The sequence below is a fragment of the Prunus persica genome, chromosome G6 (genome assembly GCF_000346465.2).
Source record: "Prunus persica cultivar Lovell chromosome G6, Prunus_persica_NCBIv2, whole genome shotgun sequence".
Classification (NCBI taxonomy): domain Eukaryota; kingdom Viridiplantae; phylum Streptophyta; class Magnoliopsida; order Rosales; family Rosaceae; genus Prunus; species Prunus persica.
In genome coordinates, this window is record NC_034014.1 from 17,305,799 (window position 1) to 17,377,887 (window position 72,089).

Genomic DNA, 72,089 nt, shown 5'->3' on the forward strand with positions numbered 1-72,089 from the left:
AGGGTTCAGGGTAGTACTTTGTAACGACAGCGGTTAAGTCGAGGAATATATATTTTACGTCGGATAGTTAAATATCCGCCATCGTTTCTCATTTAAACGACGTCATTTTAACAACTTAGACGTCTATTACAATTTACAACGTCTACAATTTATTAACACCGACGTGGTTTGTTGTTGTGATAAGAATATTTTATTATTTTTATATCAAAATATTCAAAATAAATTTAAAATAAATCAGAAAAATGCAAAGTCAACTCCTATGAAGTCATTGATATATTTTCTTCCCCCTAAACCTTGAAAAACTTCATTTTGAATAACAAAAATTTAAAATGAACATCCAAAACAAAATTGTTTTGATGAGTCATAAAATCACTTCTAGTTTTATGGTTTAGGGTTTAGAGTCTAGGGTTTAGAGATTAGGGTTGTTATTTATTGGGGTTTATTTTTAAAGTATAATTTTTGGGTAGTCTAGGGTATATATTAGGCTGTAAAACCATAAACCCTTTTATAAACTTAATTTTTAAAATTATATAATTTAGTTTTAAGGGTTTAGGGTATTAATTGTTAACGACGGTGGTTGAGTCGTGGAATACATATGTTACGTCGTGAAGTAAATTATCCGACATGGTTTCTACTTTAAACGACGTCATTTTAATATGTAAGTCGTGTATTATAATTTACAACGTTTTCAATTTCTTAACCCCGACGTGGTTTTTCAGTCGTCTTTATATCAAAATATTGAAAATAAATTTAAAATTAATCCGAAAAATGAAGCGTCAAAATAAACGGCGTTACGTTCAGTGTTTCCGTCGTGGAATATTACATTTACGTCGGTTCTTGTAGAACTTTCGCCATGGTTTTTCTTTCGACGTTTTAAAGAGCGCGCGCTCTAAAAATTTTCGCGCGTCCTAAATTTTTTTATATTTGGCTCTTAATCTTATTCTTCTAACCCTGAACCCTAAAATTTTCAGATTTCGCGCAACATAACATTTCGCTCTCACACTTCTGCTCTAATTAAAAGTTGCTCTGTCACTTCTGCTCCGTCGAATCTGTGAGCTCGTCCAACCTGTAAGTACAAACCCTATCTTCCCCTTGTAAATTCATTGAATGATATTAGGTTGTTTTGTTAAAGGGTTTTAGGTATATGCTTTGCGATCTGTTAATAATGTGCTTATAAGTATGGGTTCATGGATTTTCTGTTTAATGGGTTCATGGATTACATTATCTGTTATGTTGAATTGGGAATGGATTTAATTTTGTCGGATCTTTTAATCACCCTATGTTATGTTGAATTGGGAATGGATTTATTGTTTTCATGCTTGGTTTCATGTATATGTTGTTTTCTTGCTTGGTTTCATATATATGTTGTGTTCTTAATGGGTTTTGGGTTCTTGAAAATAAACTGAGACACGACGCCTTTTTAAGCATACGACGACGATTACACGACGGTTTATGAAAAAACCGTCGTTGTATTACTTATACACGACGGTGTTTTCATAAACCGTCGTTTGTATTACTTATATTAGACGACGTCTGTTGAAAATCCGTCGTCTATATATGCCAAATACGTCTGTTTTTGTTTAAAACCCGTCGTCTCTGTTGTGTATTACTTGCTATTAGATCTTTGTATAATCTGCTATAGTGATGGTCATTGCCTGTATTTTCACTTTATTATAGATAATAGGTTATAGTGTCGGAGATGGATAAGTCATGGATGCACTCGGATAGAAGATCGAAGGCATATGAGTTTGGGGTGGAAGCATTTTTGAACTTTGCTGTAGAAAATCTTCTAACTACAACACATATCCGTTGTCCATGTGTTAAATGTGTTAATTTGAAGTTGTTTGGGGTTGGAATTATAAGGGATCACTTATACTTTAATGGAATTGACCAAAGCTATAAGAATTGGACATTTCACGGAGAACCTTGGGAAGCAACTACTAATGCTAGTAGAAATGTTGAAGAAGATGATGGCCATAGTAGGTACAGTTTTGTGTCTGAAGAAATTGATATGGATGATAATGATTTTGGTTCTGATCCGTATGAGTTTGCCAATGTGATTGGGGATGGAGATCAACCAGTGTACCCTGGTTGTAGAAAGTACACGAAGTTATCGGCATTAGTGAAGTTGTATAATTTGAAGGCAAAACATGGGATGAGTGATGTCTGTTTTACAGAATTATTGATACTTCAAGGCGATTTGCTTCCAGAAGGAAATACAATACCAACCTCTATGTATGAGGCTAAAAAGACTTTGTGTGCATTGGGGCTGAGTTATGAGAAAATGCACGCATGCCCCAATGATTGCATCTTGTATAGGAAGGAGTATGAGGATTCAACTAATTGTCCTACTTGTGGTATCTCAAGGTGGAAGGAAGGCAAAGATTCAATCTTGAAAGAGGGTGTGTCAGCGAAGGTGGTGTGGTATTTTCCTCCAATTCCAAGGTTTAAAAGGATGTTTCAATCACATGAGACAGCTAAGAGTTTGACTTGGCATGCTGCTAGAAAATCAATTGACGGTCAGATGTCTCATCCGGCGGATTCCCCGTCTTGGAAACTTCTTGATGATAAATGGCCTGAGTTTGGTAATGAGCCGAGAAACTTGAGATTGGCTCTTTCATCTGATGGATTCAATCCCCACAGTTCTCTAAGTAGCAGATATAGTTGTTGGCCGGTTATCTTAGTTACATATAATCTCCCTCCATGGCTGTGCATGAAACGAAAGTTCATGATGTTAACCTTATTGATTTCCGGTCCTAAACAACCCGGAAATGATATAGATGTCTACTTGGAGCCTTTGATTGATGATTTAAAATCTTTGTGGGATGGGATTAGAGGAGTGTATGATGCACATAATGGAGAATACTTTACACTCAGAGCTGCATTAATGTGGACAATTAATGATTTCCCCACCTATGGAAACTTATCTGGTTGTGTTGTTAAAGGATATAAAGCTTGTCCAATATGCGGCGATGATACACCTAGTCACAGGTTGAAAAATGGCCACAAAATTTGTTACATTGGGCATAGAAAATGGTTACCAATCAATCATCCATATAGGAGGCAACGTGCAGCTTTTAATGGGAAACCTGAATATGGCATACCTCCCGAGCCATTAACCGGAGAAGAAGTGCTGCCTATGGTTGAAAATGGTGACAGAGTTTGTTGGAAGAAGAAATCAATATTCTTTGATCTCGAGTATTGGAAATACCTTCCTGTGAGGCATGCCCTAGATGTTATGCACATTGAGAAGAATGTTTGTGATAGTATCAGTGGTACATTGCTGGAAATTCCTGGAAAAAATAAAGATGGGATTGCTGCTCGATTAGATTTATTGAACATAGGGGTCAAAACTGATTTGCAACCCGAGTATGGAGAAAGACGTACTCGTTTGCCTCCTGGGCCTTGGAATTTGTCAAGAGCAGAGAAGAGAGAGGTTTGCAATTCTTTCTATGGTATGAAGGTCCCTGAAGGTTATTCTTCAAATATTAATAATCTTGTATCTTTACAAGATTCAAGACTTCTTGGCCTTAAATCACATGATTGTCATACCTTAATGCAACAATTGCTCCCTGTGGCAATTCGTTCTGTTTTGGAGAAGCCTGCAAGGTATGCAATAACTCGTTTGTGCTTCTTCTTCAATGCTATATGTGCAAAGACTGTTGATGTTTCCAAGCTAGATAAGTTGGAAGAAGATGTAGTAGTTACTCTGTGTTTGCTTGAGAAGTACTTTCCCCCTTCATTCTTTGATATCATGGTTCATCTAGTAGTACATCTTGTCAGAGAAGTTCGTCTATGTGGGCCAGTATATTTTAGGTGGATGTATCCGTTTGAAAGATATATGAAAGTGCTGAAGGGGTATGTTCAGAATCGTACTCGTCCCGAAGGTTGCATTGCTGAGCGGTATATAGCTGAAGAAGCGGTAGAGTGTTGTACTCAGCATTTATCTGATGTTAGTACAGTTGGAGTGCCTTCAAGCCAAAAGATGGGACTTTCAAAGCCATTATCAGGTTGCACAGTGAGCGTAGTTGATCAGGACCTGTTGAATCAAGCACATCTATATGTCTTGGAGAATACGGAGGAAGTCCTACCTTATATCGAGTATGTATGAGCTTTATTCTTTAAGTTTCCATTTTAAATTATTTCTTATGTTTATCTTCTATATTTAGGACCGTAATGCTTGAATTTTTCGTGTCATGTAGGCAACATATGATTCACATCAAGACTGCTTATCCAAAATTTAGAAAGAGAACAAAGTGGCTGCAGGATAAGCACAATAGCACTTTCATTCAATGGCTACGCTTCAAGGTATATGTTGTTGAATAACATATTTCTCTTTTAATTTTCTTCTTATTTATATGTTAGATTGAATTAAGATATGATTAATTTGCAGGTTCAAAGTGAACTTGAGGAAGACAATCATGGCGTATCAGAAAATTTAAGGTGGCTAGCAGCTGGTCCAAACATGTCAGTGCCATTATATAGGAGCTATCTTATTAAAGGTATTAAATTCAATATCAAGGCACAAGATGATGTGCGGACAACTCAAAATAGTGGAGTTTATTTACTTGCACATACCATGCAAGTTGCTAGTGCCAAGGATAAAAACCCAATTCTCTCAAATATGGGTTTCTATGGTGTCATTCAAGAAATTTGGGACCTTGACTACCAAAAGTTTACAATCCCAGTCTTTAGGTGTGATTGGATAGATAGTTCTGGTCTTGTAGTCGACGAACTTGGATTTACCCTTGTAGATTTGAGTAAATTGGACATAGGAATGACCAATTTGTTTTGGCTTCTCAAGTCAACAATATTTTTTGTTGACGACCCGATGCATCGTGGTTGGTCGGTAGTGTTATCAATGCCTAATAGAGAATATAATGATGTTATTGGTGATGAAGTCTTAGGTGATGTGATAATTGAGTGTGAGCCATTTACTAGAGGGATGCCAAATGTTGACACATTTGATGAACTGGTAGGTGAGTTAGGCGGTCAAAATATTCGAGATGGGTGTGAAGATATATGGATTGAATGATGCTTATGTAATTGGCAGTGTATGACATTAATTTTGTAATATATTGTAATGCGATTTCTTCACTTTCTACGTTCAAATAAAACATGACGTTATTGTGAATCAGTTATTCAGCATATTTACCGACGTCTTAAAGCAACATAACAATGAAGAACCACGACGCTATTGTGAAGCAATTATTCAGGATATCACGTCGGTGAAGGATTAAGAACCGCCATGTAATTCAGAATAACATGACTCCAATCCCATAATACCGACGTCTAAAAAACGAGATATATAATCTGAACGTTAAAAAATACGACGTCATCATACATTTTCCACGTCGCAAGTTCTTTTATAAACGAAGAGGAACGAAATGAATTCCGACGGAAATTCATTATAACCGCCGTCTAATAACAATTAAACGACGTTATTTGTAATACGGCTCTCATCATAATCTACGCCGTCTATATGTTCTGTAATACGGCTCTCATTTATTTGGAACCGACGTTGTTTAGAAGTTGAACGTCGTCTATATTATTAAGTGCGTCGTGAGTAATGAATACATATAAATACAACGTCGACTATATAAATGTATACGTCGTAAATAATGACACTGACAACTATTTCCACGTCATATTTTTTAGAAAAATCGAAGTGGAAAATTTATTTCACAACGGTTTTTTGTAAATAAGAGACGTAGTAGATTTCAATAACGTCGTCTTCTCATGTATTTAAAGACGTCATATTTTTTCTTGTCGTGTAAATTATATTTAACGGCGTAGTATTTTAGTTGTCGTCGTTGTATGTATATCTTGCGGCCTTGTTCATTTAATATGTGTCATATTTTTCCTTTTTAACGACGGTGATTTTTTTGAGTTGGTCGTCTATTCTCATCCTCGACTATTTTCTAGAACTTTAGCAGACTAAACACGTCTGTTTTTATTTTTTTCCGACGTTGTTTTATTTAACAACGTCTAATATTTATCGTCGTTGTTTGTTTCTGAAAATAGGACGTATAAATTTTGTAATACGACTCTCATATATTTGTAACCGACGTTGTTTAGTTTTTCAACGTCTACTCTATAAACATATACGTCGTAAATAATGACACTGACAACTATTTCCACGTCATCTTTTATCGAAAAATCGAAGTGGAAAATTAATTTTACGACGGTTGTTTTTATATATGCGACGTAGTAGGTATCAATAACGTCGTCTTCTAATGTATTTAAAGACGTCATATTTTTTATTGTCGTGAAAATTATATTTAACGTCGTCGTATTTGTATTTTCGTCGTTGTATGTCTATCTTGCGGCCTTGTTCTGTGTCATATTTTTCCTTTTTAACGACGGTTTTTTTAGAGAGTTGGTCGTCTATTATCATCCTCGATTGCTTTTTTTAGATCTTTTTGCAGTACAAAGACGTCGTTTTGTATTTGTTGATGACGTTGTATATTTTAACAACGACGGTTATTTAGCGTCGTGGTTTATGAGGGAAAAGATGACGGTGGATTCCACGACCATTGAAAAACCCAATACACGACGGTGATTTACCGTCGTCTTTTTGCTTTTTTGTAGTAGTGTAGATAGAAATCTTTACCCCGCAAAACTATTCCAAATCAAGAAAGGCCGTCAAAATTTAGTTTAAAGAACAATTACAAGGGAGGATATACACCAACGCACCATAGGAACTCCTCTTGAGAGTTCTTAACAAACAGTTTTGTTATAAGATCATTTTTATAGCTTTCTTTAATGTGCAGGAAGTAAGAGGCATATGAGCTGAATGAATGAATTATTGAGAAAGGGGTTTTTGCCTCTTATTTCGAAACAAGATATCATTCTCACCTTCATCATATGCTGCCTTCCATAACTGCCAATACATGAAGGATGTGTGTGCACTGAATTAGTGTGCACAGATTTGGTGTGATATGAGGTGGAGTCAAAAGTAGGAGAAAGTTGCAACTGAAAAGGAAGAAAACAACTAGGAGAAAGTTGTAACGGTGTTGCAGATCGCATTGCACGTTTTGGTCTTAGTCAGGAGGATCTATTTTTTTGGTTTGATGAGCCACCCTTTTGGTTACGGGATTGTCCTGATGGTTCTAGTAATGTTTTACCTTTTTTTGTATTCTGCAGCGTGTGTGGTACTCTTTTCTCTTCTGAAGTTTTATCCTTTCGAGTTTTCTTCAGAAATCAGAGATCCCTCTTTCATTCAATGTCATATCCAGTCCATTGTTTGGTGCAAAAGTGTACTGCACTAGACTTAAAATCCCACCCGATTCAATCCAGCACTTATAAGCTAATTCTAACCAGTCCAGGCCAGCCTACCAAACGAGGCCTAAAGTAATATGTTGTTGGAGGGAAGGGCAAATGTGGATTAGGTCAATTAACATGGGGTTGGATGGAAGCGCGAATGTAGATTTGGTCAATTGACTAGGGCAGTGAGCCCGTCAAGTTCGAATCTCCTCCTTATAAATTAGATTAGAGTGGTTATCGCTTGTAGTAAATAAATAAAAAAAGGTCGGAAGAGAGGTTCAAATAGAAGCACCCCAGAAATACAGTGTGCTTAGAAAATTAAATCTCAGCCCTTCATTACATCGAACGGCCTGTATTCCCACTCTGTAAATTCGCACTCCGCATAAGAGACTTGCTGTTATTTTTTTCCCTCCCTCACCCGCTTCTACCAGAAGACAACAACTACGACTCTGCTCATTCGTACTCAACTCTCCCTATCTCTTCTTCCTTTCAGCAATGTTTATGCAATAATAATTTGGGTAGAAAAAAAAAGAGAGCTTTGTTTCTTTTGAAAATATGAAACTGTTTTTCTTGAATTTTTAATTTTGGTGTGCAATATTGTTCGCAATTTGAGTAATTGTGTGATTGATTGGTTGGTTTGGGCAAGGTAATGGGTCCTCTGACGCTAGCAGTGGATTCAAAAAGCTGTTCAGGAACTTCATCAGGTAAACAATTTTCTCAATTTCTGCTTATATAAGAACAATATATACAAATATATCTTAAATTTGGTGTTTATTGATGTTTTTATAGCATAATATATCACTCTTACCATCAGTATTTGTGAAGCAACACGTTATTCAACAATACATAGCTTGAAATAAATTGTGGTGTTTCTACAAAGACCCCAATTTGCACTTGTATTTACGGTTGATGTTACCCATTTCTGGGTGTGATATCTTCTTGACATTGTTGAATGTTTAAGCTTTTCTACTCACTACGTGTGAAATAAATTACTTAGAGGTTTATTTTGTAAGTCTGAAACGTTCAAAGCCCTCTAATATTGGATTTGTAAAGTCCCTTTTTTTCAGTAGGAAGTAGCCTTTTTTTTTTTTTTTTCTCTGCAATTATAATTAGGAACTCCTATAAAACAGTTTCTGTAATCTCTTTACAAGTCAACATGGATTTACCATCACATTTCATAAATCATTTTTCTCAATTGTGTATAAGTTCTCCAGAAGTTTAGACAATAATCTACCTAGGCTCTTTGTCTTGATGATGTAGAATTTTATTTATGTTGCCTTGGAATTTTATATTTGTATGTTATTGCTTTTTAATTTAAAAAAAAAATAAAGGATATGGTTTTGCAGATGAATATTGCAAGAAAACGCAGTATGCTCCTATAGGAACACGGAAGTCTTTTGCATCAGTCAGTTTGCATGAAGATAAGCCATTTGATTTCTTACGCACTTTATTTGGTACGTTTAGTAGTTACAATTGAAGATATTGTTGATTAGTGTGGAAGTTACTTGTTTATTAAATTCTAGGCTGCAGTTCATTAAGCATCATAATTAAGTCCAGTTCTTTGAGTTGATGAATGCATTGAGGGACTGCTAATCTTTGAAGATTTAATGTAGAGTAAAGATAAGTTTTGAAAGTAGGTTACTCTCTCTCTCTCTCTCTCTCTCTCTCTCTCTCTCTCTCTCTCTCTCTCTCTCTCTCTCTCGAATCATCATTGGATGTGCAATACTCCCTATCATGTATATTTTACTTACAAAAATGTGGAGTAGAGCTTGTAGGCTTTGTTACAAGCTTTTGGTTAGATGGAGGCAGGGGCGAGAGCAATATCATCTATCTCTTGGATTATGTTAGGCCCAGGATCATTAAATACTGCATTCCTGCTTTAACTAATATGGATGGATTTTGCAGAGGGTGTTATAGCAGGAGGTACAGCTGGTGTTGTTGTTGAAACAGCTCTATACCCCATTGATACTATAAAGACAAGACTGCAGGCAGGTTAACTATGCAAATGCATTCTAGTTTATTCATGTGTTTAAAATTTGATGGGTTTGCACCTCTGGTTCTCTGGCCTGTTGATTATGGTTAATCTTTTTATTTGATAGATACAGCTACAATAGCTCAGGAAATCATTTACTAGATTTCTTGTTAGTTTATTCTGGTATCCAGTTTTTGGGTCTTGAGCACTCAGTTGTTTTATTTATTTATCCTTGTTCGCATTTGTTTAGTATCTGCATGTTGCAGAAGTTGTCTGTCTAGAAGCCCATGAAGGGTGCATCCTGTACTAGCTTCTTTGTATACTTTTCATCTTTCTTTTGTCGATCAAGTTATTTATGAATACTGTTGAACTTTGGGACAGGCTGCTCGTGGGGGAGGGAAAATAGTCTTGAAGGGCCTTTATTCTGGGTTAGCTGGAAATCTTGCTGGTGTCTTACCGTAAGTACCCTCTGGATATGGGATTAAGTGATTTAACATCAATTGGAATCATGCATGTTTATTGTAATGGCTCCATTTGTATGCCATGAGCATGGGTAGTGGAGAGCAATTAATGTTTCAGATAATTTTATCAGTTTAAGATTGTTTGGGACTTTCATGAACACATATCTCCTGGTCTAGGTATTGTCAATATATGGGGCTATAATCATTTGTTGTCATATTTTTCTGGATTAAGTTCAGTTCCAAATTTTGGCTTACCATGCCAATTTACACAAGCTATTGCAGCATGCTTTCAATAACACAATTTTTTTTTTCTTTTCCTTTCATTTTTCATGCACTTATTTTAGTTAATTCTATTTAGTATTAATGTTGTGGGTTTTGAAACAAATAAACTTTATGGATTGGGAAATCTAAATTAGACTGATAAAGATCTTTTTCTAAATTAGTTCCTTCTATATATGCGGATGTTTGCATTTTAAGATATGTGCGATCATCCTCTCTGGCTCTACCCTCCAATCCAAAATTTCAGCTGCTGGGATTCTACTTTTATTTGGCTATAGTTATATAAGCTCATCATGTATTCTGGATCACCCTTTAAGTTATTTGTTTGAATATGTTTGAGCAATGTAATTTGTGATTGATAATTATTTACTTGTGTACAGGGCTTCTGCAATTTTTGTTGGAGTCTATGAACCTACGAAGCAGAAATTGTTGAAGATGTTTCCTGAAAATCTAAGTGCTTTAGCTCATTTTGTAAGAGAACTGTCCGTCCCTTTTGTTTTGATGCATGCCTTCTATCAATAGTCTAGTATACTTTACATTACATGGTGTGCTTGTGATCTACATATTCTATGGAATCAGCTATCAAAATATTTATTTAGAATATATCTTTTCCTTGATGATATGGTCCAATAATCCTTTGTACCTATTTGGTTGGTTGATCGAAATCCCTTTTTATTTTTATTTTTTTTTATAACTTTATGTAGACAGCAGGGGCTTTTGGAGGCGTTGCTGCTTCACTCGTTCGTGTTCCGACAGAGGTAGAGTAATTTACTTGTGCACTTCCATGTTTAATATTTGCTTTAGTTGACCATATTTCTCTTCAATATTTCTCAGGTTGTTAAGCAAAGGATGCAAACTGGGCAGTTTACATCGGCCTCTGATGCTGTCCGCCTTATTGCTTCTAAAGAGGGTTTCAAAGGATTCTATGCGGTGTGTATTCCCACCCAGGGACAAATCAAATCTCCATTTTCTAGAAAATGGATTTGAAGTTCCTTAACTTGGTCTTTAGTCAAAGGGTTGAATTAAATGGCTTCCTTTATGAGAGGGTTTCTGTTGCTGTTTTGTTGTCTGTTTCTGTTAGTATTATAGATGCGACATTTATATGCAACCTCGATTCATTTTAGTGTGACCTTGTTTGCATTCTTTAGGTGGCTTAATTCAGATGGACGTCTTGTCCATCTCGTTTTTGTACTTTGTATTCTCTCTTTCTGTAATGTCTTCAATTTCCTATTAGGAAATGCAACCTCGATGACAATTTTTATTGCACTTCTAAAGTTAGTTTCAATTTATTAACTTTCACCATCATTTTTGATATAGTAGGGATACGGATCGTTCTTATTGAGAGATTTGCCATTTGATGCAATTCAATTTTGCCTATACGAGCAGCTTCGGCTAGGTTACAAAGCGGCGGTAAGATTCTCACCATCTCTCATATTGTGCTTGCAGACTAGAGTGAGCAATTGATGGAATTAATGAATGCTTAACGTTTTCCATTTAATGCCTTGACTTCATAAGATGATGGTGATGTTTCAAATTTCAATAGTGAGGATTTGTGTAACCATGTTCACCATATTGAATATTGACACTATCAATTAACGAACAATAAATATATTATAACTAGAAATCTGTACCCCATTGAACTACTACAGCTCTCCAATTATGCATAAATAGAGAAAAGTGGAATGCCCTTAAACTCAGAAGACCAAAATCTGATTCTATCACACAAAGGCTCGACTGCCTCCCTTTTACAGCGGTAAAGAATGCTTCTTTTTCTTTCCATATACAGGACCCAAAATCTGATTCTTTTTCTTTCTTAAGGCATAACGCACCAATGGGGAGAAGGATAATTGTTAGGTCGTTCTTCTTCTCTGAGCCAGATCCTAAGTATTAGCCCTACCATGAGCAATAATCCATGATTATGAGGCAGTCGTTCTTTGACATATGTGTGCAACGTGTATGTAATATGTATGTGCGTGTCACTGTCTGTATATGTGTATGAATGTTTTATGTCTGTATTTTCAATTTCTTTGTTTTGTTATCTGTTATCAGTTTTTTATCTGTTTTCTTTTTGTCAGGCAAAAAGAGAGCTCAATGATCCTGAGAATGCTATAATTGGAGCTTTTGCTGGTATACAGCTTTTGACTCTTCAGTTTTCATTCAGCTGCATATGATCCCAAATATGGTTAATTTGTCTCCTCACTTTCAGTTTTCATTTTGACATACTATGAATTCTTTTATGTTCATTATTTTTTTTGCTTTTGGGGATGAGCAGCCTTGACTTTCATGGAAGAATGTTGTTCTTTCTCTGTTATCATGAACAGAAACAACCTCATTCTGTGTAATTTTGGGACACCTGTAGATGGCACCTCATTCTCCCTTGGTTTTTACAAATTAAACTCGTCATACTCTCTGTTGGTCATATGAAATCTCATACATTGATTGTCACACTCTTGTAGGGGCACTAACTGGAGCTGCAACCACTCCTCTTGATGTGATTAAAACCAGGCTAATGGTTCAGGTAACAGCAATCCGCTATCCTGCTTCCTGTTATTCTTCTCCTCTTGATGTTTGTACGAATGTGTTCCCCATCGCGAGCCTGAAAATTTTGTCAGGCATACATTTGAGGGGCTTTAATTATAAAAAAAGAAACTCATACCATATTATGTACCATGTGTACGTTTGCAGCGTAGTTTAACAGTTATGTGGTTTATTTGCTTGCTTGTTCTAAGGGATCTGCAAACCAGTACAAAGGAATCATTGATTGTGTTCAAACTATTGTCAGGGAAGAAGGACCTCCTGCTCTTTTGAAGGTAAGTATTGAGAAGCATTGGTCATGATATGATCATATTAGTTGGTTATTGACTTATGCTGTTTATTTTTGTGTTTACCTCAGGGCATTGGGCCAAGAGTTCTGTGGATAGGCATAGGTGGATCGATTTTTTTTGGTGTCCTTGAGCGTACAAAGCGGTTTCTTTCTCAGAGGCGACCAACACTTCCTGAAGACTCAAAGCAGGATTAAATTAGCATTTAGATAAACTAAGAGGCTTATTTATCGGCACTTGAACAGTTTTTTTTTTTCTCTACTTTGTTTAAAATGTAAAATTTTTATGATAAACAAATTAAGCTTCATGTTTTTGTGTTTTGTTTTGTTTTTTGCATTAAGCTTCATGTTCGTAGTTTGAAATGTTGGTGCTACTAGCTCAAAATGGGCGTCAGTTGCAGTCGATTCGAAAATGTTAATATTTAGCAATTCCGCATTTAATCCATTTTAGATTGGGGACTTTACAGTCCAATCCAATTAACATTGGAAAACGGGATAGGGATGAAGTAAAAAAGTGTTTCGGTTTTATGATGTACTAACTATAATTCCATAATGTGACCTCAATTATTATAGTATATTCTAGGGGTGGGCGCGGTCCGGTTCGGTCCGGTTCTCACTTCAAACCGGAACCGAAACCGGTACTATTTAATCGGTCCGGTTCGGTCCGGTTTAAGCAAAAAAAATTTCAAAAACCGGCCGGTCCGGTTCTAACCGGTTCCGGTCCGGTTCTGACCGGTTCCGGTTTTGAACCGGATTATTAATTTTTTATTTTTTTTTATTTTTTTTAAAAAAAAAAAAAAATTTAAATTTTTTTAATAAAAAATTTATAATAAATAACTTATTTTTTTAGCTTAAAAATGAACAAATAATCCAATTCATACATTTAGAAAATTTTTGAAGTTGAACTTGGAAAATTAGTGATTATAAAAGTTAAAATATGGCATTAGATTTTAAAATTTTGTAAAAATATAAATATAAAATATATGACCGGTCCGGTTCGGTCCGGTCCGGTGCGGAGAGATGTAAAACCGGAACCGGAACCGGTTGGAACCGGTTCGGTCCGGTTCCGGTCCGGTTTGTTGACTTTTTTGGTCAACCGGTTTTTTTTCCGGTTTTTTTCCACCGGTTCGGTTCGGTTTTCCGGTTTTCCGGTCCCGATGCCCACCCCTAGTATATTCAAGGGTTTTTTTTTTTTTTAATCACAAATGGTCCTGCAAGATTATCACATTTCATCCATAAACTTTTTATTGTGACATTATTGTGCCTTAAGGTTACTCTTTAGGGAGCTTTAGTGATATACCCAAAATAGAGACTGAAATTATAAAAAAACCCTACATCAAATACACTTCAGAAACATACCCAAAAACCATTTAATACATACAAAATGAGTGTTGAATTTCCTATAAATTATATGACTGCCACTAACTTAAAAAAAGCCCAATACAAAAAAACCCAAAACAAGCCCAGCCCAGATTTTTTTTTTTTTTTTAAAAAAAAAACGAAAATCAAGGGCATGCCCCTACGACCCTTCCTTCTCCATCGAACCTCTGAAACCATGTCATAGAAGTACATTGTTAATACCATATCATAGAAGTGCATTGTTAATACCATTTCATACAAAAACATTGTTAATACCATTTCATACCCAGAAAAAAAATATTTTTAATACCATTTCTTACAAAAAGACATTGTTAATACCATTTCATAAAAATAGAACATTGTTAATACCATTTCATACACTAAACCATTGTTAATACCATTTCATATAAAAAAAAACCACCAGGACATCCGACATTCGTTGCCGAAACCACCTCCAATTGTCTACAGTTTCACCAGACACAATTGCAAAGGCGAAAGGAAATACCTCTACAAGAAAAGAAAAAAAAACATTGTTAATACCATGTCTTAGAACTATCTTCCTAGTAAAAATCATAGCAAATCATAAACTTCAAGTGCACAATTATATATAGAGCAAAATATAGAGCATGCTTTGTTACTGAAAATATGTTAATACTATGTCATAGAAGTACACTGTTAATACTATGTCATAGAAATCAACTCAGTTGCAAGGTATGAACAATTGTTATACAGTTCATATCACTTATTGGAAGTTAACAACTACATCATTTCATTTGCATAATCGGTACGATAAAAGTGTACAACTCCATACCACTCAAAATCAATTAATCATTTCATTTGCATAATTAATTGATCCTTCATCACTGCACATACCATAAACATTGAATCGGAGCGACTCCCACACATACTGCTCATCATCATTGTGCTTGGTGGTAACAATGACCTTATTTACAATAAGATATGCACCAGCAGCCAAGGCTTCCATAAATTCCTTGGTGCCAGACCTTGCAATGGTACCAAGGTTGTTCACCAAATTTGACAATACGAAATAACAACAAAATAATTAAGCATAATAGAATAATTGGAAGAACATAGATAACAATCATAAGCCCAAAGCGCATAACTGATAAGGTGAAATAGCACATAGAATTTGAATAGTCTGCTATTTCACTACAAACTACAGGGATAATATGAAACCATTCACTCCCTGCGTTAAATTTCAATATAAAGTTATTGTAATGTTAAGTGGTTACATATATTGTAATGTTAACTCGTTACACAATGAAGTAAATAAAATATCTCCTTTTTCAGGACCTCCATGGACCTACCAATCTCTGTGAGTTTGCACACAGAGAGATAGATAAATGTTTAAATGACAATAATTATACTAAAGTTGTTGCTTTAAAGGTCATTTTTATGTGGTCAATGGATAAATATGTAGATATTAATATGGGGCACCAGAATACATAGTAGCATGGCAAAGCTAGTAGTGTGATATATTATTGAAACTTTATTCAAGAAATCTCGGAGAATTCTTTTTCAATTTTTAACTGATCCAACAAAAGTTTCTAGAGAGACAGAGAGAGTGTTTCAATTTGTATAAAAGATCAGTCCCACACATACACACGTACGCACACCAACCCAACTCTCTGTCTCTCTGTCTCTCTCTCTCTCTCTCTCAATAACAACCAAATAAATAAATATACAGAAAAAGAAGAGAAGAAGAAGAAGAAGTTTGGTTTGGTGCAAGTCCCCCTGTGCTATATAGGAATATTTAAAATAAGTTGTTGCAGGCAGAATCTATTCAATATAAAGTTTTCTACCAATACATATTCTTAGTCTGAATCACCCTAGGAGAGCAATCTCTTCTTTCTCTCATGAAAAAGGCAAGGCAAAAGAGAAACAAAAAGCATAATCAAAATGGGGGAAATGACAATATTTTTTTAATAAATATTGAGCAATATAAGACAATCATCAACCAGGATGCATATTCGTTAGAAATTAGGAAGGTAAAGTGCATGAAATTCAATAGTTAATACTAGCACCATATACGACTTCAGCTTCAGCTAATGTGACAAAATCAATCATCATTAATAAAGTAAGGAGCAAGAGCAAAACAAGGCAAGGCAATAGCATCTCAATTATGACTAGGAACTAGAAAGGAAGGAGGACTACTGACTAACGATTGAGACAAAAGAGCTGCTGAGCTGAGCAATGATATCGGATTCATGGCAAACTAGACTCTGGAGCAGTTAGTGAAGTGAATGCCCGTAGCCATATCCTCCGCCGCCACTAACAGGACCCGCCCTGGAATTTCCCGAAGACCGAAGCAGACCCCGTCTTTGATCCGACATCATCCCGATGTCGGGCCCACCTACTAAGAAATCGAGACTTTCTATCAAAAATTTGGCAGAGTCTCCCCTGTAATTTAAGCAATCCCAACAAAATTTACTCAACCCGCAACATACACAAAATAATAATCCCAACCAGCAGCATGCTTTCATACATCTACAAGTCATACTAGAGTGGCCTCCGGCCTCACAAGTAAAATCTACCATGGCAATACAGAGCATCTACTGAATTTAGATTACAAGAACAGTTGAGTAGAAGAAATTACACAGTTCCTAACTAGAAAGATGCACAGATTGAGCTTCGTACACCACTCGCACGCTTCCTGGAGCGACTACTGGCTGGGGGGCGCAAAACAGAAAACATGTGAGTGGACAAAAATCAGATTTGTAGTTAAAAACAACATAGTAACCCCACCATGTAGCAATAATGCTCAAGTCATGCAGGTTCACAATTCAATAATTAATTACTCAAAACATGTTTCATTAAAACTCTTCTAAAACATCAGTTATCTCTTTCAAAAAGAATCCCATTCTCTCAATCTTACAACTCCTGTCAAACTACTAAACAAACTCTAATTCCTTACACACTCAACTATACATATACATATAAATATACCTATATATATAAATAGAACTATAAATAGCTATACGATATACTCATCACACCACCTAGGTACCGGGGAAAACAATCCAACTGGGGGATCGTTTGACTAGTCCGCAGGATTTTCAGGTGCTATCCTGCTTCTAGGGATGAGCGGTCCAACCGGGGGACGAAACTCCAAAGCTCCCACACCGAAACATCCAACGCCATGTGTAGCTCCCAAACTATGTCCTACGCGCGCAGACTGGGTCATCACACACCGGAATATCCAACGCCATGGTGATGACCCTAAACATTATACAGAGTCTTTCCATACGCCGGAACATCCAACGCCGCATATGAAAAGTGTCTCACACGCCGAAACATCCAACGCCGCGAGTGAGACTAGTAACTAGGGAAGGTACTTACATAGTGTAATCACACAACTTCTCTCCAAAATCACATTCTTCCACATCACCCTCTAACAACTCAAGTATCTCGTCTATAGAGATTATATAAATATACTTTCCCACACTCCATATAGAATGCACTCTCAAAAACCCAAAATGCCAAACTCACAATATATTGCCAAGTGCTATACGACCGTCAAACTCAACTCATGAACATAATATATATATATATATATCCATAAGCCATTAAAACATTATGCAAAAACTTTCATCAATTAAAACCATATATATGATTGAAAACAAAGTCCACTCACAAGTATTCCCTCGCTGCCTGACCACGTGAAGGTCCTGCTTGCTGCGTACGTGCAGTCGAAACACCTATTTCGAGATACGAACTGTTAATTAATATAAAAATCACGTCTAAGCGGAAATTACAAATTAAATGCTTAACTCCCCAAATTTCCCATACGTGCACGTTGATGAAGGCATCCTAAGGTCCGATTACATGTTTAAGAAGCGTTCACGATTTTTACGGTTATCGCTAACCCGCAACTTTGCACTATTGAATCGGAACATCTGGGGCTCCGATTTAGAATTCGTGAAGTCCCATACGGTCCTAGGAATACCTAGAACAACATATTTTAATTCGGGAAAGATCTAACGGTCGGAACCTATCGAACCCGGATAACGCACAATATGCGAAAATCCGTTCGATAGTCAAACGACATCCGAATCGAGATCCGCAAATTCCTATGCGCTCGTGACAAACTAAGGATCTCATCGGGTTAATTTACATCCTCACCAGCCTCGCCCACGCGCCGCCACAAGCGCCGGCAGCGCGTGGGTGTGTAAAGTAATTCCGGCGACGGAAAAACTCCACACCCGAGCTCACCCTTCCTACCCTAGCTCCTACTCGAGGTCAGGATCACTTCATTCAACTACGAGAAGGCCCAATTCGGGCGTCAACTGGCCGGAATTTCATTTTGAAATTCGGCCAAAACCTAGATTTTTAAAATCAATTTCTTAGACAACAAATCGGTCCAAACCTACACAACCAACAGCTAGAACTTGAAAAATGGATGAGAAACCATACCTCATTCACCGGGTTTGGGTGGCGGAGGCGGCGGGGCGACGGCGGGAAGGCTCCGGTTCAAAATCGTCGAGCTCGCGGCCGGATTTCGTGGTTTCCGACGGGGAAAACAGGCGGGTCTTGATAGGGGCGACGAGGCGAGTCGATCGGGACCGGTCTCGGGACCTGCCGTGGCCGGAGCTGAGAGAACCGAGGAGAGAGAGAGTTGACGTCGGGGAGAGAGAGGGACTGAGGAAAGAGAGAGTGTCGCGCGTGTGAGGAGAGAGAGAACTGAGGAAAAATCTGATTTTTACCAAACTTTTTTGAAATATTTACAACTTTGCCACTGACAATGTTTTGCCCGTAACTTTTTCGTTACAACTCCGATTCAAGCCTACCGCGTGTCTACGAATTCGTCTCAGTACCACCTATTCAGAAATACCATCCACGGTCCCAAAATCCTTCCGAAGAAGAAAGTGACCAATTTACCCCTACCCCAAGGGTAAATTCGTAATTTTATTTAAATCGATTAAAAATAAACATTTAATTTGGAGTCGGGGTGTTACAGCCACCTCCACAGCTGTAACCTCCTTTACCACCACTGCCGCTTCCACAAGACTGGGCCTCGTTGACGGTGATGTTATGGCCGTCGAGGTTTTGGTCGTTCATGCCTTCGATCGCGTCCCTAATGACCTCCTCGTTGTTGAAGGTGACGAAGTCGAAGTCGAAGCTCCTGGACCTCCCGGTCATTGATGATCTGGAAACACAAAAAGAAACCAAATCAAATTAGATCCGTCCATCAAAACAAAAACGCGGGAGTATAATCAAACAAATACACAATAATAAACAAAAATAGAAAGGAATCGATCAATCTTCAATCTTTGGGAGAGAAAGATCAAGTAACATAGAGAAACAGAAGATCAAGAAGCAGCGAGAGAACATGCATCAAAAGGCTCTTCAATTCGATGATCTCACCGAACGGATAAAAGGCCCTCTCCAGCACATCATTGTCGGTAGCCCAGGCGAGCCCTCCGACGAAGCTTAGAATGGTGAGGTTGAACAAAAACTGAGGTGGAAGAACAAAAACTGAAAATTGGGGTTGAAGATGAAGATGAGAGACTAGAGGTCGTGAACTGGGTTCTGATCTGGTGTTGATTAGAATTCCAATTTTATGTTAAAAGGGTAATAAAGGTATTTCATCTTAATAATAAAATTAAAAAATATACAGCTGTCGATTTTTGAGTTTATTTTGGGTGTGTTTATATACATTAAATAGTATAGGGTATTTTTATAGTTTTATGTCTAGGAATGGGTATTTAACTAATTTTCTATACTCTTTATACATCAGTTTTGTCCCTACCATCAACTTCCGTTAAATTGATGGCGTGACACGTATGGAGCCCACACATCTAATGATATGGAGCCGCATGACAATAAAAATATATAAAGTTACGCATATAATATCCATAAAAACTTTAAAATAAAAATATATTATATTTTTTATTTAAAGTTACGTAGCTCTATACGATTGGATGTGTGAGCTCCACATACGTGCAACATCATCAATTTAACAGAGACTGACAACAAGAACCAAATTGATGTACAAAGAGTAACCTTAAGGACCAAAGATGTCAAACCAAAAAAGAAAGCTCAAGGACGAAAGGTGATGATTTCACGAACCTTAAGACCATTTATGATTATAAAAAAAAATCTTTGTTCAATTTCAAATTCCTATACGGATGGGATGGCATTTGAAACACCCCTGACAGAAAAAAGAACTGAGAAATTCTTTTTTAACAGAAGCTAGTGCTTTGCATAACAAAACAATAACCATATAGTGAACAGTAAACAGATATGGAATACAACAAGAAAGGCGTATTCATTGATATTGCCGCAGTGAATAAAAGAATAGGTGATAATAAAGGATGAAGCAAAATCACACTGCACAACTTCGCTAGAATAAACTAATGATCTAATCTAAATGCTTCTCTTCAATCAAAACTCGTTGCTGCTTCTTGCTTGTTGGACTAAGCTGAAAAAGAATATAACAATCCCTCAACTCAAACCTGTTAACTAATTTACAAACTGTCCCGAATTTACAACCTGCTACTGCTACTTCTATTTCCATTCATATCTCTTTTCTTCCTCCATCCCTATCCCGTTTCCTCCTTCGGACAAATCCAGTTGTAGATTCGCATCATTGTAACATCGAGCCATCTTGGCTTGTACATCATTGCCACCATCATCGTGAACATCAGCACTAGTTATAATCTTGGAATTAATATTAGTATCACATTAGTGGGAGATAAGCACCACCATGGCCTTTCCTCAGTACAAGTGGTCCAACATTGTCAGGGACCCTATCTAATGACTTCATGCATGCATCCATGACATCCCCAAAGCCAGTAGCCACAGTAGCCAGCTGCAACCGCAGCTTCAAATCTCTAGTCCTTTTCAACAAGCATCTAAATGACCTCCCCAGATACTTAGCCCATTCAGCTGGCAACCCTCCCCCAGTTAGCCAAACTGAGAATTGAGACTGGTCTCCTCTAGCCGCCACCTCGGCCCTATAAAATCTTGCTAGATCAGCAAGCATAGAGGGTTGGAGAGGAAGCACAGCCACAAATTCAGCCACAAACTCTTCCAGTACTTCCGGTTTGAGCATCTGGTTCCAAAGTACCAAAGCCCACTCACTCGGCTGGTTAAGACCATAGGCTTCAGCAACAATTAGGGCCTCTTGGAAACGAGACTGCTCAACAAGGGCCCGCCTGGCATTGGTTTCAGATCGGTACAGCCAATGAAAATCAGGCATTCGAATTTGAAGAGACACAAGGGAAGCCTGAGCGCACGCTCTGCGTGTTTTGTTGCCAGCATCAATGGATTTGTGAACTTCAGCAGCTTCAATGTAATAGCGCATGGAGTCTAAAAGGTCTTCATTCTGATCCTTGTCATAATGGCTGAACCACTGCTCCGATGACTGCTCTGCTCGTGACTCCAAAAGAGCAGCCGTTTCATGTTTCATGTCGAAATGATTGTAGACCTGTGAAAAATGAAGTGTAAAGATAAGAATAAACGTAAGTTATAAATATATTTTATAGCCTGGATTAAGGTAAAATGGCTAATTGGTCCAGTATTACATTGACCTAATAACCCTGTTCAATCTGAAATCTCCACATAAACTTGACAGTACTTCATAGGTTGTAAAGGTTATAAAAAATCATGACTGCTTATACTAACCATAGCAAACGCATCAAGGTCATTTGGATTAAAATGCTTCAGTGATGTGAGAACCGCCATTCGAAATCCTCTGACAGCCTCAGCAGTGCCAGCATTTGCATCTGCAGCAGCTGAATACTTCTGAAGAAGAAGATCAAGCTGACCATTTTCAATAAGAATTCCAAGAATGAAATTGAGGGCATGGAAGTTTCCTACTCCAGTTATGAGACGGGCCAAACATGAAAAGTCACCCTCAGACACATAAGCCTCAACCCTAGTAGCGGCAAGGGCTACAAGAACATCAACTCCATCCAGGCAAGATGATAATTTGTAGAAGTGGTGAGACAAAATTAGCAGCTCAACCTGGAAACATTTTTGAAAGCCCAAAAAAGCATTAGCTCAGGAAAATGAAAAATGGTCTAATCAACCGTATCAACATTTGATCTTTCAAATTCTTTTCCTGCATATGCTCTTTAGTTTCCTCTTCTCGCTTTAATTATTTTAATAATTTGACCAACTGCAGCAGAGAACCTAGTTATGACAGGATGCTACAAATAAAAAAAAACTTCAAATACAATAAATCCCAGCGACCAGGGTTGACTGAAACTATTAGCTTGATATACATTGCTAAACCATTTTTAGACTCAACAATAACATAAAGATACAATGTTCATGAATGAAAATTATAGTATTCATAATCATTAAATATGACTCTTGTCTATCAGAAAAAGTTATATTAATTTGTTATTGTTCATAAAAAGTTTGAATATGCTTGGTTACACAGATAATAATGTGAAACTTATCTCTAGTATATTAGTACCTCGCAGGCATGCGGTACTTCTTGTCCAGTAATAACCAAACGCATTAATGAATGTCCAATTTCTTGTTCTGAAGGGCAAAGCTCTGCCCACTTCAAGAAGTCTGAAAATCTCCACAATAAGGGAGCAGGTCCTTCTTCCTTTTGAGAATCCATATATCCTCCCCGATGAGCAGCCAATAAGCCCTGGAATGTAATTTGAACTTACTTTAAACTAGCATTTTTGTTGTCCATATGCAAATCAAGATCCAAAAATGGAACAATATTCCCTAATTGAATCATGTACAGGTTAAAGTACAGGTCAAGACTAAAGACATACACAAGTTCAAATATTTAAGCTATTTTGTTATATAATAAAAAATATACAGAAATTTTAAATGCAAAATACCAAGTTTAACCATGCCTCAAGTAAAAAAAGTGTGAATCTAAAGGGGAGAGGAAGTCCTACAACTATTACAACTCTGGAGATAGTCCTAACTAGAAAATTTAAAACCTTTACGGTCAACGATTATTTACTGACTGGATTTGAAAATCTACACATATTACATATCAATTACAACTCTGCAGATATTCCTAACTAGAACTATTGTGAAAACAAAAAACAAAAAACAACTGAATCGACAGAAAGAAATGGGACAGATGGCTTGTCTTTGGTTTTCTTTTAAATCAATTCATTACCAAAACAATTGGATAACGGCCTAGTAAAAACCCAATCAAACTTGAGGAAAATAAAATGAAAAAGAAACAAATACCACCTTAGGAAGAGAAGTTTATAAGAATCTAAAACATGAAAATTGTAACAACGTGCTTATTCAAGGAAATTAAAGGAGACACGTCTGAATGTGCAGTCTTGATTTACTACCTGGTAACATAACATAATAGATATATGGCAAGTCATCATTCATACATGTATATATGTATCACATATACACATTTTATACAGTCACAAGCCAAAGAAGTTATATTTATAAACAAACCTTTAGAAAGGATTCTGAAAGAATTTGAGCAATACTCGCTGCTGGCATTGAATGAGTTCTCACAAGGAGATGTGCCTCCTCAAATGATTCTTGTGCTTTAAGGGAAAGCAGCTGTAGCAATTCAATTGGCTGCTTATCAAATGCCTCCGAAAATGAAATACCTAAGATGGCTGCTGCTTTGGCGACTGCTATTATCCTCTTGCATAGTCCACGCCCACAACCTTCAGTAAAATTGGTTGCCAGACTCTCCAAAACCTTCCATATTCAAAATATCATGTAAATATAAGGACATAAAGTCCATTAGACAAGTAACAGAGACAAGATGGGATAACTGTTAGAAAAGAAAGAAGGGGTAGAGTCGGTAGACCACCAGTAGCCACTAAGAAGACCATTGAGCATGAATTAAAATTTCCCAGTTGAAAACCTAGTATATACTTTATACACATGAAGAGAATATGAACATAATGAAGAAACATCGCATGTGTGAGCAAGAGAGAGATAGAGGAGGAAGACGGAAGGGTGGATTCAAACAATAACCTGAATTGGGTCAACTTGATGCTGGTCAGTCAGTATATTGTATGACTGAATTATTGAATGCACCTCTTCGTCAAGCATTAATATGGATACTTTCTTACTTGGAGTTGACATAGCTGCAAGCTTCAATGCAGCATCCACAAGTACAAATTCAGATGGTACTTTCACTGGTGATAGCTTATGCTGGAGTTGCTTTGCAGCTGCTATTTGTCCAAATTCCAATAAAGAAAGAACAGCCCTTTCCAGCTCTGCAGGTCCAACCCTTTCTTCCCACCGTGAAAAAGACAGTTCCATTTTTAAGTTTTCGTCCTGAGACTGCAACTCATTTACAGTATTGAGAGAATTGGAACCATTATCAAGATCAGTGTTTTTTTCTGCGGAGTCCAATGGTGGCCGTCTCAATGGCATGTAACCTTTGCCCTCCGTTTGTCTTTGTACTCCCCCTGTGGTGAGTGGAAAGCTAGCGTCTAATACTTGGTTCTTGTGATATGCCAGGCTGTGTTCCCTTGGATCATGTTTCTCAATAGTTCTGTTCTTAAATGTACCAATATGATTGTCCATTTTTGTTATTATACTTGCAGTTCGGTCAATAATACTGGAGCTATTTTTAAGAGCAGGGTCACGACTGGAACTGCTTAAATTGAAGTCTCCTTCACTCTTAACATGTGCTTCTGATTCTACCGCCAAGAGCCACACTTTAGTCTCGATTTCCCGAATAAGATGAAGTGGATACACTCTGGTGAATTGATTACCCCAATCAATAAAGATTTAAAACAAAGATTTAACAATGAAATTAAAACTTTTGTATATACTTACGGACTGGCCAGGGTTATCATCCCACTTAACCATTGTAGAGAAAGCAGCAATAGCTCATGAAGCTCCCTAGCTGGAAGATCCTTTTCCAAAGCTTCTGCATGTTTGAGGAAAAATAACCCAGCCTGGAAACCAATTCATAGAAACAAGACACCATAAATGAATTTTAGTTAACAAATGTTTCAAATACAATGAGAAACTACCTGTAAAGCAGGGAAGGAATATCTGATGAACAAAGTTTGGCAATGGCCCCATAAAGCAATTCTCTCTTCTGGAACGTCCCAAAGAAACTCCTTCCACTCAGCTACCATCGACTCAGCCTAAAGTGGTTAACAGTAGAAAGAAAAAAATAATAATAAGAGAGAGAGAGAGAGAGAGAGAGAGAGAGAGAGAGAGAGAGAGAGAGAGAGAGATAGTTAAGACAGTACAAGTGATGCAATATTACCATGCTCACTTTATCTCATGGAGGTTAACATTTTGACCCAGGGAATCAACAGTATACATTAAAGATTTTGTAGAAAATATTAACCAAGGATATACCTCGACCAACCTTCCCCAAAGCACTCCACTCCGGTCAGCAACAATAATCAATTAGCGTCTATCAACTGACTAATATCTTAGTCAAAACTTCTCTTCTATAAACTATATGTGCTCAGGAGAACTAAAGATAGAAGTAGAACACTAACTTTTGTGAGCCAATAAAACCTACCTCTACTTATCACAATTCCTACAAACTAGTAAATGCAACATCTAAATGAGGTATCTTCATAGCTCTCTTAACCCTTTTTATTTTATATTTAAAAGTCATGTCTCTCAATAGATGGGTTGGAAAGTAAAATATTGTCAAGGGATTATCTAAATTTGGAAATTAAAAATAGGTAAATCAGATTTATAAGGTGCCAAGCTTCTTATTTACATTTCCTTTCAACTGTCTTTGATGAAGGATATAAGGAAACTTTAACCACATCTAACCCAATCAGTTCAAACAGTACCTGAGTTTCAGTTACATGATGAACAGCAGATTTCCAAGGTCCACCACTGGCCTCCAATTGTCTGGCCCAGTTGCGTGCTTGCTCCCAATGCCTATTATCCTCCAATGCTGTTGCAAGTGAAACATCATCTAAGGTCTCGCTTCCAAGGTGTAAAATGTCATCCTTGCGTAATAATGGCTCAGCTAAATTAATTTTCCAAAAAAGCCGTCGGTAGCATGCTGCTGCAGATCCTCCATCACCAAAATCAGTTGCAGCAAGGAGTTGTAGTAAGCATCTTTTTTCATAAGGAGATGGACACGTCAAAAGCATTGCATCCGCAGCTTTAATGGCGGTGGAGCTTATCCATGATGTACCAATCTGCACTTCTCTTCCTACATTTGACTGTAAGCGGGTTGATTCTTCTTTAAACCGGGCAGAAAACGAACCCAAATGAGCTGATGCTTCAGATAGGCGCATTTGTGAAAATGCCTGAGGTGGGAGAAAGAAAGGGTAAAAATATGAAACCTGTACAAGTGTTGATCACGTTTATTCATTTCCACAGCCCATGGGAAATGAAATTGAATACTACGCATTATAATTAAATTTACTATTCCTCAAAATGTTTCGACCCTTTTGTTGATTTTTACTAACACTTCCCCCGATATCAATATTTACATAAATCTAGACCACTGATCCTTCCACCACCAACATCGACAATTTCATTCTTGAGTGGTAAAGGGAACCCCACTTGTGAGGAAGAGCATTAGAATATAGGACAATGTTAGCCCACAGCTTAACAGCTCAACTTTAACAGTGGTAAACCACCAAGTTTTCACACACAAAACCCCAAAAACATATGCCAATTCTAGCTTGCTGCACATTGGAGACAGATTTGAACTGTCCACACAAACTGCCAGCTGTAGCAACAGGACATTGTATCCGACATAAAAAAGACTCACATACCAGCAGTTAGATTCCTTGTTTTTTTTTTTGGTCAATGATAAACAGCAGTTAGATTCCTTAGAAGCAAAGAAAAATGATAAACAGTCCTCTGACATAGTAAAAAAGGAATTCTCTTGAAATTCATATTAAAGAATCAATGATGAAAGGAAGGTGGGTTTTAATTTTATTCACAAACCTGGAGAGCACGTATGAAAGGTAAAAGAGAACATGAGGGAAGGAACATTTCAAAAGCCCTTAACAAAGGCAGGAACAAGTGTTGCTCACAAAGCACTGCAACCATCTTTGACAGCAAAGCAGGCCCTTCATCAGAATCACTTGAAACATTGATACTTTCACCACTTTCTACATTCCTTTCCCCTTTAGAACTAGGGTCCTGGGAATCAAATATTTGTGCATCCACAGGAGAATTTGAAATATCAGAAATTGCAACAGCTGACGGATCTCTTGAGATGGGCTCCAGAAGCCGCCTTCGTTTTGAATTCTGCCTATTGTAATGAAAAGTAAGGGCTTTAGTCCCTGACGGCAGGGAATTAGTAGCTTCCACAGCTGCTCCAACATTATTTGCAATTCTGGAAGCAATATCATTCACCTTAATGGACGAAGTTTCCCTATGGAATATAAAGTTGCAGTCAGATGCTTTGAAGTTTGCGAAGTGATGTATTAGAAAGAGCACTGGAGAAATTTATGTAACTAAAATACATAAAACAAGTGTGGAGTTAGCGAGTCATGACATAAAAAAGTTCAAACATATATAGTGTGATTTGAATACACAATCCGGGAAGCATTTCTCATAAATGGAATATGAGCAGTTACCTTGCTGCAGTGATTTCCAGCCAGACTGTTAGGCAAGATATTGGAGACACATCTGAAAAGCACGATGCAATCATTGCCAAAATCGACCAGGACAACTCCTTCGCTTTCATCAAAACGGCCTCTCCAGGAAATTTCTGCTTTTCACATTCTGCTAATATTCTAAAGAGTTCAACTGGGACACAAAAATTTTCATCCGGAAAGGAAGCTTCATTCTTTTTTTCTGTAGTATCTGAATACGAAGAAGAGCTAGCTTTTCTTCTTAACTGCATGCCTTTCAAAACTGTTGAAATATGAATTCTGAGACGTGGATCACTAAACTCCTTCGATGCCTGAAAAATGATATGATGAGATAAAATGCAATGTATTAAATATATGTCTGGTTCGCATAAAAAATAGTGTAATACATATTAAAATAGGAACAATAAGTACCACTTGGACTACTGTGTCAAACGGATATCCTCCAATCTGAGCTTCTGACAAAAATCCAACCTTAAAGAGACAAAAAGAGGGTAGATTCATAGTTTAAGAAATTTTCTAGTCACAAGCTAGATTCATTTTATAATTAATGACAACTAGAGTAGAACGATGAATACAAACCCAATCATTGTCTCTTGCCAATACAGAAAGGTATTTTGTGCTCAAGGGAAGGTGATGCATCTGACAAAAAATTGTGACTAAATTCCAGTGATGGCTTGCAGCTTTCTGTTGAGATCTTAACTCAATTCCATCACCATTGCCACTCAAAAGCCAAGAACCACATGTCTTTCCATCCACCATTGGAGGAAGGCTAGCCTTTTCCAAGTGCTGTAAGACAAGCATGAGAGCTCGTGAAGGTTGTTTACCAGCAGCTAAATTTGAAGCACCCTTTTGCTTAGCAGTACTTGAATTATCCTGGTGCAGATGTTCATCTGCTAGAGCACGAGCTAGAGATTCTGTTAGATCACTTCCATGGCTAACTGCATGAAATGCAGAACCCTTGGTTGAAAGCTGCTTTAAGCTCTCAATATTTTCACTAGATTTGTAGAAAGAAGACATCCGTCTCAAGGCAGCAATGTCTATGCGTAGCATGCTCGCAGAAAAGCCACAAAGCTCCAGGAAAAGAGCACATGAAGCCACCAACACAGAATCCTCAAAATTAATAATTGCAAGTGGCATGACCTAGAATAAAGTGGAACACGAAACTTCAAAGCACAATTCAAAGTAAGTCTTTGACTTCAATGTTTCTACTAATGCAAGGGGTTTCAGCAATAAATAAATATGTAACAGAGAAAAAAATCATCCAAGAAATAAAAATAGTGTTTATGCCAGTAAATCTCATTCACCAAAAGTATAACAAATTAAAAGAAAACTAAAACTTACAGAAGAAAGAAGAGACTTTTCACTTTCTGTTATAGGTCCGAGAAGTGTTTGAACATCAGCTTGAACATTTGTTTGTCCATGTGTTTGTGCCTCTGACTTCAATTTTTGAACTCTAACAGTAAGTAAATGGTTAAAAGCAGCTAGTGCACGTCCACGATGCAAATGGTGCTCCAGGCCAAGTGAATTCTCCTGAAGTAAAAAATATTACTAAGATGAGAGGTAGGAACATTGTAGTCATACCAGAGAAGCAAAAAACAGGTAACTATTTGAGATTTTATTTTATTTTATTTAAAATCAATGCCATCAAATTGAAATCTAATAACCCAATATGTTAACTAGAGAAAGAAGAATTGTAATAGAACAATTCAGTTAAACAATAATTGTACGAAATTATACGGACCAATGGCCATAAAGAACAAGAACAGTCAAAGCAATAGAATGGATATCCAATTCAACATAAAACCAAATACCAAAAAAATAAAAATAAAAATAAACTAAGTCAAACATTATTAACTGCCTCACATTCTGAAAAATATATTTTATAGTTCCACTCAGTGAGATATATGTATGTATGTATATATATACATAATATACCATTCAAATTCAGGAAAAAAAAAAAAAAAGGTTAAAAACCCATTTCTTATCCCCTCAACTAGAGGACAGAAACATTGCAGTTCAGCAGCAAAGCTACTGTGACGGATCGACCACAGTGCACAGCTCTCCTTAATGGTTCATTCAAAGATTCAAGCTAAATTGTCTGATATGAATAATTATCTAAAGATAAATGTAAACATATACCTCAAGTGCAGAATTATAGAGTTCCTCCTCAATGTGTTTTTGGATGGTTGCTTCCAAGGAGATTGCACTGATCTCAGCATCCTCATCGACGTTCATGACAAAATCTATATCTCTATGTAGCAAACCTTCTCCCACTGGCAGACCTGATACTGATTGCCATCCAAGAGGACCCTGCAATATCATACGAAGCACATGATACGATAACCCAATCCAAATAAAGCACATCAAAACCACTAACAAAAGAAGAGCACAGGGGAGAGGGAGGAAGGGGCGTCTGTATGAAGCAAGTAGCATGCCATTTCCAGACACATTTGTGCGCTAGTGCACAAGCGTGCCTGTACCTCATGAAAGAAGCTCAGTGATAGATGACAAATAACAATAAGAGACCTGGGCATAAAGCTGAATCAACCTCCGTACAGCCTTCGGAAACCAGCACGGCAGCATTTGTAGAAGTGAAGTATCACGTACAGAAGAGAAGAATATGTTGTCACGCCAATTTAAATAATCTGATAGAGCTGAATTGAGAAAATTGTAAATTGAAAGGCAAAACGAAACAAATGATTCTAGAAGTATAAGTGCTTTACGGCTACAAAAATATGTTCACGAAGCAGGGTGGCTAAAAGCTAACCGTTCTTTGCTTTAGGCCCCAAAAAATTGGAAGTTGCATCTTGCCCAAAACATGCTGATACAAATGCTTGCCACAATGTAGGGAAACGCTGAAGAGTGGGCCTGAGATTCTCTAGTGTGCACTGGGCTGATGTGCTGCTATTCCTTTTTACACTACCACTACTCAGGCAACTTTGAATTGGGACAGAGGCATACATCAGTGTTGCCAAAGCTGCCAATTCCCCCCCTCCTTCTGCAATGTCATCAACAGTACGAATTATTTCATCCATCTCTGGAACACTGAGGTTACTTCCAGGAACTAGATTACACGACATGATCGCACGAGCATTGGAAAATGATGCTTTGTACTCACACCCCTTAACCCTAGAGAGGAGCAACCATCTTGCCCATTCACAATCTCCCTGTATGAATGCATTGCAGAAAATAGATGAGACAAGCATGATCTTTTGGCAAGAATAAGATGGTAAGGGTTAAGTCACAGGACCACATATATTGCCATAACTGAATAGAGGTCATAAAGCAATGTAGAAGAGTGACAAGGTAGACCATTGGAACAAAGATTAAACAAAGCACTCATCAAGCTTTGCAAAATATATTCTGAAATTACACCATGAATTTCTTAGCAAAATAATTCAGGTGTTCAATAATTTTTTAAGTTATTCATATGCAAGGTTCAGAAGCAGCCCAGAAAGTAAGTTCAGAAGCAAAAACTGAGAGAACCACAGGAAGTTCAGAAGCATCCCCAGGAAGTTAGATTTCGGCATCCTTGTGGGCTTCGGCATCTCCAGAGTTTGGACACTATTCTTTCTATTACACTGTCTTATTGGAAAGCTGTAGTGTCTCAGAATCTTGTTATTGTTGTCTGCTATTTTAATGTAGTTTTTTAGTGCCTTTTTTTATGTTATTTAATTATCCCCAAGTCAAAACATCCTCTTTGATGTAGTAATCACAATATATTACCCTAAACCAATTATAGTTTAGGGTAATAAATTGTGATTTATCACAACATCCTCCTACCTTAAAGCTTTGCTTTCTTCTTGAAATAGGGTTTAGGGTAATAAATTGTGAAAGTTGGTAAACCAACTATTGTGATTACTATCACAAGGTAGAAAAACATATTTACGAGATACCTATCATTAATGGCCATTAGTTCATATCCATAGAAAGGCCCAGGCGAAAAGGGCACGGTTAAGTTAAGCAGGTAAATGAAGGCTCTCTCTCTCTCTCTCTCTCTCTCTCTCTCTTGCTAAGTGGTCTTGAGGAGCGGCAGTTTGAATTTATTGAACTGCAGTTTGCAATGCGGCGTTCAAGCAGTATTTGGTGGATCAGTCAACAGGTGAATGCACACGTATGCTTTAGAAGTTGAAGAAATTAAACTTCCAAAATAATAGAATCATGGGATTTAAAAACTGCCTGTTAAGTTTTATTTTCTCACTAATAGTGGTCTAAGGAAGAGCTTAATAAGTTTTATTTGCTCACTAACTACGGTTTAAGGAAGAGCCACAAGCATTAAATAATTACTAGTCATAGCTATTAAACTATGCGAATCAAATATGACTTCTTGAAATATGGAATAATGTGGGAATCCTAGCTTTCTGTAAACAACCAATGGTTATTTAGGAAGATTAAAAAAGGTTGAATACGGGTTTCTATCTAGGAACTCTTTTGAAAGGGATAAGCATTAGTCTAGTGTTATCAGCTCATCCAAAAATCAAATATCATCTTATATCAAAGGTTGGTGGTGTTGATATAGGACAACAGAGATGATTGCTGCGTGCAATTATGAGCATTAGATGGCAGAGCTTTTAGTAAACAGGAGGGGTTTAGCGAAGAAACAATATAGGATCACTGTATTGTTAAAAAAATCAACGAGATAGAGAGGAATAGAAAAGGAGGATATGAGGGTGCCTAACCTTTTAAGAAAACCTAAGTTTTTATTCAACCAGAATCCAATTTTACATTAAAAGAGATGCTTTTATTTATAGGCTTTAAATGTTAGAGACAGATGCAAATGTTAATTGCATTATCACTAAACATCAGCTGCAAATGTTAGAGACAGATTCATATTTTAAATATTAAAAAAAAAAACACGAAACAAATTCTAAGGGGAGCAAGAGGCAAACCAAATTAACCTAAGAGCATAAACAAATATAAACAGCCATTAAACTAGATAAATGGAAATCAGAGATAGAATAGATTTGTGAAGCTCGCTAGAAATCTTAAAACTTACTGCAGCTTCCTGTAGTGAAGAAAGTGAATCATTATCCAGTACCAACTCATGCTGGTCAAGGTAAAGGTCCAGAAGGTATGGCAAGTTATACCGTGCACAATGATGTATCAGTAGTTTATGTAAGGCCTGCATGGTACTGACATTAAATGTTCCAGAATCATCTGGAAATTGTGGCTCTGATAAACTCTCAATCTTATCATCTTTGGAAGGCATTTCATATTTGCTAGTAATAAAGCCAGAACGGGCAAGCAGAGGTAATATATCTAAGGTGCCTTCCCAATATTCCTTTAAGAAAATTAGTTTTCTAGCAAGTTTCTCTTCCATCAGCATCCTTAACCACATGGAGCACATAATATTACATGAAAACCTGAAAACTTTGATTTCTGGAACATCCGTGCAGACAGCATCCAATTCTTCAAGAGAGCATAAGTAATCGCCATAGTCAGGTCCCCTACTGCATCCAAAATTTGAAGCAGGCTGTAACCCATCCAAGCTGACTTGGAGGCTTCCAACTACTAAAATATGTGGGGGAATAAGGTCCAGGAGTCTAGAGACTTCCTCCCAATCATTGTGACATACATGGTACTCAAGCTGTGATTCCCACAGTACATGCACACCCATAAAAGATGACTGATCCAAAACTATCTGTATTGAAATAAGTTTATAAGCTTATGAATCAACCTCTTTCCAGTTACAGAAAGCAGAAAGGTATGAAAAGTGACTTACACGGTCAATGATTCTTTGGTCATAGAAGCTAAACCATACAGCAGCAGCAGCCCAGTATCCAGCATAAGCATTATCTTCATCCACCATAGGAACAGAGGGATTTTCATTGACATTTGTCCATGAACCAAAAACAACTCCATCAATGTCATCACACTCAATGGAAAAATTGTTGAATGCATGTGAATCCAGCAGGTGCAAATTATATCTCTTGGGCAAACTTGAACTTGCTGGAAATCGCATTAATTCTTTCTGCCGTCCATGAAGCGTTTTCCAGAAACTACTGCTAGGGTAAAGCCTCTATTCCAAGAAAAGTTTGAATAAACAATGGTAAGGCAATTTTATCAAATCCAAAAGAAATCATACCACATACGATCATAACATCTGGGTGGCACTTGAAATCATACCAAATATGATCCTAACATAAGAAAGACATGTAAGTACAAATTTATGTACCTCAATTAGGGATATCCGATCCAATATCTTCCACTCATATGGCCCCAGGTAACCATATCTACTCATCTCCTCAGTGATTTGCATTCGAAGAGATCTTCTCACTGTGCCAAATAATAACTGCTTGAGGCTAGCTTCTACATCCTCTCCAAGCCTTTGCAACGTGGCCACAGCAAGTCCAGATTCACCCTGTAGGTCAAGTAATATACTTGCTTCAACATAAAAGACAAAATCTTCATGTAGCTAACTGTTAATAAGTTACCTTCAAAAATAGGTCATAAGCAATAGCTCTTCCAATATCACGGACTTCAGTGAAAGTATCATGAGGCTCTTTTCCAGAAAATGAATCCCTTGAACGATGAAGATGTAGCTGAAGAACTGCTAAGGGGAGACGACCGGAGAGTAAAGCATCATTGACTACTGCCTTAAGGTCTAAATTATCTATCTTCCAACGCGCTATCATCTCTTTGGGATTTTCCAAGGGAAGAACCCCTTGTGGCACAAGAGCAGATACTTCACTTAAATCCTCTGAGTCCAAATGGACTGAAGGATCTACAGGTGTCAAAGCAAGCTTCTCAGAATAATTAAAGCCAGACGTAGATACAGGAAAATAAGCTTCATGCTGTTTTGATGTCTCCAAAGATTTGGGGTCTACGGAAATAATTGATAACTGAGACTCATCCTGTGATAAATCATTGTCCACTACCGTTGATTCTTCCCCACTTTCCACCTGTAAAATAGATATGATATTACTTACATTAACTATTTCGTTTTATCTCTGGAGTTCAATACCTCATTCAAGAATTGTTTTTGGTGCAGTAAAGCAAAAACCAGGAATTTTAAGTATAAGGCAGAGGAGGAGCATTTATTCTGGGAGTAGAGTAGACATTTGGCATCCTTGTGGGCTTTTTTTTCAAAACATTTTAGAAACATAGTCTGATTTTATCTTCACCAGGAAGGGGGGAAGTGATGTAGTAATGTTTTGATTGTTCTGCTCGTGCAGATACTTTTTACTTATTCGCTTTTCTAAGGAGGGCAATTTGTCCTTTCCTTGTACCCCATTTTGTTTCTTAGATATAGATATATATATATATATATATATCCGTGGCACTATGTTTTTGACACAAGTTTTGACACAAGATTTCAACCATTAGATTAGAATGGATTGAATGGCTAAGATTAACTCAACTAATTTTACAATTTTTAAGAAAAAAAAATATTGAAAATAATTATTAATTGACTTTCTCTTTCTTATTTCTCTATCCTCAATCAATGTTTTATCAAATCTCCCTATTTTGTCGTTCTCTATCCTCTAGAATTCTTCAGTTAATGACTTTCCCATCCTCCTCCTCTTTCTTCTAAAGCTTTACAGGTTTCTGATTCTTTTTCTTCTCCATCCCTAACTTTGTTTTTTGTTTTTGTTTTTTTTACTGCTTATTTTTTGGGTTGTTACAGTTATACATCGATTATGACTCTCAAAGAAAAGGCTTGGCGATAACACCCCACCCACACACACACAATGAACTGCAAGCAAACTGTCTTTTGCCATATTTTTTTGAAGTATTATTAATCATAATGAATAGAAGCTAAATCTTGTAAGCCATTAAGATGTTAGAAAAAAGCATATATATATATATATATATATATATATAGAGAGAGAGAGAGAGAGAGAGAGAGAGAGAGAGAGCAACACAGAGTTAGACCAACCAAACCGTAGAGAAGAAATATTGCGACAGATCTGGGCTTTTTCCTTTTTGGTTAAATATTAATATCCTATTTTCTCTTCAATATTGGTAGCTTGAGACAGATTTTCTATGTCGTGGGAGAATGCTCAGTTGGTGTAGATGACAATGGCAAGGGAAAGGTAATGGTGAGGTTTTGCAGGATATTAATTGAGAGGAGAGAAAATGATAAGAAAACAAAAGGGGAAAGATAATTGAGTGATTTTTGGGATTATCATAACTAATAAATAAAAATGAAATTTACTTCGCATTAGAGATTTAATTTAATTTTAAGTAATTAATGAAACATAATCTCAACCATTCAATCCATTCTAGTCTAATGGTTGAAAGCTTGTGTCAAAACTTGTGTCAAAAACATAGTGCCACAGATCCGCCCCCTATATATATATAATTTATACATGTATGTATGTATATGTACATACAGGATCTAAAATGAATGTCCACAAGAGTGGGGAGTCTCCTCCCAGCCATCCTGGGGTCCATAATCTCATGCTCACAATTGACCAAGGAATTTGGTGGTCAACTATGGCTGGATCAAAAACCCATGGACTTTAATTCCCAAAAGTAAAATACTTGGTTGGGATTTTAACTAAGTTTGAATGTCAATTATTGAATTTTGATCCAACGGTTAGTGACCAAGTATATTCATGGTCGACAGTGACAGAGATCAAAACTCTACATGTGTTCTACATGTGTATATATACATATATATAGAAATTTTCTTTGTCCAGATTGTCTGACATGTTATATTGCAAGACTGCGAGTCTGGACCATTGATTAGGTAGACTACTGTTAAAATGTGTGGTCCAACTTCACTGGCAACATAATTGCCTTGAAAAACAAAAGTGGTAGCAACAAAGAATCTAGATAGATGAGTGAAACAGCTTACGAATTCTTGGCCTGGCCTCTTGTACTTTGAACCAAGTCGAGATTGCAGATTTCGAATTATCTCCAAAAAGTGAGCCATCTCACGAAGCCTTCTTGAGTTTGAGATTTCATCTTGTACCTTTTGTGGTACAACTGGTGGAAGCAAAAGCATCTGGGTTCTGGCATATTCATATGCATCTGTCTTATGTTCTAGCAACCAATACTTACGAATCATTTTGGTTGAAAAGCAAGTGGCCAATGCAAGAAGCCTGAAAAAAGAATGAACAAAGTAAGTTCTGCAATCTTAAGTATAAAAAGAACTGTAGACGATACACGTATAGTGCTCTTGCTCCCCATAGCCCTATGTGGAAAGCACAAATTGTTATCTAATAATAAAAAATAAAAATGAAAATAACAACCAATGCAAAAAGTGCACAAATAATACAAAGCATAAACCATTCTTCCAGTTCATAACCGAAGTCCACAGAGCAATCTTGGTGCATCCACAAGAACATCCATTACATTCAATGCAATTTGGTAAATGAATTTACCTTGATGCAGCAGAAATCTCATTATCATTGCCAACTTTATGAATCATCAGATAAACAGCAGCAAACAGCAATCTTAACACACCTTCTTCGGCGAAATTGACACCCACAAGCATTTCTAATGATCTGTTCAACCACAAAAATGAATGAGAAATACATCCAAGATAAAGGAATAAGAGATGCTTTTTTTATTTGGTTAAAGAATGAGAGATGCATTAGTTCTGATATTTTCACAAAACCAGCATATATTGAAAAAAAAAAAAAAGGAAGAAAACACCAATTAGATTCAATATATGTATTGGTTATCACTTCAGTTGTCAGCCAAGGAGATTACTAGAGCTTTTTAATACAATTTTTTTAAGTCAAGTGTAATGGGGCATACTCAGAACTTTCCCCCTTTAGCAGGTCTCAGTTTTGGATGGTTCTACTTTTTCATGTGTCTTTAACAGGCATCAGCATAATTAACCTATCTTGGTTTTAATACCCCTACTATATCATAAAATTATAGTTGTGTTCACTTATAAGCGTTTAACTGCCTGAAAAACAAGATATTTTGCTTATTGGAGGGAACTTTTGTACTGAGGGATTCCTGGGATGCTGTTCTGTCTGTTAGTTTAGGTTTTCTCTTTGGGTTCTTTGGCAAGTTTGGATGCGTTTGAGGCAGGCTCAGATCATTCCAATATTTTCTTTTTCATATAAAAAGAAACAGAATTTTATTGCACACGTTTAGAGAAATGCCAGAGCTCAAAAGACAAAAATAAGCACAATGTTCGAAAGACAACTTTTATATACATCCAGAAAATACCATCCTAGTTTCCTTAATTGGAAAATTTCAGATTAGTTAACATATATCGTTATCTCTACAAGAGAAAAAAGTTCTGTAACAATGTTCGAAAGACAACTTTTATATACATCCAGAGAATACCATCCTAGTTTCCTTAATTGGAAAATTTCAGATTAGTTAACATATATCGTTATCTCTACAAGAGAAAAAAGTTATGTAAAGATGATATTAACAAAGTTTTTCAACTTCAAAAGCATGATTCCAAAATGCACTCCAGTTAATTAACAGAGCTGTACAGACAATTTGAATTATAAGGATTCATTACCAACAACATAACAGACCAGTAGAAACTTTTTTCTTATAGGAAACAAAAATTCATTAAAGAGATGAAATAGTACAAAACAATGGACAGAGTGTCTACCATAAGCAAGCACCAACCACACTGCAGAAGATCAGTTCCGATACTAGGCAACAACAACGTAGCAACAAAAAAATATAGAATCATACCGCTCTATCTCATCAAATTTCAAGTAGTCCAATGCCAACTGAAGCCGACGCATACGAGATATTTTCAGGTTCCACCCTGACATTGCATTGATTGATCAGAATTTATGTCAACATGCCTTGAGATGCAGAAACTCTACAAAATTTCAAGCATCCAACATATTTCTATACAAAAAGAAAAAAGAAAAACAGAACTAATATTTTTTTTATAAAGTTTTTCAAGTGACCGTATTTGTATTTTGGTCTTTTTACTATTAATGCATGTTTAGCGCCTCCTATTAAAAGCATATCTATAATAATTGCTCCCTAGTAAAGACACATAAAAAGTAGAACCATCCCTCGAGTGATAAGACAGCTTTCCCCACTTGAAGGTGCTCCATTTTTCAAAACTATTGAGAACCTTGTTCAAGTGGCTCATTCCAGCCTTACTGGAATTGGCACACACACTGCCTTACCGATTCACCATGTTGCTCAACTTATAAGTGCAAGTCTGACCCCACATATTTTTGACATTAAGCACTTTATCTCAAAGGAATTTCAGATCTGGGATTAGCCTTTTGCCTATTTTCTGTAACTTTAGCTCTTCATGCACTCTTTCATGGTTATTGGGTTAGTTGTCCTGACACTCACCATTCAACTTCGGGTTTCATGTGCTCTATTGGGCCCCAACCTAATTTCTCAGAGTTCAAAGAAACAATTCATTGTCTCTGATTGGCGTGTCAAGTCTCAATATCACTCGCTTTCTTAATTCTCAAGTTTGTTGAGACTGTTTGGATTGTGCACCTTCTTCCCCAGCTTCATATGCCTACTTCGATGCCACTCAGCACTACAGATGGCTTCCAATCCTGTTTTCCATGCTTGCACCAAACACATTGAGCTTGATTATCACATCAGTCATGAGCATGTACACTCTGGAAGTTATCATGTTCATTCAGTTTGTTCCTTCCACAGCTTAGATTGTGTATTTCTTCACTAAAGCACTTCACAAGCACTGCTATATGCTTTGTTGTTCCAACCTCATCTTCCCAAGACGTTGAGTCTGTTGGGGAGTATTAAGTAGCTTCTCCAGTTGTCTCTTAATGTGTTTTTCATTCAGTTCTTGTACTTTCCTTTTCCACTTCTTTGTAAGCTACTCCTTAGGCCTTACGGTTTGAACTATTTATTAAGCCTTTAAATTTTCCACTACCATTCAATCAGACCTTTATATTTTCCTGTAATTAGTATGGATACCTCAGTTGAGATAAATACAATCCCTCAAAATCTTCAAATCCCTATATTATCATTGAACTTAAAATTCAAACACCCCTAAGTCCATTTGGGAGGCGTAATTTCAAACCTAGGGATCCAATAAAATATTGTAAAGGTAAATTTCTAGGTTGGACTATCACAATGCATAAATTTTTAGATTTGTATGAAACAAAAAAGAATAAAACTCATCAGATCCTTGGTTTGTATTGCATATAGTAATTTCAAATATATTGTATTTGATTATTTCAAATAAATTATATCTTAGTATTTTAACTTTCTTCTAACTAATCTAGGATTATTGTCAAACCCAAATCCTTTCTTTCAAACAAATATACCTGATAAGGCGGGGGAGAGAAGGAACTAGATTAGTTAGAACTCTCCCTGCTTCCCTTTTCCTGCAATCTCTCCCTTCCTCCAACAAATCCAACACTTCTACTTTTACCGCCATTTCCTTCATTTCCTTTTTTTACATCTCCAAAAAACTCCTTGTCATTCTTTGTTTTTTCTGTTATCCATTTCAAATTCTTCATAACATTGTAACCTTCCCAACCTTAAGTCTTCTCACTAGCCCACCATTCTTTAAAGCATCTTCTGAACGAATGATGTTCCAGCCACATATTTTCAAATAAACCATACCTAATAAGCCAAGGGAGAGAAGGAGGTTGTGGGAAGAATTAGCCAGGATGTATGTGCTGTGCGGGCCAAAATGGTTCATTGGAGGGGATTTTAATGTAATGAGATTTACCACAGAAAATTATAGTGGAGGATGGGCGACGAGGAGCATGAGGATTCTTAATGACTTCAAGCCTAGTTAACAGTCATGCAAAAATAAATGAAATAAGGAAAAATGTACTGCATTGTAATTGTATTTAACCATTTATCAGCTGGCCCGAGCAACAGATTCTAACTATAACATGAAATGTAGTTCCAGCACAGTCTTATGGACACCAAATCATTAAGGATATGAAGTTAAGGGAAAAAAAAATTCTCTTAACCAAATATTGATATTAAGTATATACTATTCAATGGGATGCTAAAATTATGCAGAGCACTAAATTCTTACCATTTTCCAAACATAAGCGATCTGCCTCTTCAGCACTTTCGTACAGAAGGACTCTGTCCAAAATTTCAACATTCCAAGGTGACCAAGGCTGCTTAGATTCCTTTATTTCCCTTGCGTTTTTGACTGGATATCCAATGCCTGAATCGATACACAACTGCCGACATCCAATAACTTCAACGGGAAGAAAATTTGATGAGACTGATACAGAAGGAAGCACCACTGAAAGACCACCTTCTGTCACCAAATAAAAACATCCCTGGAATGTGCAACCCACTGCCTCTCCAATAAAGGATTCTTCCTTCCCTTGGAGATGAACCATTTCACACCCACTATTCAAAAAGTTGTCATCGTGAACTGCAGGCTCAGCATGCAGATTGAGATGAACGATCTGAGAACCCCTCGGGTCCTTCAGATTGTGGTTCTTAATAAGCCGAGTAATTCCTAATGGAGAAAAACAGATAGAATCATCCTCACTAAATCTATAAGTGGGAAGAAAGATCTTGCGCATCAGGTGTGATTTCTTTTCAGAGTCGTAGCACTTCTGATCAGTTACTTTTGATGAAGCAGAAAAACCACTCAAGCATGAGCTGCCCTTCCCTTCTTGTTTAAGCACATTATTTCCACAATCATCCAGGAAAGAAGATCTCTCATTCTTCATGGATGGAATAATAGATTTCTGTGAAGCAGATATGTTAGAATATACTCTTTGGTGGCCTATATCAGAACCACCCACCTCCCAAGCAGCCAACATGCCTAGTCCTAGATGTTGACCATGTGGAAGTAATTTCTCATTTGTATAATACTTGTCCGGTATATAGTCACCAGCAGAAATCACATATATTACACCAAAATCATCAACAGCAGCTATTAGGGAGGTATGTGAAGCAGCAATTAACCTCTTAAATATTCTTCTACCAGAATAATCACCACATTGCAAAACTGGTTTGTAATCAACTCCATCAACTTGCAAACTATGTTTCTCAGAACCCACAGACACTGTTTCTTGCTTCTGAAAATCCAGCTGAGGGTAGAGTCCTAGAGTCTGTAAAATATCTAGATGTGCAACATACTCACCTGACATTACTGCATAAAAAACAATTAAGCCAGATGCATTTAGACAAACAAGAAGGTTGTCAGAAAAGTGAAAGTCTATCCATTCTACCACTGAGCGAATTTTTGGACCTTCGTCAAGCTTCACTGAGGAAACCCACTGAATTCCCCAACGGTCTAACCTAGCAACAAGAAGTACATTTTTGTTGTTGCTTCTTTCACTTTCATCACTAGCAGGATCAGTCTGTGTGAAAACGAATCCAATAAAGTAATGTGAATTGCTTGAGAACACTCTAGAGCATTTGTATGAAGTGTTCATTCCAACACCAAAAATATTAGACAAAATCTCAGACTTGAAATGTTGACCAGATGAAGTCAAATGCAAGTTTACAGATTTATCACTCTCTGACGTGTGACCTCTTTCCTGCCCGCACCCCATACTCGGTACGGAACCAGTGTTAGAAAGGAAGTCCAGAATCGGTAAATTACTATTAAATAAAGCAAATGAAACAACCTTTGCAGAGCAAGGAAACAATGACTTTTCCGGGAACCTGGTCAACATGCTACCATTATATTCAACATTTTCAACTTTCGTCAGAAAAGATTGCAACCATCTCTTAGAAGCAACACTGTTTCCATTGGCTCTGTTTAAATCAATATTTCCAGTGGCTTCACAACTCAAGCTGCTAGGTTCCTCAATATCCATATTATCAACTAAAGAGACAGAGGGCCCCCACTCCACCCACCTGCCTTCCAGTGCGTTTCTGGTACCTGCAGTGTTTCCAGTGGATTCAACAAAAGCATGGACCATCACACCTTGCTTGCCAGATACAAACAAAATTTCACTAAACAAAGCATCCTTGTGCTGATTATAAGTATCCTCACAGATACCCCAAGCCAGAGAGTTAACATCACCAACAAAAGGGTAAGTTTTGGATCTTGAAATTTCTCTTTGAAAAGTGAAATCATTATCAAAATCTAGTGTTGATCCAGAGGTACATGGCATATCACCCCTTCCTGAATCTGACCCGCCAGGTGCTGTCAAGTCTTGTGAGCAGAAAGCAGATGAACCTGGACTCTGAAGACTTTCATCAGAGTTACTCTCCAAATTATTACTAGCTGTAGAGTTCCCTGCAAAAACAATCAAAAAAAGTGTGATAATACAAATTAAACAAAACTATGGCAACACAATAAAGTTATGAAAATTCACCTGTAATTAGAGGAATCAACAAAGCTTCACACTGATACGAAAGCAATAATAATAGCTGTCTTGTCGGAGAAATAAAAGCTTCACGAAATTCTGACAGGTTTAGCTGGGCCTGAGAAGAGCCCCATTTGTGCAGCTGCAGTATAGCAGGTCCCTTATCACCCAAAGACAAATCCATTGCAATCCTCTAAGTAAAAAAAAAAATCAGAAAATAAGTATTTGGGTGCAATTATGAACAGAGAAAAAGCAGGGACAGAATTAGGATACCAAATCTATTGAATAGGCAGAGCAATAAGAAGAATACAAAGATGGAGAAAGCCTCTTTAATGTCTACAGGATAATTAAATTTTGGGTATGCACACGATGGTAACTTTTCATTCAAAGATGATAGGGGAGAAATGAAAAGGAAAGAAAAACAAACGAAGAGGAAATTTCCTACTGCAAGAAGATAATGCATGAACAAGAATGTTTTCCTCTGAGTGTGTATGTGTAACTTTTGAGAAAAGCTCGATTGAACTGAATCCTAAACCCAGATAAAGCCTGTTACCTGTTGCCGATCCGATTACCTATTCATAGGATTAACCAGAAGAGAAGGAAGTTAGGACCGGCTGAAAGAAGGACAGCGGGGAAAGTTCTCTAACCTGGGAAAAACCTTAGAATCCGTCTTTTTTGGACATAAATTTATTTACCCTATATTCATCTTCATATATATATATATATATATATATGTATGTGTAATTACCGCAACAAATGGTTGGACCCAAGATTATGCAAAAACCTTCATCAGAAGGTCTTCTTTTCCATTTCTATTTTTCCTAATTACTATGGTTTAATCTTCATAATCTATATAGAGCGTTTTCCTATTGTTCGGAGCAAACCATTTTCTTGGCACCCAAACAGAATAAACAGCAACAAAGTTTGAAATCCAAACTAAAATACTAAGAAATTATAGGTTCAAATTCCAATCTGAGTGATAGAAAAGGTTCGAGAAAGAACCGGAAGCTTGTACGGATTGCTTAATTAGCGAACGCCACCATCTCTACGACTCGAAAATTCTCTGTCGCTTTCTCTAGGTTATTCGAGCTCTACAATTGGAGGTGAAATCTTCAATTTCTCATATAGGACACTGGACATGGAGGTTTTGGAGCTTACAGTGGGGAGCGAGCAAACGCCAGAGAGGGTACAGAGAAGAAGGGGAGAGGATCTGCTGTGCCCAAATTGTCTCCCCTCTATGTCCTTTGTTGTATAAAATGTTGCCACGCGTCACTCTATTTAACGAACTCAAATCCCAGCATAACACTGTTTCTTACCCCGTGTTTTATCTTTGGGGAAAGTTGTAATGACGCCACCGTTAGTATGTTTGTTCTTACCTGTAATGTTGTTCTTAGAGCAACTCCACCTATTTGTCATTTGTCATAGCGACGAGGGGGGGACAGCCATTATTCACGTAGATAGTTGCTGCCTTTGCAAAAGGTTGTGGTGTTTCCACCAATTGTCATGGCAACAACTATTCATATGAGATATGAGGAGAAAAATTTGTATAGAATTTTGGTGTGGAAAGTGAAAACTACAACTAAGTATTTATTTTAAAAAAAATTTGTTGTAAATAATAAGGTGGAGCCCACCTCCAATTGGAAGAGGCTTTGCCTACAAAAGGGTTCACACCCTTCCTTTGTAAATACACATATGAGAAGAGTGAAAACATTCAATGAAAAACATCAGATTTCTATGCTTGATCTATCTCAATTCCCTCTCTCCAATTCCTCTAAATTTATAACACGTTATCAGCACGAATTCGCTTTCAAATATACCAACTGAAATCTCTGATGAAACCCAGATTCTTTCCCCTACCTTCCTCCCTCTCTTGCCATTTCTTCAGCTTTCCTTGTATGTCTCTGTGTTAGAGAGACAGAGGGAGATAATAGAAAATTGTCAAGCAATTGATGCAGCAATTTTGGTTATCAACATCCAAGTGGAAAAAAAAAAAAATTTGGTCTGTGAGTGCAAGTGAGATCACGAAGACCAATCCTAGCCACTATGTTGATCTGCTCATCTCCACCACCTTGTGCCCCTCCAATCCTAACAAAAATAGTGATAAAATAATAAAACCCTCTCTCTCTCTCTCTCTCTCTCTCTCTCTCTCTCTGAGTTTTTATCACTCTGTTTCTGGTGGAATACAGACACACAGAACGGTTTTCGGACCTGGGTTTTGGTCAGGGAAACTTGAAGAAACAAAGAGTGAGTTCTTTTGGGTCTCTTGCATACACCACAATGTCGGTTTTCAAAGATGAAGATCCTCACATCCATGGCATTAAAACCAAGATTCGGGTCGTCCCCAATTTCCCCAAACCTGGTATTATGTTCCAAGATATCACAACTTTATTGCTGGACCCAAAAGCCTTCAAGGACACAATCGATTTGTTCGTTGAGAGATACAAAGGCAAAAAAAAAAAAAAAACATTTCAGTGGTTGCAGTATCAACCACTGTGTGGCCACCGTTCCTCATCTCCTTTAATAAGCTGGCCAACCTTTTGCTCTCTTCTGCAAATAACACAAGGCTTACAGAGCTGCAATGGCAGAAGCCTCCGCTCCGATAGCCCCCCCAACTCTTTCTCAGATTATTCAACAAAAGTAATGGGGAAGAAGAGAAAGCACAGCGAGGCTAAGGCTGCGACTCGAGAAAAGGAGGAGGAGGTCGCTCCAGAGAGGCCTAAACGAACGCTTTCCGGTTGGAAGGAGAATAAGGATGACCAAGTAAACCAAACTGAAATCAGCGACATTCTTTAGGGACAAAGAGAAGATGCCCACTGGAAGCTTTTGAAGGAAATGACCACTCAGCAAGGGCACAGCTTTGGGTGCTGAGATTATTGGCACAGCACCCTTCTTCTCGTCCACAAATTTTTCTTAGCCACTGACCCAAGGAAAGTGCTAAAGCATCTTTTGATGAGAACAGCAAAACCCACCGAAAGAATAAGCGATAAGATCTCTGCTCCCTCATCTTCTCTATTATTTTAATATTATATAATTATATTGATCATAAAAAGCAAGTAAAGGTGTACAGGAGAAACTTGTGCAGGTTCATGTTCATCCATTTTATTTACGAAATTATGGAGCAGACAAACGTGAAGGCAGACTAGCACTATGGTTTGTCTCAACTTTTCTAGTTACATATATTAATGTAATAATATTATGTTGTTTCCTATTTCCTCTAGTTTTGAGAGGAATTCCACCGAAAAAAAAAGGGGGAGGCAATTCAAGTTGACAGCATATATATTATTTGATCGTGGTGTTGCTAAGAACCCACAAATAATTGTTGGTTTCACCCTTTTATATTTTTAGTGGTGGTTTTATCTCCACATTTATTTTAGGGAAATATGCCGATATAATCACTTTTCACAAGTGGTATTCTGAAATAATCAGGTTACAAATTGTGTTCTGATATAATCACTTTTGAACGTGAAATGACCAAACTGCCCTCCATATAAAAGCACATGTATTGGGGAGTTATTGGCCTTTGATTGGCGACCTAACGCACCTGGCTTCTCTCCCTTTCTCAGCGCTCAGTCACGGTTCTCTTCCTCTCTCGGCGGTTTCTGTGTCCATCGACCACCACCACTCTATTTCTCCCTCTGTCACGAAAACCTAAGCAGCACTCTGTCGTTCTCTATCTGCAGTCAATGTTAGGGTTTGGTGAGGGGGCTCTTGACGGTGAGAGAGAGGGTTTAATCGTTAAATGCTCTCTCCCTTAAACGATGTCTCAGTTCCCTCTAAGTTCGAGTCTTGAATCGACGTCGTTCTCTTCTTCTCTGCTCCTTCAGGGCCTAAAAAAACCCTAAATTTTGGTTTCGGTTAGGACTTTGTTCACAAACGTCCTCCTCCTTCTCAATCCTGTGAGAGTCGGTTAGGACAAAAGTCGCGATTTGCTGTAGGTGTTGCTGGGATTTCGAATTCGGTTCTGTGCAGAGAAGGAGTGATTCTAAGGTGGGTTTTGTATTTGTTATTGACTAGTTTGTGTTTTTGTATGGTTATCATTTGAGAAGGATAATTTCACTAACCTCTGACTGAATTTGTGAAGTTTAGTAATTAGAGAGATTGCAATAATAATGTAATTTAACTGTGAAGTAGATCATGCTGGGTTGAAACTTGTATTGGTGTATTGATTTTGCTCTATAGACGATGCAGTGCCTCAAATTGCTATTTGTCATATAGGATTGGTTCGTTTGTGATGCTTGTTTTCACTTCCATTTTATGAGTCATATTTAGTGTGGGAAATTATTCTGGTGGCAAGGGCTATTCCATTATAACACACCATTACCTCAGTAGGCCCTGAATTAGGTGTTGAGTAATAATGCACAAGTAAATTTGTTGGTATCATTGGTGTTTCAGCACGTAGTAGCATATTTTGCACCCTTCCAGTGTTAATGGTTAATTATGTGATTTTGAAATACTAAAGTTAGTTGGCGTGGAAATTTTCTGTTCCCTATGGTATAAAACCTGCTAAATTGTGTTGTTATTCCTTGCTTGCAGCTTGTGATATATGTCTGAAAATGGTATTTTATGGGGCTTCAGTATCTGTTTAGAAATTGCATGTTCATCCATCTAGGTTTAGCAGTTGCAGTTGCAGTAACATTTTGACGTGTCTAGTTTGCACACAGAGTCCATAACTGTGAATACTGATGTTCCATGTGTGGTACTGTATTGCATATGCGCAATTATAGTAGGCATTGATGCATTTGGAGTAATTCTTGTAGCCATTTCGCCCAAACCCTGTATGAAGTGGATCCGTGGTTGATGAAATTGTTTTCAGACTTGGGTGGTATTTGGTTTTTTGATGGAATGGGATGTACATTTGGCAGAAGGGAATGTAGATAAGAGGAGAGTGTGGAGAGAGTTGGAGAGTAGAAAAGAGGCTTAAAAACATTTATGGTTTTGTCATATGTATATACATATATCAAAATGGGTTGAAAGTATTAGGTTGAGTAATGTACGTATGAAATATGGGTAACCAATGATCCATATGTATGATGTTGTTGTGCAGGGAACTTGAGAATGGCTTGTAAAGCAAAGCTTATGATTCCTAAGGATGAGAAGTACGAAGGAAAGCCATTTGCCCTTTCACACACAAGGACCGCCATTACAACAATAAAGGTGAAGATCAATACGCAGCAGTTACAGAGGTTCAAGGGAAGTTGTTTTGGTCATCTATTACTGATAGAGGACCTGAAGTGGAATTCACAAATTGTCCACGGCCTGTTGATGAGGAAGGCTGATCCTAAGACAGTTACACAGGTGAACGGGATAAAATTCATTGTGGGTAACAAGTTGATACAATTCACAGCCCAACAATTTTGCCTCATCACGGGGCTAAGGTTCGGAAAGCTCCCTTTCATTCCGAAGGCGACAAATGAAAATTGCTCGTTGAAGCGAAAATACTTCAGCAGCAATAAACCTGCCACCCTTTCGGACCTACACACCGCCTTCATCGAGTGCACAGATGATGAGGATGCGTTAAAGCTTGGAATGGTCTATTTTGCCAATTTTGTTCTATTGGGTACTGAAAAGCATGTGCTTATTGACATGCGCTATTTGAAGTTGGCTGAAGACCTAGAGGAGTTTGACAAGTATCCATGGGGCGCAGTGTCATATGCAATGACAAATGCTTCACTGTTGAGGGCAGTTTGTGCTGAATACCAACGAGTCAAAGTGCCCCAAAAAAGAAAAATGCCCAAACAAAGTGGAAAGAGAGTGCAGACAAGAATGCGAAGTGGTAGACCAAGAGAGTACATCATAAGGGGGTTTGGCTTCGCTCTTCAGGTGAACACATATCCAGCAATTAACTATTTGATGTAAATACATTTACAGATATTGATGTTTCATTGTTGTGAACAGATTTGGGCTTTTGAAGTGTTCCCAGCATTGGAAGCATTGCATTTCACGGTCCATGAAGACAATAGGCACATCCCTCGAATATTACATTGGAGGAGCAACACGGTGGCCCGTTTTCGGGAGGTTATGAGTCAGGTTTTTGAAAACTTTGAGGTTAGATCTGTTTGTATTAGTGATGTTATGATTAGGAAAAATTACAAAGTTCACTGATTTTTTTTATGTGTTTCAATCGGAGGTTGATGTGCAACTTCTCCGGCCAACAGATATTGAGAAGCAACAACCTTACTGGAGTTGGGGTGAGGATGACAACGAAGAAGAAATGGTTGAATTATTTGGGGATGAGGCCGAAGAAAAAACCGGCACTTCTAGTGAAGAAAAAGACGCGGATGTTGAGGAAACAGCCACCCTTCCCTCATCTTCTAAGGTGAGCATGACCTTTTTCCAATGTTGTGAAAATATAGCGAATACGATAGGATTGAAGTGGAAATAGTTTCCTGGTTTTTTGTAAGCTTTCTAACTGTTGCATTCATGAATGTATGCAGGCCAAAGGGTCTGTTAATGACGTTCGCAGTTTGAAGCATCAATTACGCAGCACTAAGGATCAGTTGGCTAAGCTACGTAGTTCAAATCGGGGGCTTAGAAACAGAGTTCGTGACTTGGAAGCTATTGTACAGAAGAACTGTTTGAAGCATGAGAACGAGTGTGACAGAAATAAAAAGGCTATTCGGGATTTGACCCTAAAAATTGCTGAAGTCGAACATTATTTGAAGTTGGAGATGGAGGAGTTAAAAAAAAATTATGGTGGAGAAGGCCATGAGGAAGTCTGTACTGCTTAGATGAATGAAGGAGGGCAGAATGAATTGTCACCCTTAAATGAACCTACTAGTCCGACTACAGCAGCACCTAAAATGGACACTCAAGTTCCAGCTGATGGAGTAGAAGCCTTCCCAGGCATGCATACAGAACGGGGTGAAATGGAAGCAGCAGTCTGTGGTGATGGAGTGGAAGGCTTTCCAGCCTCAGATCAAGAAGGGGCTGCAAGGGAAGCAGAAGTCCCTGCTGATGGAGTGGAACCCTTCCCAGCCATGGAAGTCATAGACACTGAAATTGAAACTTCAGTTCGTGAGAGGCAAGTGGACCAACAACCTCACAAGGTTCCTACCTCTGAAGATGTGAAGCTTCCTAGTGTTGAAGATGCCCTCCTTCCTACTCCGGAAGATGGGAATGGGTATAGAGTTATTTGTAAAACGATGTTACATTTGTTAGAGGATTGGAAGAAGACAGAAATTGAGGGGGTGGGATGCAAGGTCAGGCCTCCCATGAAATGTAACATAAGTCTGGTTGGTGATGAAGGGGACAACGAGGCTACTGCCACGGTTCAGAAACTAGATGCTGAAGGCAAAGGGTGCAGACTTAAGCGGGCTGCGACACCATTGTTGAGTCCATTCACCGATCCCTCCAGGAAAAAGAGGAAGGTTACCGATTTGCATGCACCGACACCTCAGCCCCGTTTTGATCCAACAAAACCCGTGGCCATGGACGATGTGAAGGCTATCATACAACTTTGCAGGGCTTGGAAAACTGACATCAGGTTAGGATTTGTATCTTGGCAAAACCAATATACTTGTTTTTTGATGTATGCAAACAATTTATACGCAGCTATACTATACATGTGTGTGTCATTGTCATATTATACAAGGTGTTCCACTTGTCTATTATATTTCAATTTACCTTTGCAAGTGTTGTTTTTGTAGTGCGGAGCTGGAGCTCGAACCATTTGAAGTTGGGGCAGATTTTTTTTACAAACTGTTAGATGAAACTTCATGGATGAGCTCGAGGGTAACAATTTGAACCCGGCTTTATTTCGATCAATCTCTTATTTGATGACATTGACTATGTGTCATTTGTTGTGATATTGACGCGGTTGTTGTGTTCTGAAATAGCAGCACCTTGACATAGCCATGTTTCTAATACGCAAAAGACAACTCTCTCATCCGCAACTATTTGGAAGGGAGTGGACAACCACCGAGTTTTGTCTGCAGGTATTTTTGTATCCATATTATGTGTCACTGCAGTTCTTGCATTGGTAGGAGTCATGTAGGTCTCTCCTTTTGGTGCTTTGGTTTGGGTTTATGTAACGTGTCTTTCACACTTGGTTGCAGCAATTTTTACAGCCGTTTGCAATGCCAAGTGGGAAACGAGTCACGAGGAAACAATATGCTGCAAGGACCGTTGACCCTCCCCCTAACTACCTCAAAAATGTACACCACTTTGTCAATGGGTCATGGCAACATGGGTATGCGCAAGCATGGACGAAAGTGCGCAAGGTCTATCTCCCGTATAATGTTCGACAGTCCCATTGGGTGGCAGTAGAAGTCGACTTTGTGCGACATACTGTCACTGTCTATGACTCGTATTCTGATTTTACCTCCAACAGTATGCTTGTCCGATTCATGGAGCCTATTACCCATACGCTTGCAAAGGTGCTGCATGAAATGAGGTTTTATGAGAAATCGGAGGTTGAAGCGGTGAAGAGAAAGGGGACTGACATGTCAAACTTTAACCCATTCACAATTTGCAGAATTTCCGATGTTCCTCAACAAAGTGATGGGTAAGCTGTGTTCTTTTAAATCACTATACTCGGATGTTATCAATAGGTGCACTTCTAACTTGTCTACTGCTCGGGTGGACAGTACTTCATGTGGCATTATGACAGTCAAATATATCGAGTACCTTAGTGCCGGCATTCCTTTACATACCATTGACCCATCCAAGTTTGGCTACTACCGATTGAAGCTTGCAATCGAGGCTTTCAGGGGGGAGGCCTATGTATGAGGTAAAAGTCCTAATCTGACCTCATTGCTGCTTTATTGTTAACTACTGCCTTTGGAATTGCGTTGTTATTTACTTCATTGTAGTTACGTCGTACGTACTCACCTGTGATGTCAGTGTTCATTTAAAAATGTCTTACATTATGTTGGGAACTTGTCCAACTGTGATTACTAAAAATGGCTACTTTTGTTCATCAAAGTTTAGGGTATTGGGGATTTGAACACTATAGATGGTAATGTCAATGTTTCGCAACTGGCATCTGATTCACATATGTCATATGTTCTAAACTCCGACTCTGTGTAATCCAAAACTTGTTTCATGTTCTTTATGAAAGGTTCAAACAATTACTTCTTCAAATTGAACATGTCTTATGACATCTCATTTTCCCTTTGTATGAATGCTGAAGTGGCACATATGTCCTCCTTCTGCAGGTGGTCCTTCCAGCTTCATACCCATATTGACATTTCAGATTCTGTACATGTATGTGAAAAAAGTTGCAGGATGTTTTGTCGTATTGTGAATCTTGAAACTTAGTATCAGTTTTTGCGTAACATGGCACAATTTTTGACATTTTGCTCACCACGCGATAAAGTGGGGTGATTTTGTAGTAGGTTGCAGGGTGTTCATCTATGTAACGGAATTCAACTCTACTTGTCTTCCATGGTAGAAGGGCTGTATTCACTTTCCTTTGTTAGAACTAATTGTTGACATTCTGTGCTTAACAAATTCCTGTAAATCCATAATTTGGCACAAGTTGCAGCGAAATGCAATTTTTTGGGGCCACCCACATTGTAGCTTTTTCCATTATTTTATCGCCACTATAGCGAAATATTCGACTCTCATTTGGCAATATATTAGGGTGTTCATTTTCGTGACAGTTGAAAGTATATATTGGGTGGCTATGTCATGGACCTGTAAACATGAGACGACAGTGCATTGTCGACTGTTTAGTTTAGTTAGGTTGAATACTTTGTTTTGTATATGCATTTTTGAAATCCAATCCGGACGGAAATGTCGGGGTTCGTTAGCACAAACATTATCATTAACGCTCGGCTGGGCCAATTACAAGCTCAAATATTCTATTGTTTGACGTCATTGAGTTGTAGTTTTGGGAGGTCCCTCACCGTCAAATTTTTAGTTATTTCTCATGTTTACGTGGAATAATTGGTCTGACGATTGAGGCTGCATAAGAGTTGATACCAAAATACCTGAGCCTGGGGTTATTGGCTATGCCTTTTGTGTTTGCCTTTTCAAACCAAGATGAAACCAATAGAAAACGACCATCTCTGCCATCACTGATTTATATTAAATAAATCCTGTCCAATTACATCCATAACCTAACCAACTTTAACCTGCCAACTGTAGATGACCAGGAGTCCTATTACATTTGGAAAACAACAAATAAATGACCATTCCAACCAAGAAAACAGAGACCCAAAACCATGGGTTTTTCATCTTTCCTTTTCCAGCGTTTTGTTCTTCTTCCAAGCGGTTTATTTTCCTAAGCAAGCCTGGAATGATGTGCTTCGATCTGTCACACATCTCTGGGTCAGCCCATTCCCAAAATGTACATCCATTCCTCTGCAGAAACGGAAGCAATGTTTTCAAACAAAGACAGCCAGCATCAGATTTGGAATACAGACAATTCCCAAATGTCAGCTAAAACTTACACGTTTATTAAACTTACCCTTGCACATACTTGAAACCTCCTTCCAGGATGAGAAACCGTCCACGATGTATACGTTTTGACAACGTTCCCACAGTAGCACAGCCGTGAACACACTGAACTCGCAGCTTCCATTTTCCAGCGAGATCTTGAAGTCGCGTCTTGACCGGGCAACCGAGACGTCACTGACTCACCCTCACCGGTACGGAGGCTCCTCCTACTCATCTTCTTGTTTTTGAGGGTATGAATTGTTATTGACGTTGTGCGATATTTAGGGTGCTGAAGAGGGTCATCCCAAATTCAAAGGGTTACACTTGCATGTGCACAATGTTTCAGTAACATGGTGTGAGTGCACAAACATGATACCTGGAGTTAATGGGGTGTTTTTAAAAAGGAAATTTTTTTTTTTCCAATATTTACCATTGCCAACAGTAAGTATAGATTGGGCCCAATGTTATTCATAGCCTTAGTTTATGACAGATACGGCATGGTATACACTTGCATATACAGTACATGCCATTCTTAGTTGTCTGTATATTGGTTGATGAATGACGTATTGGTAGGACAGTGGCACTATATTGGTATCGTATTGTAACTTTATTGTATCGCTATTGATTTGTATTGGTTTTATCATGCCCGATATTGGTGTTATATTGGCATTCCAATGTAACCTCAGCATTATTTGAAATTGGTACAGCTATTATAACATTTTTTATACTGTCTTGCGTATTGGTTTTGCAATGTCATTGAACAAGTCTACAAATCTGAACTATGTGGAAGGTAATTACGTTATATCGAATATGAAATGAATGCAGCCAAACTACATCAACTGCAGTTATCAAACTTCCTGCATACAACACAAAAGAAAGGCACCTGAAACGTACATATAATATGAAGGCCACCTCAACCTGGCAGCATACAAAATAAAATAACAATCCAGGTGAAACTTACACAAGACATAATTTACAAAGAGGTGACCTCAAACTCACATAATACAATCTTAACAAAGACGGCACCTGCAGCTTACATTATACATATGTACCAACGAGGCCCCCTTTCCCCAACAGAAAACAAACAAAATAAAAAAAAAGGGCACCTCATACGTATATATTACAAAAACAGGGCACGTCAAAAATTTCACTGTACTGGGTTTGTCCCCAATAGTAGCCATGGTAATATTACAAGGCAAACCCTCTGGCTGTGGCCGAATTTCGAGTTGCATACCCGTCAAATGCGGCGACCGCGACCCATTAAGTTCATGACCCCTCCCACAGTGATGTCCCACTTTCCTTCTGCATCCACAATTTGTGCAAACTTCCTAAATAGTTCGAAGCCGGATTCCAGTTGTTGTTGCTTCAGCTGAGCCATTTCGTCTGATTCTTTGAATGCAATAACTGCACTGGCAGGGGCATTTTCAAGTCTAGCTCTGACAGCCTTCATATGTAGGAGATGCATCCGGGCTTGATAACGCGCCCGAATTGTGCGCTTTTTTATGACACCCCACCTAGCTTGGCCCTCTTTAATTTTGCTAACTATGTCTGCATGGAGATTTTTCCAGAACATGGTATTGGCTCGACATTGCTGCAGTCCATGGACCCAGTCTTCAGTGTCTTCTGTTGCTGCTTTGCCAGGTGTTTCAGTGTCCCCTCCTTCAGTAATGGCAAGGGTTGGGTTTGGTGTGGGGTTGGGGTCCATGGTGTTGGGTATTTACTGTGGGTTGGTGTGGCCATTAGTTTGACCAAACTGCCATTCATTGTGATGTAGGTGAAATAGCTGCACAGGCATGGGGGTTTGACGGAGTAAGTGTGATGGAAATGTTGGGTGGATGCAGCTGGGTTACAATTAAATAGTGGGAGGTATTAATGACCAGGAGTAAATGACTGTGCTGAAGAGGCGGGAGTTATTGGCGGCAGTTGTTGGGTCCAATTTTAGGCGGGAGTTATTGGCGGGAGTTGTTGGGCAACACATTTGACTTGGGCTGTGCATAATAACAGCTGTATATAACTATTCTTTACCATTGGTTGGTGGTTGTTGTATGGGACCCTTGTTGAATTTGCAATTTATTCTTTTTGTCCTCTTTCCCCAATTTCCCTCCTGTACCAAAACTACAAATTGTCCCAAATATATGAGTACGGTAATTTGACAATGAATTGGCCAATTACAAAAATGGACCATGAAAGTATTTGTGTTTCCAATTTCCTTTTTCAGGGTGCATGTTTTCCTTGATATGAGTTCCATTTTTGTATATAACGGTGAATTCCTAACTCTTATTTTGTACCATATGCAAATATTTGTAGGTGTATTCATCCCACCAGACGTTTTATTCGCCTTTAAAATTCAGAAGATGGGACTGTATATGACTGATTTGGTGGTATTATTTTGTTTTTAGATGGACTTGCCTATTGTCGTCATTTGTAGGGGATACTTTGTAATTTATGAACAAGTTTGTACAGTTGGTAAAATGAGTTAATGGGGAACTTGCTACTAAGGGAGTTATTCATATGGCAGCACCTTCAATATTAATATAGTATAGAATTGTGATGAAGATTGTGTGTAATTTGTGTAGTCATTGTTGTTCAGGTGTGTATATTGGTACGGCCGATTATTCCAACGTTGACAGGTGTGTATTTTCGTATTTGGTCCGACTGTAATGGGCATATTACAATGCTGTCAGTGACAGACAGGAGTAATGACTGAAGACTGATTTTGTAATGTAGTCATTGAAAGCAATATAAAACAGACAACTTCGTCTATATAAGAGGGTCTAACCTACTCATTCAATTCCATATATATCAGACACGAAAGCTGTACTAAAGCTCACCCTATTGTTGGTAACGAAAAGGAAGCTCCAGATTGATTTTGTAACGTTAACGGTTTTTCAGGGTGCATGTGTGCATTATCCCCATTTGAAGTTCAAGATGTCAGACGTAATCCCTCCAAACGAGGTTGTTAGTTACCCAGGAGACCAGCCATGGCATGTCCCTTTCCCATCTCCACCTGGGACTCCAAATAACGATCCCACGTCATCCGGAAGTGAGGCAGACAACATTGATCCGCTAAAGAAAATAGCTGAAGTGAAGCATCACCTCCAATATTTGTGTACGACAACGGATTGGTGGGAAACCAAATGCGATATTCATGGCCAGGTGATGGGCAACTTGACGAACAAGCTGAACAAAGCATTTGCTAGAGAAGTTAAGCAAACAATGAAAGCCCAAAGTCGAAGCGCGAAGTTAGCCTCCTTGACGTTACAATTGGAAGAAACAAAGAAAGATGCTGTCCAAAAATTCACTGAATCTGAAGAATTTAACCATGAACTGGTTGAATGTTTTAACAATGGGTTCGAGATGTTCCGGGATTATGCTTCCGTCGTGTCACCAGACTACAATTGGAGCGAAATAGATGTTGGTGGTGTCTGGCAGGTGCTGAATAAGGGTGGCCAGGGAATGGCTGATCATAGCCTTGTGCATGCAGCGAGGAAGAAGACCAAAGAATTGGATCTATTCATGGACCTGTAAACATGGTGATTTTGTGGAAGGGTTTCTGTAGCTGGGTCAGGGTAAGTACGGGTGGAATCATTTTGTATGTATTTGGTGGCTTTTGTTTGAATGTGGTGCCTTGTTTACGCCTTCCTCTTATTCTCACCGTTGAGTGGGAAATTACTTAGTTTGTATAAATATGAAGTACTGTAACGTGGAGGTGTGCTTATTAAACGTTTATTGGCCTCATATTACAAGCATTAAGGATGTATATTGTGTTTGTATTGTATAATTATTGACACATATTGTAATGGTATTGTGCTTATAGTACGGTTTTATTGCTGCTTTATGGATATACACCTCATATTATAGCCTCTACATCTGAGTAATTATAAACAGTGACTCTAGCAATGGTCGTGTATATGGAGGGTTTCGGACAGATCGATGGTTATGACGCGCGGAATATCCATGGAAATATGGGACATGTATTGATACCTTAAGGCAATTGGATACAAACCACGGACACTGTGACCAACAATATAGAACACTAATAACTGACTTTGTTATTTTGCAAAACAGGTTGGATTGGAAAAGTTATAGGTACCAGAGTCCATAGGCACTAATCACACACCAATGGGGAAGGGTTTGTTCCTCTGTGTGTGTGACATGAAGTGAATAATTAACTATTTGAAAAGTCCATATAACGATAGTAGTGATGTGTTCACCATGTGTAGCTGCATGGATAGTTTCCCAAATAATTACATTTTAGTTAGCCTTCTAGGCCCTTTCATTTGGGACAGAAACCGTTTTCATTACACTACCAATAGCCGTGCAACAAAGGTACAATCAGTACCAATACGATGGCAACAAAGGTACAATACAATACCAATACGGTGCATATAAAGACAGGACATAACGTTGTGTAGGAAAGGAAACCAAGTGATGCGAACGTCACTACAATCACATTTCACAACAGCAAATCGAATACAATTTAAATGAAAATAAAAGGTACATCACAAACGATTAGAAATGCAAATCTGTAAGACACATTGGCCAGTGGAACACTGTTAAATAACAGCTGGTTTCCATAAAACAGGTGGAACTGTATGTTCACAAATTGCTACTAATAATAGGCTCTCATTGCAAGGAACTTGTTACCTTGTTCCATATGCTTCACATGACCGTTTAATTGACGGACTTCCATGTATGCAGCATCACCTAACCAATTCATGAACTTCACAGTTGATGACAACTGAGGTACAAACTGAACAACTGTACAATATGCGCAATTAGACACTTCAGTTCATGAGAGGGACAGATTGTTTGCATGTATTTCGGTAGTGGCCCTTCACACCACACCTTGAGCATTTTTTTTGCCGGGAGTCCTCTCCTTTGGAAGGTACTCTTTGCATTTTGCGACGGCCCGGCATAACCTTACAAACAGGAGGAAGGATTTTGACATTGTTCAAATGTTCGGGAATAACCCATGTGCCTTTAGGTGGTACAGGATAAATAGATTCAGCATATGCCGCTACCCATGTAGCTCGTGTATAATAAGAAGAGGCAAAGGAGTAGGGGTTCAAATTCAAGTGCCGACATACCGCAATAGCATGCTTGCACGGGAGTTGCTCCAAGTCAAACTTCCTGCACGTACAACTACGGTTTGCCAAGTGCACCAGACCGTTCAAATCACCATCCAGAACATTATACTCAACATCATTGATTTTGACCACATTCATCCTTGACGCAGCGTCTAACCTCTTCCTTAACTTCTGTTCACCCAAATCAGGGCACAATGTAGAATGACATTTCATTGCTAAATCTCGACGTTGACTAAACCAAGTGAGAAGTAAATTTGTGATTTCATCGATCAAGTGTAGGACCGGACGCATCCTTGCAAAACGAAGAACTGCATTAATGGACTCCACAATATTCGTTGTCATCACATTATAGCGTCGTCCATCACAGTGGGCCCGAGACCACTTCTGAACGCCTGCACGTAGTAGATAAGTTCGCACTCGCTCATTGTTTATCATCGAGAAGTGACGATTGAACTCCGCTAGACGATAAGACTTCGCTGCCCTTATAAAATACCCCAATATCGGATCCCGTTGCTTCAAGTGAAATGAGGCTTTCATATTGCCCTTCAAGTGATAAAAGCAAATACCATGGCTTGCCCCAGGAAAAACTCTACGCAACCCATGTTGTATGCTAACATTGCGATCGGATATGACAACAAGATTTGAGCAATCACCAATTGCACAATGTAATTTTCTCAAAAACCACTTCCACGCTGCATCGGTCTCCAAATCTCCAATCCCAAAGGCAACAGGATATATGTTGCGATTTCCGTCAAATGCGGTCGCAACAAACAAAACACCTTTATACTTGCACTTCAAATGGGTAGCATCAACAGCAATCACGGGCCGCATTGACGACTTAAATCCTCGTATGCATGCACCAATTGACATAAAAAAATATAAGAAGTGGTCGGCTGCATCAGTCTGAATGTATGTCAAAGTTCCCGGATTTGTACGCTCCAACTCATAACAATAGGAAGGGATAAGGGAATACGACTCTTCTGTAGACCCTCTCATTGTTTTGAAAGCTAACTCTCGGCTTCTCCAAGCTGTAGAGTAGCTTATGCTGACACCAAATTTTTTTTTCACATCTGTCTTTATATCAGCTGCAGTATAAATGCTGCGCGAATCCTGAAATCTCCATTTAACACAGTCAGACACCAATTCGGCCATAGCTTGAGGATGGTGACTACTTACAAACCTCAGATCACATTCATGAAGTGGATCGTATTTAACAACCTTAAACTCATGTAATCCAACCTTATATGCCCGAAGTTTCCAAGGGCAAGGCACCTGCCAACAGCGAACACAAAATCGACGCTTCCCAGATTGGACTGTTCTGAACCGAAAGTGGCCTCTAATTGCTGCTAAACTGATGGTTTTTAAAAGGGCAATCTTATTTGGATAAACTCGGCCAACCTTCAAATTTGCTTCCCAATTTATGCACGAAAGGCCTCCACCATAACCAATATATTCCACACTCTCACCATGCTTCGAATCAACCCGAATTGTATGCATTTCACTTGAACTTGATTGCCGGGGAGGTTCAGATTGCACCTGTCTACACTGCACAGTGGAGGGTTCCGCACTGCTGTCCTCATGAGGATGCACAATTGGTGCAGAGTACGGTTCCTCTTCATTGCTAGGTTGATACAAATCAGCAACTATGTTTTCACCGCTTTCAAAATGAACTTCTTCAACCCAATCACTCCAATTAAAACCATTCCCACCATTTTCAGTTTCATTGTGCGCAATTGCCACATTTCTTCGTTCCACAACAAAGGTAGCAGGAGCATTGCTACTCTCAACGCTTACAATGCCATTGCACCCTTCAATACCATGACCTTCGATATTTTTCAAGCTTGCTACTAAAGGGGTTACTTTAGAGGCCATAACATCTGTGTTGTACTTGAGAAAATATTGAACATCATCATTGTCTTCAACCCTTATGTGCTTACTGACAGATGCGGATACAGGAACTGAATACTTCAATGTGACACTATATTTCGTGGGCTCTACATCCATGATCTTATAAATGCGTTCAACAAGTTCGGAAAACGTTACGTTCCGTGACACTATTATGCCTTTAGCCTCCCCACCTTCATAACTCTCAATGTTATCCTTCTTAACCCAACTTCCATTGTAGCATACCAAAATTCCAACTGTATCCATTTCTGCAAAAAACATAAATAATTACTACACCGATTGATAACACTAAAAAATACAAAATAGATGAATAAAAACATGCACAACAATCATAACACTACACATATCATCTTCTAAATCCTCAAATCTTCAAACTCAAATTGTAGCTGCTTCAACAATTAACTTTTATTCCTTTTTGTTTTTTTTCTGATTTTGTACATATATGTGGGTTCCAAGTTATTAACAAACTAACATACACATACAATGGCAGAAATATGAACCCTCTAACCCTCCAAGTCTTTTGCACAAATGTAAACGCCTTCAACAAAAGGATCAGGTTGTGATAGAAAGCGTATAATGTAGTACAAGCTCAATTACCAAATTCGAAACCAAAACACACAAACTATACTTCTTACCAAAACAAACCCAGAATGCCAATAAATTCCCCACATTAGCATCTAAATTGAGCCTAACACTAGCCGTATTTACAAATTTTTAGGCCAGACAAAGTTAACATATGATTTTTCTGTGTGCTGTTATTTTCACCATTATCAAACACATTGCACTACATTATACACGCATTCGGTCAATTTTAAACAAAATTCAAGTTCACCAGACAGCTCCCACTGCAGATAATATCACAAACTATGAATTTCAACATATCACAACAAGTGCAAACTGAAAATTTAAGCTTTTATGCCCTCTGTGGTGAAAGGGGCTGAACGATTTCATAATACACATACACTACCAAACCAATATCACAACTCAAATCTGTTCACAACGACACCGGAAGTCGCCACTTTCCCTTCTCTGTGGAATCGCAGCAGTCAGCTCGATCTGGAGGTCAACAATGGAGGCCGTGCCTTTCGGCTTCGCTGCGCCCAAACTAGGGTCCCAAATTTGAGGACATCTGGGTTATGACGATGGATGGGTTGCGAACTAGATTGCTCAGTGGGAACATGTCTCGCAACCTGGAGTTCCCCCAATTTTTCCCAACCTTCCAACACAGAGGAGAGAGAGTTGAGCTGAGTTCAGACAAGTTCCCTTTCAGAAAAGGGGTGGCAACGGGTTGCTACATGTGCTTTTATATGGAGGGCAGTTTGGTCATTTCACGTTCAAAAGTGATTATATCAGAACACAATTTGTAACCTGATTATTTCAGAATACCACTTGTGAAAAGTGATTATATCAGCATATTTCCCTTTATTTTATTTACTGTATGGTGTAGGTTTATTACCCATACAACAGTATCTATTTAAAAGGGTGGCGCGGGTTTATCGTCCATGCCTTTACTTTTATTTAAAAGTATGGAGCAGAATTAGTGCCCATACAAGCACATTTACTTTATTAAAGTATGATGTGGAATTAACCCTCATACTTTATGAATTTACTTTACTGTACATTTACTTTTATTAAAAGTATGATGTGGAATTAACCCTCATACTTTATGAATTTACTTTACTGTACATTTACTTTTATTAAAAGTATGATGTGGAATTAACCCTCATACTTTATGAATTTAATTTACCGCACATTTAATTTTATTTAAGGTATGGTGCGGGATTAACGTCCATACAGCAAGTAATTTAATTTATGAATTTAATTTACCGCACATTTAATTTTATTTAAGGTATGGTGCGAGATTAACGTCCATACAGCAAGCAATTTAATTTATGAATTTATTTTACTGCACATTTACATTTATTTAAAGTATGGTGCGGGTTTATCGTCCATACCAGTAATTTATTTACCAGCAATTTATTTTATGGATTAATTGTGCTGTATGATGAGTTTTTACAGTATGCAGATCGGGCCCAGAAGTTCCTTGATCCTCATCATACAATTACATCAGGACTTGAAGATCCTTGATGATGATATTAATATGAGAGCTGGCAGTCTCTCCGGTACTATATTTGTAAACATGTCATTGGACTTAAGGGTCCTTGATCCCTGACATGTAAATAAGGACCTGGGGTTCCTTAATGATGTAACAGTACCGTATTGGTTCATAGTGCCGTACACATGGATAATAACTGTATTGGCAAATGTACTGTACACATGAATAGATACGTATTCATGACTTGATGAATAGTACCGGATATATGAATAGTGACGTATACATAAATATTAACCATTTTGGGTAAACCATCACTATTCAAAAAGGGAACCTGTAGTTCCTTAAACTCATGGATGAGCAATTAAATGAGATGCCAGAAGTGCCTCAAGATATGGACAATTATGTAAGGGCTTGAAGTCCAGAAATATGTACAGAAAATTGTAAAAATGTCCATACCATGAAAATATGTGATTTTGGCTTGAGGTTCAAAATCTAACAGTGTTGAGAACCTGAAGTTCCAATAATTAAATGGACAACCCTTGAGGTATTATTGCAAATTGTGGTACGCCACATATTTCTTTAGCATAAGAAAATGATGAATTTAATAAAGTTCGATTCTGTTATAATCGACACCTCAAGTAAGAAATATATTTTGTGAATTCCGCTTGTTAAGAATACACCATGAAATAGATAATATCAATATAAACCTCAAATGATGAATTGAGGCTCCCCACATATTTTGATATATCTGGGCCGGAAGCACATGGATTCAAATATATGAGAAATCCCGAATTTGAGATTGTGGGTATATAGTAGTTAATGCTCTTCACTACTATATTGCGATATTATCGTAGCTTTTACTCAATTCATATTTCATGTCCATTTGAAAAGGGCAAATAAATTATGAGTTTGTGTTTAGCCCAGGCCAAAAGTTCTGGGCTCCCATACGTTGAAATATGAAATTTGGGAGAGTCGATGTGGTTATTTGAATCTATAAGGCACAAGGTTCCAAACCGTCATTTTGAAAAGACGTAAAAACCACAGGTGCAAGTTTAAGAATGTGCGCAATTATTATAACAGGAACATACAACAGATAGATTTTTTCCACCTGCAATGAAGGTGCAGGCCCTGTAAAATCTATAAAATTACATTATGTTCTGGAAGCCTCTGAAGGAAGAGAACAGCGCCTCTTAAGCTTAGCCATGAGCCTCTCGTGGTCTCCCAAAATTCTTTCATTGGAGACCTGCAGCATGTCTAGCCTTCTCAGTGTATCAACAGAGTACGAACTCACCAGTTTCAACAAGGCATTATTCTCTCCTTTAAGTTTCTCAACCTCCTGTTGAGACTCATGAAGCATTCTTTGGAGAGACGAATTTTCAGTTGTTAACCTCTCAACCTCGTTTGCTCTGGCACGCAAATGATCAGCCATGTTAGAAACAGAAGCAGCACTCTGAATGCTAAAAGCCATTGAGTCATCAATAGCCTCTTCCTCAGATCTCCCTGTCAACAACATTTCATCCATTGGAATAATGAAATTCCTAGCTACTATGACAGCAATAGCATCATTCATCATCACAGAATCATTAACTGTGAGATGACGATTTTGGGATACAAAGGATGGACGCCAAACTTTGGCATCATTGGTAGTTGTGGGAGCATCATTTAAATTGAAATAATTTGGGCAGGAAGAAGAGGAAGCCATTTTAAGAAGGTTTTGAAGAAAGTCTTACAAAAACTAAAGTTTCAGAAAATGAAGGAAGTTGAGTTGAAACGCAGTTGCTCCAATCAAGTTTTGCAAAGGCAATATCTATAGACGAAAATGTGGCAACATTTCTAGGATCCCAATATCTTCTCGAATCCCCATATTATCTTTTTCTTTCCCAGAGTCCAAAACTTCACGTGGCCTCTGATAATGCCTGTTGGCACTTTCAGCGTTTTCAAGTATTATTTTCGTCAAAGCTGATCTTGCTTTACGGATTTCATGGAGCTATTTTTTCAAAAGTATCCCGAGAATCTCGCAATTTTCCTATGGTTAATTTGAAATTCACCGGTTCTACCTATTCATTGTATTTGTGTATAAATGTGTTACTAACGAAATTTTCTTTGCAGAAGACATCCAGTTTACTCCATACCTAGTGATGCGATATCTACTTGTTTTTCTTATCAGTGAGCACTCAATATGCCCGAGAAGCAAGACTATCTCTGATCATCCGTTCAGGAAGCGAGACTATCCCTGATCACGTTTCCGCTACATCAGGGAACTGTGAAAGCGATCTTATGCTCTAATCTCCGGAAGTCCTTCTAGACTAGGAGAAATGAGAGCTTATTGTCTGCTCCCACCAGCTTCCTTCCCTGATTGCTTATCTTACCTTGCAATCAATATCACATTTTTTTGCATTTTTTCTCTTTTTGTAACTCTCTGTTCATAAGAGACTTTATTTCTTTAGAATGAACATCTGAAGAAAGAGTCCATGAAGTGATCCTAACTCTGAGGGTTATTTGTTTTGATAGAGGCAAAAGAGTTGTGATTTTTGCTCTTGCAGGATATAACTAGATCATCAAGCGCTACATTATATTTACTTGGCCGATACGAGCTTGAATGATACTTGAGAAAAGTTTCTCCCACCAAAGGATGTAAGCAATACTTGTGTTATTTTATGCTTATATACTTATTTGATATTTTATCTTGAAAGGTAACCAAATGGGGAGATAAGTCTGTTCCAAAAGAATGGCTTGTATGCATCCATGAATTATTAATGCAAATTTTACAGATTGCAAGTTGGATACATTGATAATACACTGCACAGATTAAAGTCCCATAAGAACAGAATATGGGTATAGCAGTGATCAATATGATGCACGCCTGTTGCGTAGCAAATGATGTGGATTGAAGTCCCGAAAGGACAATCCTTTGACATGCCAATATTGATATTGTGCACGCCTAATGCGTAGCAAATTGTATGGGTTAAAGTCCCAGAAATTAATTGACATGTATGTATTAATCTGTGGCATGCCTGCAGCATGACAGATATATGGGTTCTAAATGTTCCAACTCCCTAAATAGAGATTATCCACACCCTACTGTAAAATAACGCTCCATTGGAGGTTATAATCCAGATTCTCACATAATAAAAGCCCCATGAAGTGGCTTGGGTACCCAAAAGCAAAGAAATGCTTATAATTGATGCATGCACGTGTAAATGAGAATGATGGGATCATGAATTGATGAATGACAATTTTTGGTTTTGGAGTAGCTACTCAAATCATCAATGGGCTGTGTTGATTGGAACCACGTTCAGTTATTAAATGTCGACAATATCATTGGCCAAAATGGAATGAGGTAATTCCATTATAGATGAGAATGAACGTGAAAGAACAAACCCACAGTACGAACCCCAAAAGATGTTAATACTGAAATTTATACTTGGGTGTTCAGAATAAAAGGGAATATATCTACTTTGTATGACACAATGTTTGTGGCAGAAACAAGGAATGTTGGGTTTTCTCCATATTTACAGATTCAATTGTGCCCCCTTATTGCACATTTACAGAGACCAACATGTTATCTTTAAGGGTTATTAAATGCACGGAGCATATCGTCAGAAGCGATTCCCTAAAGATTTATAAATAGTTGGGTAAAAGCTATATAATGTGTCATAAAGTTTAATCCCTTTTAAACAAAATCCTTGAAAGGATTGAAATTGCATGAAGCAAGTCCCTGAAGGACATGTGCCTGAAGCACAAAATCTGTACTCAATACTAATGTGCATAAATTACCTCAGTGAGTACATTGATTATAATGTGTTTGCAACACATTAAAGCTTCTGAAGAGTTCAAGAAATATTTGTCTCGACCTAACGATCGAGCGTTGTGACAAATGAGATTTTTTTTGCTTATACTAAGAAAGTATTGAAGAATTTTTATGAGGATTATCCGTTGGACACTTTAAGGATTTTCCGGAAGTATATTGGACCGTACATCGTATTTTCCAGATAGAGCTCAACTCCATCACCATCATTTTGGGATGATGTGAGGCATATTTGATGCAATCTCAGCATAACACCATATATGGGCATATTTTTGAGTGAACTTACAAATAGCCCAAGTATTATTAGATATGGGGACTCTGGAAATCTCTATGGTCGCTTACTGGAAAAAGCTAGTCATGAAGTTTTCAGGGGGAGATATTCATCAGGGGGAGCGTGGTATTAATAAAGACCTTCACACACTGTACTCTTTTTCCTTCATCCAGGTTTTTATCCCACTAGATTTTTCCTGGTAAGGTTTTAACGAGGCAGTGTCGCTCAAGATTGACTCACAGAAGCAGTGTCAACTACGATATTCAGAAAGATGATCAACAGTATGGCTTAAAGATATTTTGCCAGCATCAGGGGGAGCGTGCTATCAATAAAGATCTTCAAACACTGTACTCTTTTTCCTTCGTCCAGGTTTTTATCCCACTGGATTTTTCCTGGCAAGGTTTTAACGAGGCAGTGTCGCACGCGCGTCAATATACACAGAATTTTATGTTACACATGATTATGTACTCTTTTTCCTTTGACCAGTTTTTGTCCCACTGAGTTTTTACTTGCAAGGTTTTTAACGAGGCATATTCCATATCATTTGTGGTCTCCAAGGGGGAGTGTTGTAAATAATAAGGTGGAACCCACCTCCAATTGGAAGAGGTTTTGCCTTCAAAAGGGTTCACACCTTTCCTTTGTAAATACACATATGAGACGAGTGAAAACATTCAATGAAAAACATCAGATTTCTATGCTTGATCTATCTCAATTCCCTCTCTCCAATTCCTCTAAATTTATAACAAAATTGAAATTTTTTGAAGATTTTTAAATAAAAAAATTTTGTTGCTGACGTCAGCAAACTCGGGCTGGAACTAAGACAGATCTTGCTTGAGGGCTAGCTTGGTTTCGTAGGTCCAATCTCCTGCCAGGGCTAGCCCTTGCTGCTAGAACTGCTCTTAGAGCAAGTCCACCCCAAAAGGCTAAGGCAAAGCAAGAGCTGCCACTATTCATGTGAATAGTGGCAGCCTTGCCTTGTTCCACCCCAAAATGCTAGGGCAAGGGCAAATACTGTTCATTGTACTTTATTTCCTTCTTTTTTTTCTAATACTTTAAACCATTAATTTTGATAAGCTTTTCAAATAATATTTTCAGTTGTCACGTGTCACTATTTATTATAAAATTATCACCTAAAATTTCAGATAATATTTTCGAATTAAATTTTCGAATTAAATTTTTGGATAAGATTTTTGGTTGCCACGTGTCCATCATTTTTCAGAAAAAAATTTCGGATGAGATTATCGGTTGCCACGTGTCTTATTTCAGATAAAATTTTCAGATATTTATTAAAAAAAATTGTAATCTCATATTTCAGATAAGATTTGCACCCTCTAAAATTGCACCACGTGTCCCATGTCAGATAAGATTTTCAGATATTTTAAAAAAAAAATTATAATCTCATATTTCAGATAAGATTTTCACCCTCTAAAATTGTGCCACGTGTCCCATGTCAGATAAGATCTTCAGATATTTTAAAAAAAATTTATAATCTCATATTTCAGATAAAATTTTCGCCCTCTAAAATTGTGCCATGTGTCATCTCTATCTTCGGAATCCCTCTATAAAACTACACTATCAACTCATACCTCTCACACCATATCTTATATATTCCTTCATTTCTCAAATTTTACAGAACACATTCTACTCCCAATGTCAAACTTGAGGAGGGTGTTGGAGAGGTAAGAGCGAGAAGAGGAAGAAATCCGGCGCAAACGTGCTGAGGAAGATCGGGACTCCGATGAAGAAGAGGAAGAAATGCTTGTAGCGGCGTGTATGCTTAATGAATCAAGGCAACACCATCGTCGTCGTGCCCCAAATGTGAACATACGTAGGCAATCTCTAAGTAAGAATCTGTTGGAAGATTACTTTATCCCAAATTCGTTATATCATATTTCTAAATTTTGAGAAAGATATAGAATGCAGCCACATTTGTTCCAAAAAATCATGCATGATATTTATAATTACGACACATACTTCATTCAGAAGTATGATTCTGTTGGAGTTTTGGGTCTTCTCCCGGAGCAAAAACTTACAGTTGCTTTGCAGATGCTTACTTATGGGATATCTGTAGAGCATGTGGATGAGATTGCAAGGATGGGAAAATCAACTATCCTATAGTGCTTGGTGAGATTATGTGATGCAGTAGAAAATCTGTACACGAGGGAGTACATTCGCAAACCTACGCCTAGCGACCTACAAAGGCTTCTACAAAAACCTGATGCTCGAGGTTTCCCAAGAATGATTGGAAGCATCGATTGCATGCACTGGCAGTGGAAGAATTGCCCAACTGCTTGGCAAGGAGACTACGGAAATCGAAAGGGCCAAAAAAGTATAATTTTGTAGCCCGTAGCTTCATTCGATTGTTGGGTTTGGCATGCCTTCTTCGGAGTTGCCAAATCTCAAAGTGACCTCAATGTGCTTGGTCAATCCCCGGTGTTCAATGATGTATTGCAAGGTCATTCCCCCTAGGTCACGTTCCAAATCAACAATACCGTATACTATGATACGTATTACCTTGCTGACGGAATTTATCCTAAGTGGACGACATTCTTAAAAACAATTTCAAATCCCCAATTCGAGAAGGAAAAAAGCTTTGCTGCCTTTCAAGAAGGTTACATGAAGACGTGGAAAGGTATTTCGGTATCTTGCAAGCTCGTTAGGGTATTATTAGGGGTGCTGCTCAGATGTTTGATGAGGAGGTGTTGCGGAGCATTATGATGATTTGCATCATCCTCCACAACATGATTGTGGAGGATGAGCATGATTATGATCCTCCAGAGGTGTTCGAACCGGATCCAATGAACACGGCCTTGACAAGGATTTATGAAAGGCCGATGGGACCAAATGGACATTCATTGGAGCACGAACCATTAGTTCGGGATGGTTGATTCAACAACCCCATGCTTGATCGTTACCAGGAAATGCAATCTTCGTATGTTCACGAGAGGCGTCAAGTTGACTTGATCGAGCATTTATGGGAGATGAAAGGCAATCACAATGGATAAAGTCAAGATTAATGCTTTGTTTTCAAGTTTGCTTTATTTTGTGTGTGGTGTGGTTTGAATTATGTTTTGTTTTTAATTATGTTTTATTTTGTGTGTGGTGTGTTTGGAATTATGCTTTGTTTTTAAGTATACTTTTAATTGTCTTTGTTTTGTGTGTTGTTTGCAATAAAATAAGGTTTCTTTTTAATTAATCTTTGTTTTCATGTGCAAATATTTTTAATAAATAGTCACATTATGTAATGCTTTCTTTATTGAATAAAAGGGAAACAATACAACAATTGTTAATACATATGGCAAATCTTTCAATCCAACCTAATGGTTTTGATCATTTAACCAATCCGTATTGCTTGGTCCGTCGTCATGGAAAAGTTTTATTCTCATTACATCCCTTCGTTTCATCTTCCAATAGGACTTTGTTTCAGGAGACATATGGATGGTATCTATGACCATGATTTTCATCTCTCTATCCTCCATGTCTTTTTCTTGTGCCTGCTGCCTTTCAATTGCAAATACTTCATGTTGTGCCTTGTCTGCTTCTTCTCTTTTCAAGTCTCTCTCAAGTATCAGTGCACTATTCTTAGCAACTTGCTCCAAAAATTGTACACATTTATTGTTCGAAGTGCTCCCTTTCTTCGCCTTTGCCACCTTTCTCCCAATAGGTCTCGGTGCACGTGGGAGTGGTGAGTCTTGATCCATTAGGGAGTCCAATGGTGAATCGATTGCCGGCGAATCGTGAAGCGGCGTCTCATTCAATACAACCGACGAAGCAGTGCAAATGATTTTGAATCTTGAACAATTCTTCACAATTTCCCAACATTGGTGACTGTAGAAACTTTTTTTGCCTTTCCCCGTGACACCGAACTACATTTGTGCTTGTACGATCTATTAAAAATAAATAATTGGAAATGCAACCAAAAAAATGAACATGGAAGGAAAAATAAATAATTTGGAAATGCAAGAAAAAAATTGATTATGCAACAAAATATAAACAATTTAGAAATGCAAGAAATAAAATAATTATGCAACAAAATATAAATAAATTAGAAATGCAAGAAATAAAATGATTATGCAACGAAATAAAAGCAATTTAGAAATGCAAGAAACAAAATGATTATGCAACAAAAAAATATATATGGAAGAAAATAGAAACAATTTACAAATGCAAAAAAAAAAAAAATTTGATTATGCAACAACATATGTATAAATCAAAAATACAAGAAAAAAAAATTTATATGCTAGGAAAAAAAAAGTTACATTAAATTGCATAAAACAAGAATTATAAATATTTTACCTCATCGGTAAGATTTTGACCGCTTCGAATGTTGTCCCTCGCTTTTGCCAAGGCATCCCTTCATTTTCCTAACTCTTTATTCAAAATTTTCCACCTGGATTGTAAGTAGGGGTGGGCACGGTTCGGTTTGGACCGGTTTTTGCCTCAAATTAGAACCGATCTGGTACTATTCATCCGATTTGGTTCGGTTCGGTTTTAATAAAAAAAATTCAAAAACTGTCCGGTTCAGTTTGAACCGGTTTCGGTCCGGTTCCGGTTCCGGTTCAGTTTTGAACCGGATTATAAAAATTATTTTTTTAAATTATTTTTTAATACAATTCTCAACTGAAATATTATTTTTTTACTTGAAAATTAACAAATTATTCAATTTCATATAAAAAATAAATATTAAAGTGAGAAAAGAGAGATATTTTGACATTGAACTTGGATAAATATTATGTTTTTTTAGTGAAATTAAAAATATAGCATTAAATATAAATATATATTGAAATTATATATTTTTTTTAGTTTCACCGATTCGGTTCGGCCCGATTCGGTTTTTGAAGACATGGAACCGGATCCAGAACCGGTCCAAACCGGTTCGGTTCGGTTTTTAACCGGTTTTTAACTTTTTGGTCAACTCGATTTTTTTCGATTTGGTTCGGTACGGTTCGGCTCGGATTTCCGGTTCGCCGGTTTGAGTGCCCACCCCTAATTGTAAGGCCATTTCCGTCCGAGCCGAACCAGATCTTTCAGCAAATTCTTAATGAATTTTTTTCCACATATGAGAAAACTTTATCTCATTGCCAACAATAGGGCAATGACTAACTTTCACCCCAGACTCACACAACACAATATCTTCCACAGTAGTCCAAGCGCCTCTGGCTTCGGCAGAAGATGCCATTTGTTTTTTGATACAAATGGAAACTAGTAGAAAAATGTGAGTGGAATGGAAAAAAAAATTGGAAAGAGAAGAGTTTGTATGAATATTTGGTGTGAAAAGTGAATACAATTGATAGGTATTTATAGGGAAAAATTACAGTATTTTTAAAAAAAAATTTGAATTTTTTTGGAAATTTTTTTGCCAAAAAAAGGAGGGTCGTCGAATTTCTGGAAAAAAACCATTGCAGCGCCCAGGAAGCGCCAGGTGGCATTTTTCCATTGGCTTTATGCTCGCTGACATCACGGCTGACGTTAGCGCCTTCGGACTTGAGCCCAGGCAGATTTTTGCCTGTGGGCTAGCCATGGTTTGTGGGACTCATCGCTTGCCCGGGCTGCTCCTTGCGCGTTAGAGGCCTTCTAGGCTCGCATAGGGGGCCTTTTGCCTAGTTTTAGAGTAGGGGTGGACTTGCTCTTAAGTTGAATGCAATACCAATTTCTCTATAATAAAAAAACCAATGTTTCTTTTTTAAGAATAAAATTAGAAAAATGGCTA

At 37.9% G+C, this 72,089-nt stretch overlaps 4 protein-coding genes across 10 annotated transcripts; 2 read left to right on the plus strand and 2 right to left on the minus strand.

Annotated features, from left to right (window-relative positions):
* Positions 7,628–13,240, plus strand: LOC18773890 (S-adenosylmethionine carrier 1, chloroplastic/mitochondrial). 4 transcript variants are annotated; one of them, XM_020565045.1, is made up of 13 exons: positions 7,628–7,725; positions 7,913–7,970; positions 8,598–8,720; positions 9,172–9,254; positions 9,620–9,696; positions 10,359–10,449; positions 10,683–10,736; positions 10,813–10,908; positions 11,299–11,388; positions 12,054–12,105; positions 12,435–12,496; positions 12,708–12,788; positions 12,872–13,240. In XM_020565045.1, the coding sequence occupies exons 2-13, from the start codon at positions 7,916–7,918 to the stop codon at positions 12,995–12,997; spliced, it is 990 nt and encodes a 329-aa protein (XP_020420634.1). In that variant the 5' UTR covers positions 7,628–7,725; positions 7,913–7,915; the 3' UTR covers positions 12,998–13,240. The 4 variants fall into 4 exon arrangements, with proteins under 4 accessions (XP_020420634.1, XP_007205556.1, XP_020420635.1 ...); XM_007205494.2 differs by having other exon boundaries at positions 8,613–8,720; XM_020565046.1 differs by having other exon boundaries at positions 7,706–7,784.
* Positions 20,405–44,117, minus strand: LOC18772520. Of its 3 annotated transcripts, none has more exons than XM_020567010.1 (26): positions 43,872–44,117; positions 42,879–43,062; positions 40,619–42,787; positions 38,311–38,386; positions 37,023–37,145; positions 36,494–36,740; positions 34,125–34,592; positions 33,866–34,051; positions 33,413–33,709; positions 32,687–33,331; positions 30,458–30,857; positions 30,217–30,344; positions 29,830–30,000; positions 29,032–29,220; positions 28,270–28,830; positions 28,102–28,161; positions 27,673–28,001; positions 27,035–27,467; positions 25,918–26,385; positions 25,129–25,245; positions 24,929–25,050; positions 24,116–24,848; positions 23,579–23,833; positions 22,605–22,787; positions 21,806–22,147; positions 20,405–21,608 (listed from the first exon to the last, which is right to left on the minus strand). In XM_020567010.1, exons 2-26 carry the CDS (start codon positions 43,051–43,053, stop codon positions 20,859–20,861), a joined length of 9,627 nt encoding a protein of 3,208 aa, XP_020422599.1. In that variant the 5' UTR covers positions 43,054–43,062; positions 43,872–44,117; the 3' UTR covers positions 20,405–20,858. The 3 variants fall into 3 exon arrangements, with proteins under 3 accessions (XP_020422599.1, XP_020422598.1, XP_020422597.1); XM_020567009.1 differs by having other exon boundaries at positions 30,217–30,335; positions 40,619–42,799; XM_020567008.1 differs by having other exon boundaries at positions 40,619–42,799.
* LOC109949955 lies at positions 50,929–52,055 on the plus strand. 2 transcript variants are annotated; one of them, XM_020567059.1, is made up of 3 exons: positions 50,929–51,372; positions 51,455–51,597; positions 52,025–52,055. In XM_020567059.1, exons 1-2 carry the CDS (start codon positions 50,945–50,947, stop codon positions 51,594–51,596), a joined length of 570 nt encoding a protein of 189 aa, XP_020422648.1. In that variant the 5' UTR covers positions 50,929–50,944; the 3' UTR covers position 51,597; positions 52,025–52,055. The 2 variants fall into 2 exon arrangements, with proteins under 2 accessions (XP_020422648.1, XP_020422647.1); XM_020567058.1 differs by lacking the exon at positions 52,025–52,055 and adding an exon at positions 51,793–51,850.
* LOC109949695 lies at positions 57,862–60,490 on the minus strand. The gene is made up of 2 exons (XM_020565792.1): positions 58,093–60,490; positions 57,862–58,010 (listed from the first exon to the last, which is right to left on the minus strand). The coding sequence occupies exons 1-2, from the start codon at positions 60,488–60,490 to the stop codon at positions 57,862–57,864; spliced, it is 2,547 nt and encodes an 848-aa protein (XP_020421381.1).

Coding starts and splice junctions, on each gene's coding strand:
- LOC109949955 (XM_020567059.1), top strand. CDS start 50,945: ATGCCAAGTGGGAAACGAGTCACGAGGAAACAATATGCTGCAAGGACC. Junction 51,373..51,454: donor GTTCCTCAACAAAGTGATGG/GTAAGCTGTGTT, acceptor TCGGGTGGACAG/TACTTCATGTGGCATTATGA.
- LOC18773890 (XM_020565045.1), top strand. CDS start 7,916: ATGGGTCCTCTGACGCTAGCAGTGGATTCAAAAAGCTGTTCAGGAACT. Junction 10,450..10,682: donor TAAGTGCTTTAGCTCATTTT/GTAAGAGAACTG, acceptor AACTTTATGTAG/ACAGCAGGGGCTTTTGGAGG. Junction 12,497..12,707: donor AAACCAGGCTAATGGTTCAG/GTAACAGCAATC, acceptor GCTTGTTCTAAG/GGATCTGCAAACCAGTACAA.
- LOC109949695 (XM_020565792.1), bottom strand. CDS start 60,490: ATGGATACAGTTGGAATTTTGGTATGCTACAATGGAAGTTGGGTTAAG. Junction 58,011..58,092: donor AAAAAAATGCTCAAGGTGTG/GTGTGAAGGGCC, acceptor CATATTGTACAG/TTGTTCAGTTTGTACCTCAG.
- LOC18772520 (XM_020567008.1), bottom strand. CDS start 43,053: ATGGATTTGTCTTTGGGTGATAAGGGACCTGCTATACTGCAGCTGCAC. Junction 28,002..28,101: donor TTGACACAGTAGTCCAAGTG/GTACTTATTGTT, acceptor ATCATTTTTCAG/GCATCGAAGGAGTTTAGTGA. Junction 27,468..27,672: donor CTGGAAATCACTGCAGCAAG/GTAACTGCTCAT, acceptor TATATTCCATAG/GGAAACTTCGTCCATTAAGG.